The 72,089-nt window shown below is 43.8% G+C and overlaps 2 protein-coding genes across 2 annotated transcripts in view; both read left to right on the forward strand.

Annotated features, from left to right (window-relative positions):
- LOC128146763 (deleted in malignant brain tumors 1 protein-like) overlaps positions 1-5,015 on the forward strand; it is a 5,762-nt gene extending 747 nt beyond the window's left edge. The window contains 3 exon segments of the mRNA XM_052798472.1: positions 3,445-3,617; positions 4,300-4,628; positions 4,630-5,015. Of these exon segments, the coding sequence (XP_052654432.1) occupies positions 3,445-3,617; positions 4,300-4,628; positions 4,630-4,684 (557 nt within the window). The 3' untranslated portion in view covers positions 4,685-5,015.
- Positions 5,016-17,829: 12,814 nt separating this feature from the next.
- Positions 17,830-53,125, forward strand: DMBT1 (deleted in malignant brain tumors 1). The gene is given in 24 exon segments (XM_052798473.1): positions 17,830-17,883; positions 21,161-21,305; positions 21,523-21,834; positions 22,276-22,284; positions 22,365-22,676; positions 23,207-23,523; positions 23,970-24,375; positions 24,623-24,673; positions 24,891-25,286; positions 25,733-26,128; positions 26,575-26,880; positions 29,404-29,415; positions 42,015-42,326; positions 45,207-45,518; positions 46,009-46,122; positions 46,702-46,743; positions 47,198-47,509; positions 47,684-47,737; positions 49,317-49,467; positions 49,759-49,970; positions 50,213-50,385; positions 50,904-51,292; positions 51,910-52,181; positions 52,788-53,125. Coding segments are annotated over 24 exon segments (5,226 nt in total). The 3' UTR covers positions 52,955-53,125.
- The last annotated feature ends 18,964 nt before the right edge of the window (positions 53,126-72,089 follow it).

A 72,089-nucleotide genomic window follows, 5' to 3' on the forward strand; every position in this document is an offset into this window, starting at 1 on the left:
GCTTCCCTGGCTGAGCAGAGTGTCACCATGGTGCTGTGAGAAACAAGGCATTTCTTTTTAAGCAGCTGCTGTCGCATTCTTTGTGCGGGAAGGAGGGCACAGATACAGATCAAAAGTGTTTGCCATAGCTGCCGTCTTTCCATCCCTTCCTCTTTCAAATGTAAAGTTCTGAAATGAACTTGACTTGGACTAATGAACCAAAAGCAAAAATGTGCTTTCCCTTTCTGTGCTCACACATACATCCATCAGCTCATCTTTTTCAGAACTGCAATTCTTACAAAAAGTAATGTAGTGACACTGTGATTAAAGCAATATGAAAACCAGTTTTGTTTCAGTAACTTCAATTATTAAAATAAGTCAAACACTGGAACAACTCAATTTATATTTTGAAACCAGTTTTTAAACAGCCAAGCTCACCTATTTTAAATCCTTTTAAACATTTCTCTGAGAGGGCATTTGGACAGTTGTCAGCCCTGATGCAGAAGGGTAATGGTGGTCTATACACTGTCCTTCTCCCCAAGGGTTTGAATAACCCCATAAAGCCCTATTTCAGAAAACCTAACTCTCTAGGTTAGATGAAAGAAAACACTAGGAAGATCACTCTTTGCCTACTAGAGCCCTGTCCCGCGGGACACCTTTGATCTGGTGGTGCCATCTGGAGGGCTTTCTATCAAGTGTCCTGTGCAGGAGCCTTAGCAGGGAAAACTCTTCTCTGACCCAGAGTTTATGCCACCAGCGAGGTATGGATGAAATCGCAAAGGGAAGGAGGGTAGCTTAAATGTGGTGGGAAAGTGAGAAAAACCCATCACAGGTAGCTTTTGGAGACCCCCTTTTTGTCTGCAGCTGTGCAAAATGAAGGAAGATAATGGGATGCGCAGCCTCCCTTCCTCACTGGCCTTGCTCTGACCATCTCCCCAGGTAGTTTTCTGTCATCTACATTTCTGTTAAGATTTTTGGGGTAGCTTAGTTGTTCTTGGTATGGAGAAGGGGAGGAGGAGATAGTTGTTCACAGTCTGTTCTCATGCAAGAAGCAAAGCCATCAACTTCTGATCAGATCAGATGAAACCGGCAGATGCCTTGTTCAAAGCAGAGAGAGAGTCTTCTCTCTTCGAGGGCAACTGGCACTCTCCGGGCCAGTTGCAGGTTTTGGTGGGTTCACAAAGTGACTTGATGATTCATAGAGGGGAAAAAACTGCTGAGGTCTACTAAAATAGAAAGAAACCTCTTGGATCTAAAGTTCATCAGCCACTAATTGCTAGAGGCTGGAATGGTGTTTGGGGAAGTTTCAAACTGTATTTCCCTTGTTGACCTCCCCATATGGTATCACGTATGTTTTTTTCTTCTGTAGAAGAGACAACAAGTAAAGCTCTCCCAACACCACCTGCAACCGCTACTTGTAAGTAGAAATAATCCAATTTTTACTTTATATGATAGTGATAGCTTTATATTTTTACCATCATATTTATTCCTGGGAAGAAATTTGTATAATGAAAAAGCTCCCGTGTGCTTTATGGTGGGGCCAGGGGTGTGTGCAAGAACAAAGTTATTTGGGAGCCAGGATTTCGGGGATGGCTCTGTGCCCCAGCAGCCTGCATCCTTGCTAGGAAGAAAGCGATCTTCCGTCACTTGTGCTTTTCACTGGGGAAAGGGTAAAGCGCGCTGACAGCTCCCAAAGGATTTGTCCTAATACGCTTGCTCCCCATGTGGGTTTGTTGAAGTGAGAGAAAGGTTTTTTCATGTTTGCTAGAAGCTGAAAATAAAATTTGAAAATTTCTCAGACCTCAGTATGTCTCTTGTTCATTCTTTAGGTTAAAAGAAGTAAATGTGTATTTTTTCTAATTTGGAACATAATTCAAAAGATGGTGTCCGTTTACACAGTTCTCTTTTCTTGGAGTAGTTTGAGCTTGTATTGAAAAGTATCCTAGAAATCCATTACTTTATTTTACTTTAAACTTCTTTAGATCTTGATTCCCTTGTTATTTGATTAGGCTACAACGGATCTATATATGAATTTCATACAATTTTTTGACTGTGACATAAGGTTTTCATGTTTACGAACTGGATATTTGTCAGCGTTCTTATTTGTAAACAAAATAATAGTGATCTTTTTTTTCCTTCTCTTTGGTCATTAGCAATTGTAATAGAGGTGAACCAGGCTCAGGTGTGACTTTTTCTCTTTCAAGGAACAGCTGACCTCCAGAGGTCCAACCTCAATAATTGTGCAGTTCAATGACAAATGCTCGTATCCTGCTAGTGCAGACACTGAAGATCAGCATTATAAAAGCTATTCAGTGTGTTTAGCATCTCCTAATCTGCATTCCGATGATATATGAACCTAACAGAAAGACCACTGAAGCTGGTAGAAGTCACTGCCTCTCAATTTTACACTTATAAATTCTACATAGACATATTCCAAGAGCAACCTTAAATGGTGTATATTTTTCTTTTCATATTTTTCTCTGCAGAAGATTATTCTTGTGGTGGCTCGCTTTCCTCTCCATCTGGTACATTACAGAGTCCATTTTACCCCAGAAATTATCTGAACAATGCCAACTGTGTTTGGGAAATAGAAGTAAAGAGCAACTTCCGTGTCACACTCACATTTAGAGATGTTCAGTAAGTAAAAATTTATTACTTGGGAAGATGAATGTATGGGATCAACACCTTGGGCTTACTAAGCAGAGAGCTGCTTGATTTCAAGGATCTTTTTCAAAGCTTTTAGTACATCTGAGATGAAAAATGTATTAATTTTTGTTTATTTAGTCAATAATGTGGCTGGCACCTAATAAGACAGAAATCGGGGACTGTAATTTCTGTTCCCAAGATTTGATAGTCATATCAGTAAAATGTACTCTTCTGCTATGAACAGTTAATCTGTGTTTAAAAAAAAAAACCCAAAACCCCCCAAAAACCCAAACTGAAGCATTTAACTAAATAGTCATGTTTGCTCCCCAGGATGGGAGGTGGCAGATGCCTGTCTGACTACGTGGAACTCTGTGATGGGCCACTCCATACCTCTCCTCTCCTTGGGAAATTTTGTTCTGGTTCTTTTCGCATGTACACATCTTCCTCAAACCTGCTGACTGTCAGATTTTTATAGTAACTCTCAATACACATACAGAGGGTTTCAGGCTGACTATTATTCCACTCCATTAGATCAGCGCCCTAGTAAGTTCATGTTTAAAGCAGAACCCTGTTTCTCAATTATTTGCTAATTCACTGGTTGTTAATCATGTTGTACTGCTTCAATGAATCGCCCTTTTCACATTATTTTGAATTAGATCTGTAGCTTTTCATAGAGATGCAAGTACACGGTTTGGATTCTGAACTTATTCTGCAATATCAGCTGCCTCTGCAAAAGATATTGTTTATTTAAGTCACAACTTATAACCTTTTTTGGTCACTTCAACGAGCTTGTAACACATTCACTTTGCCATCCACTAGCGCTGCTGTGTTTGCCAGGGTACACGCATGTAGCCGTGAGCAGATACTACCTGCAGTCACAAGGCTACTCTGCTTGGAATCTCACCTTGAACGACCCCTATAGCAAACCCAACATTACATCAGAGTGTGTTATATGTGACATACCATACACTCGCTGTGGCACAGTGAGAGAGGTATGACTTTAAACGTTTCAGCAAAATGTGCAAATATCATGAGTGTGTAAAAATTCAAACTGAAGAATTCATTCTGAAAATCAGCACAAATTGAAAGCTATACTGGGGTGTGCAGGGACTGGAAGTGTCCTGGTGATTATGGGCTGCCTTTCCCTCTCCTGAGGGATAAAGTTTATTAGCACTCGTAGTTCCTGCATCTGCTACCAGAGCATTCACTTATGGCCTGTTATTGATCGCCGAAGGAATAAAGTCTGTAAGGAAGCAAATACTTGGCATTTTCAAGGTCCCAAGCTGAGTGTGTGGTTAAAAAGGTCTCAAAGCTTTTACTAAATATGACCAATCGTGTTTTAAGATAGATTTCAGCTTAAATACTGTGCTGGACCTGAACCTTTGGGGATTTAATGTTCAAAGCATTGTACAGGTTGTATTTAATTCAGTTATGTCTGCATTTAATGTGAATAGTTTTCTAGGCCCACATTGTAGGCACTGAATATTACACGTAGATTACAAGTTCTTATCTTGAGAACAGAAATTACTAGATTCAGACTTCTCCACGGCAGACTTTCTGGGAAATAATGCATTACTATGCACATTGCTGTAAGGATACAGCAAAGTTTAGAATGCATAATAGGAAACCTGACTACAGGAATTAATTTTGCATTTTATTTTGTATGCCAATCAGGGAAACAACAATACAATAATCTATTCCAACCTTATTAGAGGATCCCTTTCTGGTACTGTAATCACAAGGAATAAAAATCTTCACTTGCATGTCAACTGCAAAATGCTCCAGAGCACGTGGGCACAAATAATGTATGTTGCAGAGGACAATTTTGAAGTAAATGAAACACAGTATGGCAGATATGATGTAAACCTTACATTTTATCATTCTGCATCCTTCTCATGGCCACTGTAGGACTCACCATACTATATTGATATCAACCAGAATTTATTCCTTGAAGCTTACCTGCACATCTCTGATCCAAACCTGATGTTATTTGTGGACACATGTGACATTTCCCACACCCCACAATTTTATGACCTATGATACAATCAGGAATGGGTAAGCTCTCATGCATTACAATTACAAATAGAACTGCCTTTGAACTCCTGAATCTCTTCTCTTTTTTTTTTTTTTCTTTTTTTTTCTTTTTTAATGGAATAGTGTGAATACAGCATACATTAAGTCAGATTTTAACTAATTAATGAACACGGGCATTTGGGGTTTACTGTCGGAAAGGGTATGGATTGACCCAAAATATAACACACACACCCCCCACAGCTTAAAATGACAAATAGACTGAATGGCTATGGCCAGTTCACCGTGGATTGTTATTATCAGAGGTAACAGTGACATATCCCAGACATGGATAATTCACCTTCAGAAAAGCATACAAACACTAGGTATGTAGACACACAACAAGCTGGGCCATCAGTAGGCAGCTTCTAGAAAGCTCTTTGAAGAAGTTGGTACCTTGAAGAAATTTTGTGCTTCCTTGCACCCTGCCTGTGGCTGCCTGCAGGAGCTGGGCTGCTCTCCTGCTCCGCCGCCGGTGACCACGGCGCAAGATGGGGCACAGCAGAGGCAGAGCACGATGCTGTTGGCAACGGAGCACACCTCATCGGAGCCCTCACTGCAGAGCAGCTTTGCTTTGATGTCTCTGGAAAGTGCATTTTCATCCTTAGCACTGGATTTTGTATGATCAAGGCTGGCCCTGGACTGTGGCCAAGACAGGTGGAAGTGGACTTCAATGGTGGCTCTCAGGCCAGCTCCACCTGAGTCAACAGACCTTTGGTACCTTTATTGCAATATTTATGACCTTTAGAAGAAGGGGCAGGCAACTCAGGAGGACTACAAGGATGTTGTGACGTTATGCAGGGAGAAAATTAGAAAGGCCAAAGCCCAGCTAGAACTTAATCTGGCTACTGCTGTAAAAGACAATAAAAAGGTTCTATAAATACATTAGGAACAAAAGGACGGCTAAGGAGAATTTCCATCCTTTATTGGATGTGAGGGGAAACATAGTGACAAAGGATGAGGAAAAAGCTGAGGTACTTAACACCTTCTTTGCCCCAGTATTTAATAGTAAGACCAGTTGCCCTCGGGGTACGTAGGCCCCTGAGGTGGATGGCACGATGGGGAGCAGAATGAATCCTCCATGATCCAAGGGAAATTGTTAGTGACCTGCTACACCACTTAGACCCACACAAGTCTATGGGGCCGGATGGGATCCACCCAAGGGTACTGAGGGAGCTGGTGGAAGTGCTCACCAAGCCACGTTCCACCATTTACCAGCAGTCCTGGCTAGCTGGGGGGGTCCCAGTTGACTGGGACCAGTGTGGCGCCCACCTACAAGAAGGGCTGGAAGAAGGATTTGGGGAACTACAGGCCTGTCAGCCTGACCTCGGTGCCGGGGAAGGTTATGGAGCAGATCATCTTCAGTGCCATCACATGGCATGTACAGGACAACCAGGTGATCAGGCCCAGCCAGCGTGGGTTTATGAAAGGCAGGTCCTGCTTGACCAACCTGATCTCCTTCTGTGACAAGGTGACCCCTTGGTGGATGAGGGAAAGGCTGTGGATGTTGTCTACCTGGACTTTAGCAAAGCCTTTGACATAATTTTCCACAGCATTCTCCTGGAGAAAATGGCTGCTCGTGGCTTGGATGGGTGTACGCTTTGCTGTGTTAAAACTGGCTGGATGGCCGGGGCCAAAGAGTTGTGGTGAATGGAGTTAAATCCAGTTGGCAGCCAGTCACAATGGTGCTCCCCAGGGCTCAGTACTGGGGCCAGTTCAGTTTAATATCTGTATCAGTGATCTGGACGAGGGGATCGAGTGCACCCTCAGTAAGTTTTCAGGTGACACCAGGTTGGGCGGGAGTGTCGATCTGCTGGAGGGTAGGGAGGCTCTACAGAGGGATCTGGACAGGCTGGGTCGATGGGCCAAGGCCAGTCATATGAAGTTTAACACGGCCAAGTGCCGGGTCCTGCACTTCGGTCACAACAACCCCATGCGGCGCTACAGGCTTGGGGAAGAGTGGCTGGAAAGCCGCCCGGCAGAAAAGGACCTGGGGGTGCTGGTCGACAGCCGGCTGAATATGAGCCGGCAGTGTGCCCGGGTGGCCGAGAAGGCCAACGGCATCCTGGCCTATATCAGAAATGGTGTGGCCAGCAGGAGCAGGGAGGTGATCGTCCCCTGTCCTGGGCACTGGTGAGGCCGCACCTCGAGTGCTGTGTTCAGTTTTGGGCCCCTCACTGCAGGAAAGACATGGAGGGGCTGGAGCGTGTCCGGAGAAGGGCAACGAAGGAGGTGAAGGGTCTGGAGCACAAGTCTTACGAGGAGCGGCTGAGGGACCTGGGGTTGTTCAGCCTGGAGAAGAGGAGGCTGAGGGGAGACCTGATCGCTCTCTACAGCTACCTGAAAGGGGGTTGTGGTGAGGTGGGGGTCGGTCTCTTCTCCCAAGTAACAAGCGACAGGACGAGAGGAAACGGCCTCAAGTTGTGCCAGGGGAGGTTTAGATTGGATATTGGGGAAAATGTCTTCACCGAAAGGGCTGTCAGGCATTGGAACAGGCTTTCGACAGAAGTAATAGAGTCACCATCCCTGGAGGTATTTAAAAGATATGTAGATGTGGTGCTTAGGGACATGGTTTAGTGGTGGACTTGGCAGTGTTACATTAATAGTTGGCCCCAATGATTTTAAAGGTCTTTTCCAACCTAAACAATTCTATGATTATGATTTAAAAGCTTAGGATACTGGGGAGAGCAAGACTGACTTTCTTATGTGTAATTGGAGCTCTGAATGGGCAAACTGAGCTACTGTTACAGCCTCTTGTTCTCGAAAATGTTCAAAACTTCCCAAGGATAAAACCTAGATAAGACTTCAATGCCTTTTGACTTATCACATTACCCCTGTGATAATGTAATTGCATAAAGCTGGAGGAAATTTTTCTGTGGAAGGTTTCTGGACAAGAAGAGGGCTAAAAGATAACATAGACTGAGGACTGAACTGGATGAGAGTTTAATGATTCACAAGGACTTAATGTTTAAGACCAAATTATGTGGATTAGCTAAAGGGCTATAATAAATTTCTGTTATCATGAAACTATAACCTACGTAATTGCAGTAGAATCCCAAATGTCTCCATAATTTCCCCCTCTATTAAATACTGGTGATGAATAAAAAAGATATGAGCATCCCTATAGCGATATTTACACTGTCATATTTGCACTAAGGTCAAAAGTTTTCTCCACCATTCCTTGGTTATGTATGGTGAACCTCCTCCATCCATATATCAAATCTCAAATTTTAGGTCAAATGGTATAGTCATTGAAATGCTCTTAGTAAATATAAATAATGATTGTTAATAACTAACATCTACTCTTACATTTTCTTTTTTTTAATCATTCTTTCCTTAAGTGCTCTGCTAATTTTGATTTGAAAAACCTTGTATGAGTATTTATTTCTCTTTCAGGGCTTCTTGTCAGTTCAGTAAAAGCCTATATTATTACTATTCTTAGCTTAGGTTATTGATTCAAAACTACACCAATCTTCCTACGCTGTAGGGTGGCAGCTACTAAGGGCACAATGGAATAAATCAATGGCTATTGTCTTTTTCTTTTTTAAGAGATGACTCATGTATCCTTATGACAAGACAGAGTAGATTCATTGTGTTATTGTATTCATGTGAACCAGAGAATGCCAAAGCCAAAGGCAGTTGCAGCACAGTGAAATCCTAGGAAAAAAAAATAGGTCATACAGGAGATGAGTTGTATGGGATTCTTAGATAACTTGCAAACACAATGCAGAATCTTTTTACAGCATTTTAAACATTTCTATAGATCCACACTGTTCTTGGACCATATCTGTTGAGCTTACAGTCAATCTAATAAAACTGAATGTCAGTGAAACCCATAAGATATTTTATACCACCTCACTTTAAGGTGTCTCCACCACCTTTCCCCTTTTTTCTTTCTGGATTTTTTTAGACAAATAGACCAATACAAAGTTCTTCTTATCTAAAAAAGATACATTTGCAAGGTCCAAAGTGACTGGGTTAGGCAGCTAAGCCTTGCCTAGCCTTTTCAGCGGGCTGTGAGCACTTGGGCAGTCAGTTAAGGTAGCCAGTGCCTGCCCATGCATTATGCTGTGGCCAACTCCTAAGCTCTCTTCTTTATACTAATTCTTGGTTATTTATGTAATGGCAAACACAGCCTGGAGCCCACTGGGCAGACCTTATCGCTTGCTCAGACTACCCGAGGGCATTGCTGTATTTTCTGTTCACGCCTAAAGAACAAAACCTACTGCTTGGCATGGGTATGGTCATGCCCCAGTTGTGCCAGGCTCTGTAGAAAGGCATAGCACAGCGGGCTTTGGCCTTTGGGAGTTTTCCAATGTGAAAGTTGGGGTATGTTGCCCTCAATATGCAGCCTCGTTGTGAAATTTATGAGCTGAGTGCATCAGTTGAGCAGTAAGCATTTCAGCAAATATTTTCAGAATGGATTTTGCGAAGTGTATTGGAGGCCTGATCTTGCAGAGGTTAAGGCAAACATTTAACAACCTTGATAATTTCCAAAGATTTTGGGAGACTATTCATAGCGGAAAAGTTATGCACATAGCTTATTTAAACATTTGCAAAGTTTTGTTGCTAATTCAAATATTTAATTTTAATGACCCATCTTGGCTCCCAGTTAAATGTCAATGCATTGTGCAATATCTAATACAGCAATATATCTGTAAAATTGACTTCATCTAGTGTGGCAAAATTCACTGACTTCTTTTCCCTGTCTACAAATTGTTATACAATGCCTAGCAATGGGGGGTAGGGGAGGAACAGGTCAAGTGTATTTATATTTGTCATTGCCCATCCATTTAGTAAATGCTATGCTCCTGTTGCCTCAGGTTATCACTTTGGGCACCTCTCATACTATAAAAAGCACACTGGCAGAAATGATCTGCCCAGTTAGGCGGGGAAAAAAAGGAAGTAAAAGGAAATGGCACATACTGCACTTTGCATTCTATCTTGCTACAGTTGTGATCCAGAGAAAATAAAACATACAGCTCGGAAAACTATATCGTGTTGCAGTGGGTATTAGGCTGGGGATATGAAGAAATTTTTTTTTTAATTCATAATTTTTAATTTGGTGCAGATTTTAACTTAAAACTACACATTCCTAAGTCAAACTGCTTGATCCTTTCAGATCTTTGATTAGTGCAAGGAAGAAATGCAATGCAAAGTATTAAGAGGTGTTAAGAAATACGATAGATACAAACAACAATCTAGATCTACTTTAAATGACAAATCAAGGTGCACAACCTTCGTATGAAAGGTATAAATGCTTGGGGCCTTGAGCAGAGAAAATCTAAAAGCAGTAAACCTGACTTTTCCATTATGGCCCTTTGTTTCTTCTGGTTTTTAATGTCTGAAAGAAGATAAAATTCCAGAAAGAGAGACAGCACTGAGCAGCACAATGTAGACATCTGCTGTCCAGGCTACTGGTTCAGGAATCTTTGGGAAGACTTTGCGTGAACTGGGCTGAGTGGGGAAATCATCAAAACCAGCACTGGCTAGCACTGTAGACTTATATCTTTGGGAATCAAGACCTTTCGTTCAGTTGGCTTCTTTAGGATTAAAAGCATTAAGTAACTTTAATGTGGTTTTTCTCTCCCTTAGAACCACAGGTGTTTCTCTGCACATACGTGTACTTGAAACTTAAACATGATGAGACATGGGACTGGATTTCAGTACCACAGTTATGTCACAGAAAGGAATTCTTACTCTATTAGCTTTTTAATTTCTTTAAACACCATACATACCAAAAATTTAGCAACACCTTTTTTTATCCAATAACATTGCAAGTAAATAAAATGTATTAATTTTTAAGTAGCTTAATTCAGCTTTTTCCTTGCATTTCTATCTTTAACCAGAACAAAAATTGCTTTAAGATAATTTTTTGGATGGTGACAAGTTCTGGCAGGTATACAGGATGAACAAAGAGTCCTTGACAAAGATACCGTATTGTGGCCAGAGAATTAGTTTTAAATACATTGTCAAAGTTTGCAGGGTCATTAAAAGGTTTCAGAAATATGCTATTGTTGTCAAGTTGTGAGAACAAAGGGAAAAATATGGAGGCTAGCTAAAACCAGACATGGAAACACATTCTTGAAAGGAGCTGGAATGGTTAAAAGCATTTAGACAAAATGGTATATACAGGTCACTTTTAGCTTTCTGTAGGAGGACTTTGCTGTTTATCAGTTTGTATCAGCTGCAAAGTAGCATAAAAGTTGCGCAACACATTATAAGCGGATTGCTGCTGAGAAGCAATGATTGTGAAACTCCTAAATGACTGACTTCTGTGTCTTATATTGACACAACCTTTCACGCAGAAAGAAATGCATATTACTTCCCTACATACTTCCCTTGGGTTTATACGTAAATCCCATAGAACACCCCTGCAGTACACCACCTGTGATGGACATTTTGAGTGCATGTGGCTTTTCATGCATGTGCTGGTTTTGGCTGGGGTAGAGTTAATTTTCTTTGTAAGTAGCTAGTGTGGGGCTAGGTTTTGGATTTGTGCTGAAAACAGTGTGGATAATTCAGGGATATTTTCGTTACTGCTGAGCAGTGCTTACCCAGAGTGAAGGCCTTTTCTGCTTCTCACCCCACCCCACCAGGGAGGAGGCTGGGGGGGCACAAGAAGTTGGGAGAGGACACAGCCGGGACAGCTGACCCCAACGGACCCAAGGGATGTCCCAGACCATAGGACATCATGCTCAGCATATAAAGCTGGGGCAAGAAGAAGGAAGGGGGGGGGACGTTCAGAGTGATGGCGTTTTGTCTTCCGAAGTAACGGTTACACGTGATGGAGCTCTGCTTTCCTGGAGACGGCTGAACACCAGCCTGCCCATGGGAAATAGTGAACTAATTCCTTCTTTTGCTTTGCTTGCGTGCGCAGCTTTTGCTTTACTTATTATACTGTCTTTATCTCAACTCATGTGTTTTCTCACTTTTACTCTTCCGATTCTCTCCCCCATCCCACCAGGGTGGAGTGAGTGAGTGGCTGTGTGGTGCTTAGTTGCCGGCTGGGGTTAAACCATGACAATGCATCTAGGTATTTTTGCACATGAAGCAATGACTTTCCTTGAACAGCTCCCTTTGGCAACTAACAGCATCATTTTCTTCCTGCTGGTCCTTCTTTTGGCTTGAAGGCAAGGTCAAGGCATGAAGGTGAACAGATGGTAACACTGAAGAGAGTTAGAAGTCTTGGAGACAAGTTGTCTTCTTGGTTCACACCTTCTCTTTCGGTAGCCAGCTGCCTCAGGCTCCCCCACATCTGGTATATTTTATCTCAGTAAAGCTTAGAAAGGAAACTGGCATTACTTGAAGACCAAAAATAACTCAACTAAAAATTCTTTAAAGAACTAAGGATGGTTTGAATAGAGGAGCATAAAAAGAGGCTGGAAGGCAAAAACCAGGCTTGAGGTTCAGATTTAAAGCAGTAGGAAAGAATGCAGCTGCAGGATAGTGCAAGACAAGAGCAGATATGGCCCATGAGAAGAATTCACCGAGGTTGTACTCACGTCCTTTTCCAGAAACCCTTCAAATGTAGGCTGCTCAGACTGTTGAGGACCTTCATTCATTATGAGACCTAAATGCACATGCATCGTGTCACGCGAGAGGTGCGGGTCTGCAGTACAATACATACACTGGGAGCAGTGGCTTGCAGCTTGGCTTGCATCCTTGAAGGCTACTTGTACATTCCACGTCCCGGGCATATCACTGGGAGGCAGCTGTGCTACATGTTCCCAAATCATCTCTGTTGGACCCTGGCTGTCCAGCGTCTGCAGATGTAGGAAGTTCCTTGAAACTGGCAGACAGTGCAGGGAAGCTCACAGAACACGAGTGTCCAAAAATGTATGAATTACATATCAGTAATTAACTATAAGCACTGTGAAATTCTGCTCAGCCATTTGCTAAGTGCTGCCAGCCATCTCTTCCGTGCTTTATTCTGCTTTTGCCAGAGGTCTTGCAATCTTACTGGACAGTACCAGGCCCAATGTGGGAGGCGCAATCTGAGCAGTGCACAGAAATTAAAGCAGACTAGAGATCTACAGAAGAATTTAAATCAAATAGGGGAGTGGGCAATGAGAAAGCAAATGCAGTAAAACTGTAAAACAAGTGAAAATAGCATGAAATGGGTGGCTATTAAAACAAGGAAGTAATTGCAAGGAACAGTAGAAGAGGCAAGATTAGGCTGTTGTTTTAGGCATGACCAAATCAAATGGTGTGGTCTGCCACTGGAGTTGGTAATGCATCACTTGAAGTCTTTATAGAAATGTACTTACGAATTTAGCAGAATGTATGTTCATCTTTTGGTATGTATGCTATTTAATAAGAAGTGTAAACAGCTCTACAAAAGGATTAAGGGTGTATATTCAACTCTTCATACGAGATGGGGGCAATCAGCCACCTAGCTGAACAGCAGCTGCCATATAGGCATATGCAGAATTATATAGGTGCCTAAAATGCCCAGCCTCAAGAAAACCATCAAAAGGCTGTATACAGTCTCTATATTTCTGCCTGACTAAGTCTGAACAAAGGAAGAAAAATCACTCTACGTTATCCAATATGGCTGTACCCAGATTTCAAGTGCAAATGTGCTGGCAACCAGAGGTGACAACGAAGTTACATACAAGCTAAAACTTGGCTATTGACTTTTCTGCTACAGACAGAAAGAATGGGTTCAAAATGGAGAACAGCATTCAAGAAATGGGATGTTGCTGCAAACTCTCAATTCAAAATTGCTTTAGCTTTTCTGGATTGTTTTGTGGATATGAGACCCTACCCAACCAGAACACTATCCAAATGTTAGACTTAGATATGCATGGAGTACAGATTTATTTCACCTGTATATAGCTCTTCATAAGATTTCTGATATTTATTTTTGCTACTTTCTTAGACTTAAAACTGAACCTTTCTCCTGTTGTAGGGACAAAGCAAAGCAGACTAAGAGTAAAAGTCTGAGAAATACTGGGTACTCTCCTGATGGGGTATTACCCGTCTGTGTACAGCATGAAATTAATGGGAACATGCCTAAGAACTTAAGTCCTGCAGAGCATTCCTGGGCAGACACAAAGGATCAATGGGAAGAATGATGTGTTCAAACTCCATCTTGCAAGAAGCACATAGCAGAAAACCAGTCCATGGATCTAGAACACAGAGTATTATAGTAAGTAATATTTTTTCTTTTTTCATTTTTTCTTTCTCAAATTGAAAGAAAATGTTTGATCAAGGGAGATGGCAGAGCTTTCTATAGTCTTTAACAGCTCTAAGTGCCACTAAAAATGACAACTGTGTTTGAAAAATTCAATCTTTGGTAGGTTGGACCTGCATTTTTAATTAAAATTGCATAGAAAAGATAACATATTTTTTTTCTTTAATCCAAGTATAACAGTATAATTTAGTGAACACTTGTTCCAGCAAACAGCTGAGCTCTGATAGAAGATATCATGAGTGAACTGAGGCTGATTTTCTTGGACAAACATCTTTAGGTTTCCTGTGCCTTACATCTTTTGTATTATGGTAAGACAAATTCAATCCCATGCATTCTGTCTCAGTGATACATGGTTTAAGAGCCGAGGCAATAGCTTCCATTTCCTACTGATGTGTGAACAGCAATGGATTGACGATATGCTATCAGGAATACAGCCTCATACATCAGGTTATCTGCAGTTTTTTTATGGTACTTTGTGTTGCAGCAAAGTTCCTGCTGCTCTGATGTCAGTACGTGCAATAGAAAGGAGAGGTAATCTAAGGCATATTTTTACAGAGGATGTGGGCAACTTAGCAGCTGCAAATCAAAGGTGCCTGTTATCAAACCTGAAGACGTAGGCCCTCATATAAGTTAAAGAACATTTACCACAGATGTCAGAATTGTGCCAGTAAGCTGGAATTGGTGAGGCCTGGCAAGAACTCTGACAGCCAAGTTTGTGTTAAAGAACCATGCTAGTGGATTTAGTTGTTGTAGATAAATTTAACCACAGCACATTTAGTCCTCCTCTGTTCTTGAATCTCCTTGACATCATCCATAAATTTTCTGTTCACGGTGTCTGTCACAAACCAGCTAAGGCTGGATGATCTGGACATCCTCTACTCCTTCCCCTTGCTCAAAGAGGGGTCAGAGAAAGCAGGTTGCTCAGGACTGTGTCCAGTTGGGTTTGAATATCTTGAAGAACGGAGGAATCTATAACCTCGCTGGGCAACCTATTCCACTGCTTGACCATCCTCACAGTGAAATTCTTTTTTCTTATGTTTAAATGGAATTTACTGTACTTCATTTCATGCCCATTGCTTCTCATCCTGCCACCAGGCACCACTGAGATGAGTCTGGCTTTGTCTTTACTCCATCCCATCAGATATTTGTACACATTGATGAGATCTCCCTGAGCCTTCTTTTCTCTGGGCCTCTCCTTGTGTGAGAGATGCTTCAGTCCCTTAATCATCTTAGTGGCCCTCTGCCAGACATGCTCCAGTATGTCCATGTCTCTCCTGTTCTGGGAAGCCCCAGGTGTGTCTCAGCAGTGCTGAGCAGAGGGGGAGGATCACCTCCATTGACCTGCTGGCAACGCTCTTCTGAACGCAGCATCAGGATGCCACTGGCCATCTTTGCTGCAAGGGCACATTGCTGGCTCCTGGTCAATTTGTTCACCAGGACCCGCAGGTCCTTTTCTGCAAAATGCTTTCCAGCTGCTTCGGCTCCTTGGTCTGTACAAAGGTCTTTATTTTTTTAGAATTTAGAGGAAGGATTATGACCCCATAGCCCCTTCCCAATGACAGTGTGTGATCACTCCACTGAGCACATGGTATTGTTTTTGCTTTTGTCAGGAAGTGAGGAACAGTAGAGCTGTGAATAGCAATGTTCAGGCTTACATTTCTTTATTAACATATGAATACAATCAGTTGTATTTACCATTGTCCTCCAGTTTGTTTGCTCTCCTCAGCAACTGCTTTGATAGCTTCTGATTCTGTTTCTGGACTCTGGCCTTTTGTCTTTCCTTCCCCTATTCTAGCACTGTGAACCTCTGCAGAAAGATGACTCTTTATTCCCTTTGTCTCTAGACCCAAGCTGTGCTTTTCTGCAGGAGGAAAGTTGGAATACACCAGAAGGAATCACGAGTTATGTCAACTATTGCAGTTTGGTTGCTGTTTGTATCATAGCCAAAATGAACAGATAGGTACAGCCTGGATGAAGCATAATGAATAGAATATTAGACCAACAATTGGCCTGTTTCTAGCTGGCCTGTATTTCTCCTCATCAGATGAGGTAAAACAGCAGAAGTGCAATATAATGACTCCAGTGAACAGATTAGCAGGAGAGGATTATGGGCTGTTGTGCCCTACATGATCTATAACTCCATTAAGACTCACTTAGACCAACCAAGGAAACCTGTTCAACAGGACTTCTGATTTTACTTCAACCCATACTTCTTTCCCTTTTTACAAACTTTGTGATTCAAAGAATTGAAGAAAGTCTTGTTGACAAACTCAGCTAAGGAGCATAGCAGTAGATTGAGGGAAGACATTGGTAAAGCAGAACAAGCTCAACAGAGGCCCCCAGATGAGGTCCACTTAGGGTATGTTACAAATAGCTGGCATTAATTTACTTCTGATACCTGACATAATCCCATTTATTATGTGCTGTTTGTGTACAAGCGGCAGGGAAACAAGCCTGTAATTTCAAGTGGAAACCATCAGAAATATAAACATAGAATCATAGAATCGTTTAGGTTGGAAAGGACCTTTAAGATCAAGTCCAAACGTCAACCCCACACCACCATGCCTACTAAACCATGTCCCTAAGCGCCACATCTACATATCTTTTAAATACCTCCAGGGATGGTGACTCCACCGCTTCCCTGGGCAGCCTGTTCCAATGCCTGACAACCCTTTCGGTGAAGACATTTTCCCCAATATCCAATCTAAAACTCCGCTGGAACAACTTGAGGCCATTTTCTCTCGTCCTGTCGCTTGTTACTTGGGAGAAGAGACCGACCCCCACCTCACCACAACCCCCTTTCAGGTAGCTGTAGAGAGCGATCAGGTCTCCCCTCAGCCTCCTCTTCTCCAGGCTGAACAACCCCAGGTCCCTCAGCCGCTCCTCGTAAGACTTGTGCTCCAGACCCTTCACCTCCTTCGTTGCCCTTCTCCGGACACGCTCCAGCCCCTCCATGTCTTTCCTGCAGTGAGGGGCCCAAAACTGAACACAGCACTCGAGGTGCGGCCTCACCAGTGCCCAGGACAGGGGACGATCACCTCCCCGCTCCTGCTGGCCACACTTTTTCTGATATGGCCAGGATGCCATTGGCCTTCTCGGCCACCCGGGCACACTGCCGGCTCATATTCAGCCGGCTGTCGACCAGCACCCCCAGGTCCTTTTCTGCCGGGCGGCTTTCCAGCCACTCTTCCCCAAGCCTGTAGCGCTGCGTGGGGTTGTTGTGACCCAGGCGCAGGACCCGGCACTTGGCCTTGTTGAACCTCATACCGCTGGCCTCGGCCCATCGACCCAGCCTGTCCAGATCCCTCTGTAGAGCCTCCCTACCCTCCAGCAGATCGACACTCCCGCCCAACCTGGTGTCACCTGAAAACTTACTGAGGGTGCACTCGATCCCCTCGTCCAGATCACTGATAAAGATATTAAACGGAACTGGCCCCAATACTGAGCTCTGGGGAGGGCTCATTTATGAGACCAGGTCTCTCTGCTGAAGGATTTATCAGAAAGCCTGCTATGAATTTGCTGCATCACCTTGCAATGCGTTACAGTCTGCTTAATTAAGTCATTTGCTACAGGCAGTAAATAAATAAAATTGGGGTGGTGGGGGCAAAGAAACACATAGATTCACTGGTCTGGTTCCAAAGGTAATGCTGGGCCTGCACATACGGTTAAGATAATTTATAATAAGGGCAGTAGCACAAATTTTCCAGGAAATGGAAACTTTACTATTCATATATAATCATTCTGTAAAGGTCAGGTAGTCATAAAATATTGCATAAGAAATCAGGCATAACATGGGCTAGACTGACCTTGGGACCTTCACTCTTTTACAGGTGCAGAGTATAAATTCTGATGATTTTCTTTATTGCCATCTCTTGGCAGGATGGTTACAACCAAGAACTTGCTGTGGTTATTCCTCTTAAATGCAGCACTCCGGGATGCCACCTCAGGTAAACCACTTAAAATCTTTAAAGAACATTCTTCCAAAAAAGGTAGGAAAAAGGGCAGGTCTTTCTCCTCTACACTGGTTCCATACATGTAATTCACATGCTAGTATAATCAACTTTGTGCAAAGATTAGGAGTAAGACAGACTGAATTAGATAGCATCATGTTGTCTTATTAAAAATACGAGCCAATCAATATCATGATTAACTATTATTCATGTTGAAGTAAATTTAGTGCATTGAAATTAATATTGCTCTAACTGGTTTGCGGTAGTGTCTTGTAGCATAGTTTAAACCAAATGAAAAAAATACTACCATGAAAATACTGCTGAAAGACTTTGTTCCTATAAATCTGCGGTTTTCAGTATGGAATTAAGAGGGAATATAGTTTCTTTGGCTGCAATGCACATTTGCTTTAAAAGACTTAAAATTCAGCCTTGCAGATGCACATGGAACCACCCAATACTTATTTAACTTCATATAATTTAATGGAAGCACAATAGTAAGACACAGTTGCTATCCTGTATGGTATCATGAAGTTCAAGAGGTGTGTATTTTGCTCACAGTTGTGTCCTTGAGAATTTCATGCATGTGGAATAAAAACCTGGAGACTCTAACAATCCAGTCTGCACATTTACACATGCGGATCAGAACAGTGCTGGGTTTTCTCAGAAACCAATATTTGTTATCGCTGAGGACTTTCTGAATACTACTGGTGTTTTACAGGGACAATTTCTTGGATTCACTATTCCCAGTAAACACGTCTTGAGTTGTGTCATGCCTGCCAGCCTCTCACTTTGCCTTGGCAAGGTGACTTCCCTGCTTTAATTCAGGCACAAGCACTTGTAAGAGCAAGGAAAAAAAAAAAAAAAAGGCATAACTCTCACTTGTCTTTCAGAGAAGAGATCTGAAGTGTTATGCTCCTGCTAGGAATTTTTTCTGATCAGGACATCTGTCTGTTCACTGCTCTTTGCAACTATAAATAAGAAAACAACATCCATCATATCCCCCAGGATATGAGGGCTATAGACTTTGTTGCTTATTTTGTCCACTGCTTTTAAAAAGACAGTACAAAATGCTTGAATTATAACAATAGAAAACAGAGAAACAAAAACTAAGCCAATTAAATCAGAATAAGATACATTTAGAAAAATAAAAATAACAGAACAAAGAAGCCCCAAAAGTGACACAAAAAGCAAGCCAGTGTTTGAAATTTTTGTGGGCAGCCTCACTCACATCCACAATGAATTACAGACTATTATTCAGATGAGGGATTATTTGAATACACCATATGTTATATAAACATAACAGTGTGACTCAAACCCATGGCTTTATATATCATTTCTTAAAGCAAAGCACTTCATTGGGGAGGGTTGAAGGGAGCATTGGGGTTTTAAATCAAGCTGTACGATTTTGAAGAATGCACAAACCATTACTTACTGAAAATTACTCTGGCTTTCCAAAAGTTTCACCTATTACAAGAACATATATTTTAATCATGAAGCCCGATAGCCTTTACATGACCCAGCCTTGAAGTGAAGGAGGAATTTCTATAGTGATCACTGTTTGCTGTTCATTTTATGTTGAAGTCTGATACCTGTCTCACAGCATAGCCACTTTTTGAATGTGTGGGAATTACCAAGTATTTTGTGTATGCTACTCAAAATAAAAAAGGCCTGAGAAACGCCCAACACTTCTAAAATTCTGTATCAGACCATGGACCACAGCTAAGCATGTCACTACTTTATTTTTACGTGAAAATAATGAATACATTTCTCCTATTAGTTATGAAATGACTACCTTATGCAAGTTTTCTTTATACTTGTTTCACATTTTTTTCACTACACATTTAAGTTTACAGAAAAGAAAACCCAATTGCAGATAAAAAACAGGTGTTTCACAACTAAAAATACTGTGGGTGTTTCAAATTAGAAGCACAGGTTTAAGGAAGTACCACAAATATTCTATATTACTTCCACCCAGTCACATCTTTCTGTAAACTTTGACTGTTTCTTTTTATTACGATGACAATAAGTCTGTGCAATGCTTGATTTATTTAGCTCCCAGCACCTTCTGTCCATTATTGCTAGCAAATACACACTAAGTATTACCAGAAAAAATTCAAATATTAGTCAAAAATGCAAACTATTCTCTTTAGTCTGACAGAACGTTAATCCAACCCTCCGCGTATGAAAAACCGGTTTGCTAGATGACAGATTTGGCCTCAGTTGTCTCTGTTTACAGCCTTTTATTAATTGAAAAGATAATTTTGGGAGGCTACCAATCCCTTGTGGAATATGGCACCACTAATTACCTCTTGTTTCCCACAGACCTTGCACCACAGTTTTAGCATACAAGAACACACTTCACTGTGATGCTTGTATGACACTTTGTAAGATGTTCTCTCATGCAGATTGACCTTATGGTACAGCACTGCCCTACCCTCTGTCTTTTGAATATATTAGCCACTCCATCATCTTGCCAGGAACAGACATGAGACTGACTGGCCTGTAGTTCCCTGGGTCTTCCTTTTTTCCCTTTTTAAAAATGGGGGTTACGTTTCCCCTTTTCCAGTCACTGGGAACTTCACCTGACTGCTACAACTTCTCCAGTATGATGGATAGTGGCTTAGCCAATTTATCTGCCAGTTCCCTCAGGACCTGCACATGCATCTTGTCAGGTCCCATGGACTTGTGCACCTTCAGGTTCCTTAGATGGTCTTGAACCTGATCTTCTCCTACAGTGGGTGGTTCTTCATTCTCCCAGTCCCTGCCTTTGCCTTCTGCGACTTGGGCGGTGCGGCTGGAACACTTGCTGGTGAAGACTGAGGCAAAAAAGTCATTGAGTACCTCAGCCTTCTCCATGTCCTGGGTACCCAGGTCTCCTTTTTCCTTCCAGAGAGGTCTCACATTTTCTCTAGTCTTCCTTTTATCACTGACATACCTACAGAAGCCTTTCTTGTTGCCCTTGACATCCCTCCCCAGATTTAATTGAATCAGGGCTTTAGCTTTCCTAACTTGATCCCTGGTTGCTCAGACAACTTGTCTGTATTATTCCCAGGCTACCTGTCCTTGCTTCCACCCTCTGTAGGCTTTGTTTTTCTGTTTCAGTTTGACCAAGACCTCCTTGTTCATCCATACAGGCCTCCTGGCATTTTTGTCTGACTTCTCTTTCTTGGGATGCATTGCTCCTGAGCTTGGAGAGGGTGACCCTTAAATATTAACGAGCTTTCCTTTGGCCCCTCTTCCTTCTGGGACTCTATCCCATGGTAAACTACCAAGCAGATCCCTTAAGAGGCCAAAGTCTCCATTGCCTATGTGATAGGGTGGCACCAACATCCACACAGCTGGGAGAAAACCTGGCTGTGCTCCTTCACCCACAAGGTCCTCACGTGCTTCTTTCTCTTCGTTCCCTACAGATGCCACCACCACGACCGCTGTTCCCAGCTTCACGGCATCCATTCCTCCAGGTGAGTGTGAATTTGTCATGTTTTTTCTGGCCACTACTTTTGGCCGTAGCAGTTATGGGCTCACAGGGTGGGTTTGCTCTTCTCCATGGGAGAGCAGAGCCAGGGAAACACACAGCCTAATCAAGCAGAGGGTGGCAGTCCTGCTGGCCTGAATCTCCTCGAGCATTGCCAATGCCCGAGGGTTTTCCCATGTTTTCCCTGTCTCCTTCTTTCCAAGGTGCCTCCCTGAGCCTGGTGAACGGCAGGAACCGGTGCGAGGGGCGCGTAGAGATTTACCAGTACGGGCGCCGGGGCAGCGTCTGTGATGACAACTGGGACCTGAACGATGCCATGGTCGTGTGCAGGCAGCTGGGATGTGGCTTTGCTGTTTCTGCACCATCAAATGCCTACTTTGGACAAGGCACTGGCGATATCTACCTGGATGATGTGCACTGCACAGGGAATGAGTCCTCCCTCTTCCAGTGCCGCCACAATGGCTGGGGCGTCCACAACTGTGGCCACAAGGAGGATGCCGGTGTTGTGTGCTCAGGTACCGTTGCTTTTCCTTCCTAAATACCAGGAGGCTTTCAAAAGTGGCCCTTGTTGGCCGCAGTAAGCTATGCGTTGGAGATGTGTTCAAAGGTTGTGGTTTTTGTTGCTCCCACCATGGAAGACCACTCTGCGGAGACCCCCAAGCTCTCTATCGCCCATCTGACAGAGTGGCACCACCATCCCCAGTGCTGGGAGAAAACCTGGCTGTGCTCCTTCATCCACAAGGTCCTCACGTGCTTCTTTCTCTTCGTTCCCTACAGATGCCACCACCACGACCGCTGTTCCCAGCTTCACGGCATCCATTCCTCCAGGTGAGTGTGAATTTGTCATGTTTTTTCTGGCCACTACTTTTGGCCGTAGCAGTTATGGGCTCACAGGGTGGGTTTGCTCTTCTCCATGGGAGAGCAGAGCCAGGGAAACACACAGCCTAATCAAGCAGAGGGTGGCAGTCCTGCTGGCCTGAATCTCCTCGAGCATTGCCAATGCCCGAGGGTTTTCCCATGTTTTCCCTGTCTCCTTCATTCCAAGGTGCCTCCCTGAGCCTGGTGAACGGCAGGAACCGGTGCGAGGGGCGCGTAGAGATTTACCAGTACGGGCGCCGGGGCAGCGTCTGTGATGACAACTGGGACCTGAACGATGCCAAGGTCGTGTGCAGGCAGCTGGGATGTGGCTTTGCTGTTTCTGCACCATCAAATGCCTACTTTGGACAAGGCACTGGCGATATCTACCTGGATGATGTGCACTGCACAGGGAGAGAGTCCTCCCTCTTCCAGTGCCGCCACAATGGCTGGGGCGTCCACAACTGTGGCCACAGCGAAGATGCCGGTGTTGTGTGCTCAGGTACCGTTGCTTTTCCTTCCTAAATACCAGGAGGCTTTCAAAAGTGGCCCTTGTTGGCCGCAGTAAGCTATGCGTTGGAGATGTGTTCAAAGGTTGTGGTTTTTGTTGCTCCCACCATGGAAGACCACTCTGCGGAGACCCCCAAGCTCTCTATCGCCCATCTGACAGAGTGGCACCACCATCCCCAGTGCTGGGAGAAAACCTGGCTGTGCTCCTTCATCCACAAGGTCCTCACGTGCTTCTTTCTCTTCGTTCCCTACAGATGCCACCACCACGACCGCTGTTCCCAGCTTCACGGCATCCATTCCTCCAGGTGGGCCTGAATTTGTCATGTTTTTTCTGGCCACTACTTTTGGCCGTAGCAGTTATGGGCTCACAGGGTGGGTTTGCTCTTCTCCATGGGAGAGCAGAGCCAGGGAAACACACAGCCTAATCAAGCAGAGGGTGGCAGTCCTGCTGGCCTGAATCTCCTCGAGCATTGCCAATGCCCGAGGGTTTTCCCATGTTTTCCCTGTCTCCTTCTTTCCAAGGTGCCTCCCTGAGCCTGGTGAACGGCAGGAACCGGTGCGAGGGGCGCGTAGAGATTTACCAGTACGGGCGCCGGGGCAGCGTCTGTGATGACAACTGGGACCTGAACGATGCCATGGTCGTGTGCAGGCAGCTGGGATGTGGCTTTGCTGCTTCTGCACCATCAAATGCCTACTTTGGACAAGGCACTGGCGATATCTACCTGGATGATGTGCACTGCACAGGGAATGAGTCCTCCCTCTTCCAGTGCCGCCACAATGGCTGGGGCGTCCACAACTGTGGCCACAGTGAAGATGCCGGTGTTGTGTGCTCAGGTACCGTTGCTTTTCCTTCCTAAATACCAGGAGGCTTTCAAAAGTGGCCCTTGTTGGCCGCAGTAAGCTATGCGTTGGAGATGTGTTCAAAGGTTGTGGTTTTTGTTGCTCCCACCATGGAAGACCACTCTGCGGAGACCCCCAAGCTCTCTATCGCCCATCTGACAGAGTGGCACCACCATCCCCAGTGCTGGGAGAAAACCTGGCTGTGCTCCTTCATCCACAAGGTCCTCACGTGCTTCTTTCTCTTCGTTCCCTACAGATGCCACCACCACGACCGCTGTTCCCAGCTTCACGGCATCCATTCCTCCAGGTGAGTGTGAATTTGTCATGTTTTTTCTGGCCACTACTTTTGGCCGTAGCAGTTATGGGCTCACAGGGTGGGTTTGCTCTTCTCCATGGGAGAGCAGAGCCAGGGAAACACACAGCCTAATCAAGCAGAGGGTGGCAGTCCTGCTGGCCTGAATCTCCTCGAGCATTGCCAATGCCCGAGGGTTTTCCCATGTTTTCCCTGTCTCCTTCTTTCCAAGGTGCCTCCCTGAGCCTGGTGAACGGCAGGAACCGGTGCGAGGGGCGTGTAGAGATTTACCAGTACGGGCGCCGGGGCAGCGTCTGTGATGACAACTGGGACCTGAACGATGCCAAGGTCGTGTGCAGGCAGCTGGGCTGTGGCTTTGCTGTTTCTGCACCATCAAATGCCTACTTTGGACAAGGCACTGGCGATATCTACCTGGATGATGTGCACTGCACAGGGAGAGAGTCCTCCCTCTTCCAGTGCCGCCACAATGGCTGGGGCGTCCACAACTGTGGCCACAGCGAAGATGCCGGTGTTGTGTGCTCAGGTACCGTTGCTTTTCCTTCCTAAATACCAGGAGGCTTTCAAAAGTGGCCCTTGTTGGCCGCAGTAAGCTATGCGTTGGAGATGTGTTCAAAGGTTGTGGTTTTTGTTGCTCCCACCATGGAAGACCACTCTGCGGAGACCCCCAAGCTCTCTATCGCCCATCTGACAGAGTGGCACCACCATCCCCAGTGCTGGGAGAAAACCTGGCTGTGCTCCTTCATCCACAAGGTCCTCACGTGCTTCTTTCTCTTCGTTCCCTACAGATGCCACCACCACGACCGCTGTTCCCAGCTTCACGGCATCCATTCCTCCAGGTGAGTGTGAATTTGTCATGTTTTTTCTGGCCACTACTTTTGGCCGTAGCAGTTATGGGCTCACAGGGTGGGTTTGCTCTTCTCCATGGGAGAGCAGAGCCAGGGAAACACACAGCCTAATCAAGCAGAGGGTGGCAGTCCTGCTGGCCTGAATCTCCTCGAGCATTGCCAATGCCCGAGGGTTTTCCCATGTTTTCCCTGTCTCCTTCTTTCCAAGGTGCCTCCCTGAGCCTGGTGAACGGCAGGAACCGGTGCGAGGGGCGCGTAGAGATTTACCAGTACGGGCGCCGGGGCAGCGTCTGTGATGACAACTGGGACCTGAACGATGCCATGGTCGTGTGCAGGCAGCTGGGATGTGGCTTTGCTGTTTCTGCACCATCAAATGCCTACTTTGGACAAGGCACTGGCGATATCTACCTGGATGATGTGCACTGCACAGGGAATGAGTCCTCCCTCTTCCAGTGCCGCCACAATGGCTGGGGCGTCCACAACTGTGGCCACAGCGAAGATGCCGGTGTTGTGTGCTCAGGTACCGTTGCTTTTCCTTCCTAAATACCAGGAGGCTTTCAAAAGTGGCCCTTGTTGGCCGCAGTAAGCTATGCGTTGGAGATGTGTTCAAAGGTTGTGGTTTTTGTTGCTCCCACCATGGAAGACCACTCTGCGGAGACCCCCAAGCTCTCTATCGCCCATCTGACAGAGTGGCACCACCATCCCCAGTGCTGGGAGAAAACCTGGCTGTGCTCCTTCATCCACAAGGTCCTCACGTGCTTCTTTCTCTTCGTTCCCTACAGATGCCACCACCACGACCGCTGTTCCCAGCTTCACGGCATCCATTCCTCCAGGTGAGTGTGAATTTGTCATGTTTTTTCTGGCCACTACTTTTGGCCGTAGCAGTTATGGGCTCACAGGGTGGGTTTGCTCTTCTCCATGGGAGAGCAGAGCCAGGGAAACACACAGCCTAATCAAGCAGAGGGTGGCAGTCCTGCTGGCCTGAATCTCCTCGAGCATTGCCAATGCCCGAGGGTTTTCCCATGTTTTCCCTGTCTCCTTCATTCCAAGGTGCCTCCCTGAGCCTGGTGAACGGCAGGAACCGGTGCGAGGGGCGCGTAGAGATTTACCAGTACGGGCGCCGGGGCAGCGTCTGTGATGACAACTGGGACCTGAACGATGCCATGGTCGTGTGCAGGCAGCTGGGATGTGGCTTTGCTGTTTCTGCACCATCAAATGCCTACTTTGGACAAGGCACTGGCGATATCTACCTGGATGATGTGCACTGCACAGGGAATGAGTCCTCCCTCTTCCAGTGCCGCCACAATGGCTGGGGCATCCACAACTGTGGCCACAAGGAGGATGCCGGTGTTGTGTGCTCAGGTACCGTTGCTTTTCCTTCCTAAATACCAGGAGGCTTTCAAAAGTGGCCCTTGTTGGCCGCAGTAAGCTATGCGTTGGAGATGTGTTCAAAGGTTGTGGTTTTTGTTGCTCCCACCATGGAAGACCACTCTGCGGAGACCCCCAAGCTCTCTATCGCCCATCTGACAGAGTGGCACCACCATCCCCAGTGCTGGGAGAGAACCTGGCTGTGCTCCTTCATCCACAAGGTCCTCACGTGCTTCTTTCTCTTCGTTCCCTACAGATGCCACCACCACGACCGCTGTTCCCAGCTTCACGGCATCCATTCCTCCAGGTGAGTGTGAATTTGTCATGTTTTTTCTGGCCACTACTTTTGGCCGTAGCAGTTATGGGCTCACAGGGTGGGTTTGCTCTTCTCCATGGGAGAGCAGAGCCAGGGAAACACACAGCCTAATCAAGCAGAGGGTGGCAGTCCTGCTGGCCTGAATCTCCTCGAGCATTGCCAATGCCCGAGGGTTTTCCCATGTTTTCCCTGTCTCCTTCTTTCCAAGGTGCCTCCCTGAGCCTGGTGAACGGCAGGAACCGGTGCGAGGGGCGCGTAGAGATTTACCAGTACGGGCGCCGGGGCAGCGTCTGTGATGACAACTGGGACCTGAACGATGCCATGGTCGTGTGCAGGCAGCTGGGATGTGGCTTTGCTGTTTCTGCACCATCAAATGCCTACTTTGGACAAGGCACTGGCGATATCTACCTGGATGATGTGCACTGCACAGGGAATGAGTCCTCCCTCTTCCAGTGCCGCCACAATGGCTGGGGCGTCCACAACTGTGGCCACAGCGAAGATGCCGGTGTTGTGTGCTCAGGTACCGTTGCTTTTCCTTCCTAAATACCAGGAGGCTTTCAAAAGTGGCCCTTGTTGGCCGCAGTAAGCTATGCGTTGGAGATGTGTTCAAAGGTTGTGGTTTTTGTTGCTCCCACCATGGAAGACCACTCTGCGGAGACCCCCAAGCTCTCTATCGCCCATCTGACAGGGTGGCACCACCATCCCCAGTGCTGGGAGAGAACCTGGCTGTGCTCCTTCACCCACAAGGTCCTCACGTGCTTCTTTCTCTTCCTTCCCTACAGATGCCACATCTCTGATCAATGTTACCACTCCACTACCAACTACTCCAGGTACGTCTGCTTTTATCATCTGTCCAATGCATTCCTTTGGAGGTGTATTAGTTACTAGTTTATAGGTTGGAGTTGTATCATTTGAACATTGTAATACTTTTGGAAAAAGTCATTATTGGTTCTAACTGTTTAAATGCTACATACTGGTCCCCCATGTCTGTCTGATTATGTTGTTGCAGGTGAATTTCAGACTCTGTTGATTTTGTAAGAAATTGTCTTTTCTTCGTTCTATCATTTTCATGTTATTGGGGCCAATACCTCTTGCTTTCGCTCATTCTTGTATGCCTTAACCTAACCACATGCGAAATAGCAAGGGAGAGTCAGCATTCTTCAAAGAGATCATCACACTTGTAGCCTCAATGACAGTAGCAGAACAGTTCAGTTTCTGTGGAGATTTAACCTCCTGTTGCTATGGCTTGGATACATAAAATGTATTTTCATTTGATCAGAAGTATATCTAAATTAATCATATCTGTATCTTATTTTCTTTCTTTTTTTTTTAAAGCTAGAAAATATATTTGTGGTGGCTTACTTTTTAATTCCTTTGGAACACTTCAGAGTCCTTCTTATCCTTTGAATTATCCAGATAATGCAGATTGTTTGTGGCAAATACAAGTAAAGGATAATTTCCGCATTATGCTTACCTTTGGAAGTATTCAGTAAGTAAACCATATTCCGCTTGGGCAATAAATGGATCCCAAATCTCAACTACAGTCACAGTTCCCAAGCAGATTTCCCATGCTTCTAAGTGAATTATAAATATTACATGGGAATTGTGTGAGTGCAGTATCTTAGTTTATTGTTTTTTCAGCATTTAAAAACCAACGTTTACTAAATGCATTTCATTATATATTCATGTTTCTTCCTCAGTTTGCAAGGCGGATGCCAGAATGACTATATTGAGATCTTTGATGGGCCACCCAATACTTCTCCTCTGCTTGGAAGAATTTGTTCTAGTTCTCATCTCACATATACATCATCCTCAAACTTTATGACTGTCAGATTTCACAGTGACTCCAGATATTCCAATAGAGGTTTTCGTGCTGACTATCAGTCCTTTCCAGCAGACCAGAACACCAGTAAGTTTCTATTCTGTTTGTAATGTTTTCTTTGCACAGAAGCTTTTATACCAGCCAACATGGCTTCACTAAGGGCAAATCATGCCTGACAAATTTGGTGGCCTTCTATGACGGGGTTAAAGCATTGGTGGATAAGGGAAGAGCAACTAACATCATCTACCTGAAGTTGTGCGAAGCATTGGACACTGTCCCACTTGACATCCTTGTCTCTACATTGGAGAGATGTGGATCTGATGGATGGACCACTTGGTGGAGAAGGAATTGGCTGGATGGTCGCACTCAAAGAGTTGTGGTCAACGGCTCGATGTCCGAGTGGACAGCAGTGACGAGTGGCGTTCTGCAGGGGTCAGTACTGGAACCAGCGCTATTTAACATTTTTGTTGGCGACACGGACAGTGAGATTGAGCGCACCCTCAGCAAGTTTGCCGATGACACCAAGCTGTGTGGTGCGGTGGACATGCTGGAGGGGAGGGATGCCATCCAGAGGGACCTGGACAGGCTTGAGAGGTGGGCCTGTGCGAATGTCATGAAGTTCAACAAGACCAAGTACAACATCCCGCACATGGGTCAGGGAAACCCCAAGCACAAATACAGGCTGGGTGATGAGTGGATTGAGAGCAGCCCTGAGGAGAAGGACTTGGGGGTGTTGGTTGACAAGAAGCTCAACATGACCCAGCAATGTGTGCTTGCAGCCCAGAAAGCAAACCGTATCCTGGGCTGCATCAAAAGAAGTGTGACCAGCAGGTCAAGGGAGGGGATTCTGCCCCTCCACTCCGCTCTCGTGAGACCCCACCTGCAGTACTGCCTTCAGCTCTGGGGTCCCCAACATAAGGAGGACATGGACCTGGTGGAGCAAGTCCTGAGGAGGGCCACGAAGATGATCAGAGGGCTGGAGCACCTCTCCTATGAAGACAGGCTGAGAGAGCTGGGGTTGTTCGGCCTGGAGAAGAGAAGTCTCTGGGGAGACCTTAGAGCAGCCTTCCAGTACCTAAAGGGGGGCTACAAGAGAGATGGGGAGGGACTTTTTACAAGGGCCTGTAGTGATAGGACAAGGGGTAATGACTTTACACTGAAAGAGGGCAGATTTAGATTAGATATAAAGAAGTTCTTCACTGTGAGGGTGGTGAGGCACTGGCCCAGGTTGCCCAGAGAATCTGTGGCTGCCCCATCCCTGGCAGTGTTCAAGGCCAGGCTGGATGGGGCTTGGAGCAACCTGGTCTAGTGGAAGGTGTCCCTGTCCATGGCAGGGGGTTGGAACTAGATGATCTTTAAGGACTCTTCCAACCCAAACCATTCTATGATTCTATGATTCTATCCTGATTTTATTTGCTAAATAAGTATTTGTTAATGTTGTTGAAGAAATTCCACATAGATAACATTCCTACTTGTATTTCATAACTGGTTATTACCCAATGACTTTCAGACAATAATTATTTTTTCATTTTAAAAAAATTCTTCAAGTATCAAATTAATTGCCTTTACATGTTTTCTATGATGGCCAGTCTAAATTCGTATTTCTTCTTATCACATCATTATTCATATATATTTTTACTGCCTTTGTGGACAGATTTTCATAGAATCATAGAAACATTGATTAGAAAGGACCTTTGGAGGCTTCCTAGTTCAAGTATTCAAAGCAGAGCTATTGCCAACACCAGGCCAGGTTCATTATGAATTTGTATAGCTGAGTCTCTAGAAACATTCAAAGGATTAAATGTTCAATGCCACTTCTCTGGGTGACCTGCTCCAGTACTGTCCTGCAGTCCCAGTGGGAAAGTTTATCTAATGTGCACTCACAACTTCCCCAGGCACAAGTGATAGCCATCACATTTGGCTCTGTTGTCTTTTTAACTGCCTTTCAAGAGGCTGTGTGTTGCCAGTAGGTCCCTGTCATCAGATATCTCTCTCTACCAAAGGTCGAACTCTCCCTGGGATCATTGCTTTTCATGTCATGGACTCAGTGAACTGTCATGGAGATGGTTTCAGGATCTCCTCCCACCCAAGTAGTGTTTCTGAAAGGCAGTCTGCATGTTTAGCTCTACACCTTCCACAAAAGCTTTTGGATACTTACTCAGGAAAAACTCCCACTTCTTAGCAATTTGTGTGAGTGGTGATACAGGCTCAAGGTCTCAGGAAAAGCCTATTTTAAGCTACATATTTTTGTCAGGAGAGTAACTGAAGGTCAGCTGAAGTTTGTCAGAGTCTATTGCTTATTCATATCTAAATCTAAGGTGTAAAAATAAGTGGTTTGGCTTATGAATTCTCTCCCCTAAATGGTAGCAGCTATTGCATTTGTTGAAGTTGTAACATGCAAGCATTATCAAGTGCCTGAGATCATGAATAATTCATATTTTCTTCCCTAGCCCTTGTGTGCTTGCCAACCTACATGCGCGCAGCTGTAGACAGAGGCTATCTCCAGTCACAGGGCTACTCGGTGTGGAACATCAGCCTGTCTGACTCTTACTGTAGACCAACAATTACATCAACCGAGGTTATATTCAACATTCCATACAACGGCTGTGGTACACGTAGACAGGTTGGTGTCAACATATTTTGGAGAGCTCTCCAAGTCTGGGCATGGAAATTTAATAGACATTTGGAAAATTGTCATGAATCGCAAATGGTGTTGTAGCCCACAGGTATTCAGAACGCAGAAAAGAAGCATGTGTTTCTGAAGGCTAAGGTTTGTTAAAACATTCGTACTTATCCTTCCCAGGGTTTAGGTAATCCCTGTATCTATTTCAGAGTGCTGTTCTAGAGAACAAAATATAGGAGACAGTTAAGTGAACAATCCCATCCAGGATGCTTGGGTTTTCTGAGTATTACATGTTCTTTCTGACTAATGCTAGGCCTGGCACATACAGAAGCTCATAGTATGCACTGTGAACATGACTACATGTGATAATTTTGTACTCGTCTAATGTGTCAAATAGGGCAACAGTGAAACTATCACCTACTCCAATGTGATAAAAGTGCGTGCTTCTGGTTACATCATCAAGAGGCAAAAGGACCTTCACTTGCACTTCAACTGCAAAATGCTCCAGAACACCTGGGTGCAAGTAATGTACATTGCCAATGACACCAGTGACGTCACTGATGTCAGTGAAACCCAGTATGGCAGATACAACATGAACTTGACATTCTACAATTCCTCATCTTTCCTGTGGCCAGTGCATGACTTTCCATACTACGTTGACCTGAATCAGAATTTGTTCCTTCAAGCTTCTCTTCACAACTCTGACCCAAATCTGATGGTGTTTGTGGACACATGCGTGGCATCACCTGATCCTAGCAATTTTAGAACACTGACCTATGAATTGATCAGAAGTGGGTAAGAACCAAGAATTACTTAAAAAGTATCTGCATGCACAGTTCTGAAAGAGCTTAATTTATGAAAGAGTTGGTTTAGGGCCAGTGTACCTTGGTTGCAATTCTCAATACAAATATAATTCTAAGAAAGACTTTTTGACAAAGCCTGAATAAAATATAGTATGACAAAGAAATGCCATTCAGAAGTTGCAGTCAAGCACTGAGATTTCACTCAAGGAGGCAGTGTAGAAACTGAGGTCTGAATTTGTTTCTGAAATAGATGCATGAAATATAGGGATGTCAATGGCTCTACGTTTCCATACATCAGAATTAGAGTTTTGTAGCATCATGACTAGAATACAAAACACTCTGTTCATAAAGAAGAGAAATTCCTTAGCCTTTTCTTGCTATTCTAAAAACATTTTGCTTGATTCAATACAAAAAGTGCCTTTTGATTTGAAAAGGAATAGTTGTGGAGTCTCATAAAGAATGCAAAACCAACAGGGAGCTAGAAGCATAAAAGTGTGGCTTTCAGTGTCCCATTTTGTTCCAGGAATGAAAGGTTCATGCTGGTTTATTTCACTTCTGTTCTTGGTGGGATTTGAATTTCTCTGCCTCCTGGGAGGGTGTTCACATCAGTAACCTTAGCAGTGTAGTAACCTACTGCTAAGCTGGAAGTCAGGCTTGTGACAGGCTAATGAAGTGACACAGTGCCTCCTGCCTACTGGGTGAATGTCCTCCCTTTTATGCTTTATGTGAATTAGGAAGGTTTTTTCCTCTTGTTGGGGTTTCTTTTTATTTTATCTATAAAAACACATATTCATTAAGCCAGACACAGAAGTATTGTCTACCTTTGTGAGCAGGACACTGACAAGGGAGATGGGGCGAATAGATTCTGCTAATTTTCCAGTTAATTTTTATTCATGTGACATGGATCTGTGCCAAAAGCAAAGGTATTTACTGAATCTAAAATCAATAATATCTGTCTATAAATATCAGGTGTGTTGGGAAATTACTGCAGTATAAAATAAATTAAGAATGAGAGGACTTAAAATCCTTGGTGTATTTATTAGGGAAACGAGCACAAATATAATTAAAGACAACTTTGAAATATTCTGGGGTAGCAATTACGGGTGAAATATTATGATATCTTTTCATGGTGGTTAAATTAAACCAGAATGAGTATGATCTAAGTTAGGTAACTTCTAAGGCTAGTAATTGTCAGAAAGTGAAACTCATTGACAGGAAGGTTCATCTAGCAACTTGCTCTGTGAAACATCTGAAGATCTCTGTCAGGTGTTGAGATTCCTCAAGCAAGGTACTCTACAAACATTGAAGGACCAAAGAGCATGTTTATTTCTTAATAAAAGATGTGTATTGGAATTAGTTTTGTCCTTCCAGAATAGAAAAGGGCCCTTTCTGTTTCTGCAAAAACCTGCAGGGGCCTCTTTGCAGACAGGTAATCCTGTTTGTAAATGCAAAACAGGTCCTCACCTGAAACACAGAAACCAGGTGAACCACTAGTTATTTTTCAGCTATTCATGTTTACACGAACTTTGTTGAGCTATGTTATTTCTGTGCTGTATACATTATTGTGGTAGAAATCACTACCACTCTTACTTATTTTTGTCTCTTAATTTCTCTTTTTGCTAAGAACACACTTTTTTTTTTATCCTTTTGAATTCTTTTATACTCTTACCTTCTGGTTTTATATTTAAACTCAAAACATATTGCACAGAGATAGTGTAATAGTGTTTCTATTAACAATAGCTAATCTGTTAATTTTATATCTTTCTAGGTGCGTTAAGGATCCTACCTACTCTTCTTACTATTCACCATACAGTCATGTTGCTCGGTTTTCATTTAATTCTTTTTTGTTTATTAATCAATACCCATCAGTTTACCTGCAGTGTGAGTTGGTGGTGTGCAGGTACAATGACTACTCTTCCCGCTGCTATCAAGGCTGTGTTAGTAGGTTCAAGAGGAATGCAGGTTCTTCCCAGGAAAAAGTGAATGTTGTTATTGGACCTGTCCAGCTTCGGGAAGCTCACGCTGAGAACAGGAACACTGGTAAGTTTAAATGACTTAAATAACATAAGACTCTCTATATTACTTACTGTATGTTTGCATGTCAGTTCAGACATGAAATCCAGCTCTGAAATATACCTTTGCTGGTTTATTCACAACACTGATATAATTCTTATGGGGATTTTTTTTTTTTTAATGAAATTGTTATATAAGGTTTACAAGCTACTTCCTATCATAGTTTAGATGCATTATTTGTTCTGCACATGTCAAATAGCAATTGATTCAGTTCTGTGGGAAGAGGGATGAGATGTAACTCTTCGCCCTGCAGGATTTATACTAATTTTTCAAAGCTGTCTGTGCCTGATTGGCATGTCTCTTATTTATTAGCAACCAATGTGTAGGTCCCTTTGGAAATGTTGTTTGCCTGTGTCCTGTAGCTGCTGTTTCCACTATCGGAAAACAGCATCTTATTGTCTTAGAGTGTAATCATTACAAACTTTTAGTTGCTCTTTAACTTCTTGCCATAACCTTTACTTGTTTGGTATGCCCACAGAATCGTTTGTGAAACAATGTGCAATAAAACAATTTGGTTTCTGATCAGATCCAGATTGCAACATTTTAATTCAAGTTCTCTTTACCTAACTACCTTTGAGATTAACTAGCTCAGGAAAACAAATGTAAACCTCTCTCCTTCTCTTTTATGCACAGAGCTGGCCTCTGATATCCAGGCAAAAGGGGATTCTCAGAGCTCAGCGCCTGCTGCCAGCTCCCACGTGTCTCTGGCTGTGACCGCCATGGTGCTGGTAGCTGCCGTTCTCACAGTGGGAGGATTTCTTTTGAAGCGTAAACTACAGGAACCCATCCCGTACCAGATAATGTGAGAAGCAACCCAAGACTTGCAGGTGGAAGGATATTTTCACCAGCCATCTGCTTCACTATGCAGTTTTACAATCTGTGTAGAGGAAACTCTTAGTTGACTATTCCATCATCCAGATCTCGTCTGAAGAGTGTACTGTATCAAGATAACACCCTCTGTTACCATGAACTGAACTTATAAAGGACCCTGGCTTTAAAATCCCCAAGTCCAAATATACCTAAGATGTAAAGAAAAGTTGATTCTTCCATCCCAGCATCCAAATAAACCACCATCTTCAATGCTAGCCCAGCTGACACCTAAGCACCATGCTAGTTCACTCGTGTCCCCCCTCCCAGTGGGATGGGGAGGAGAATCAGGAGAAAAAGGTAAAACCTCATGGGTTGAGATAAGGACAGTTTAATAGGCCAACACAAGGAAGGAAGAACTAATAACAATAATAATACCAATAAAAGAATGTATAAAGCGAGCGATGCTCAAGGCAATTGCTCACCACCCAGAACCCAATGCTCAGCCTGTTCCCAAGCCACGATCCCTCCTCCCCCTGGCCAGCTCCCCCAGTTATATATTGAGCATGACATCATATGGTATTGAATATCCCCTTGGCTAGTTTGGGTCAGCTGTCCTGGCTGTGCCCCCTCCCAGCTTCTTGTAAAAATTAGCTCTATCCCAGCCGAACCCAGGGCAAACACCATGAGATACTCTGGAAAGTAGTCCAAGAAAAATGTTTCTTTGAGGCAAAAATATCTTAATAATGAGCCATATGTGAAAATGCACAGGGGCTGTACAACATTCCTTACTTTGGGGGGTATGATTCCTCACAATTACATGTTTCTCTGAGAAAATGTAGGCCATTTATAAGATTTTTTTATCGAGGAAAAATATAATCAAATCTGTTATGTAAATGTGTAATTAAAAAAAGCAAGAAAGAAAACGTTTTTTGAGCAATACTTTTTTTGTGTACTTTCAAACATACCACCTATGTGTGTGAACCCCTAGCTAACGCATTATCAGATAGGGGAATGTGGCTTTTGACAAAGTGACTTTGCCAAACAATGATTTCTGCTCTTGTTCTTACGCATTTCTACACCTGTAATGCAGGGGCAGGAGAGAATGTACGTAAGTTGCCATAAGGAAGTGTGACCTGTCTCCTATCCCCATGCGAAAATAAAATAAAAACAATAATAAAGGAAGCATCTGTTTGGAAGAAGCTACTTACTACAGGTGGAAAGGTCATTGGTATTTGATTGAGAAACGCTCCTCTTTAGACTTTCCTGTTTTCTAGCCAGCTATGGAAGAGGAAAGTTCGTTGGGAACAGTATAATGTACTATATGTGAGGTGAGTCAGAGACAAAGTAGTGACGTGTAAGGAAGGTGAGCTGTACTCTAGGCTGACATCCTGACCTGATGAGGAGGATGCGGACAGCTCTGATGGGAATCATCATTACAGACTGTACCACTTTTTCCTTCAAGCTGCCTTTTCCTGGTGACCCCAGGCAGGCCTCTCGTCCCCTCTCCATGCTGTGGAGAAGGGACCATACGAGGAGGGACTGGGATTGCCCACAGAAAGTGGAAGTGAATTTTGCTGGCCACACATGAGGAGCAAGGATTGAGGAGGGTCCTCCCCTCCTCTCTGCCTACAGCCACCTTTGAAGGGCAGAGCAATCCAGGAGGCTGACCTGCCTTTCATCCAGTCCTGTTGTGTGGACCAGAGTTTGTTCAGGCTTGGAGGAATCCAGCGACCTGCTCGCCACAGCGAAGACTTTCCTGGACCTGGGCTTTCCTACCTCTCTAGAAGAGGACCTTCCCCTCTGCTCTTCCCAGACGTGCTGTTTTCTCTCCTGCCCCTGCTCCTACTGTGGCCTTGCTGCTGTGGTGTTGCTACCCCACCATTTTTCAGGGCATAGCTTGATGGCACTTTTTCTACTTCTCCTAGTCTCTGAATATTATTATGATCAGACAAGCAGAAAGATCCTAGACCTAGGCTGTTGGTGCCTCCAATGTGCACCTGTGCTGTTCAGAGCTGTCCTCCCATACTATGTCTGTGCCAGGGGTCCCAGATGGAGATACACCAAGGTTGTATCAGAATGCCAGGTAGAAGCCTGTGGTTCAGTGGTTTCCATATTAAATGTTGCTGTAGAAAACATGGCTAAACTCTTCAAGTAGTTGGTGCCTCAGACTCATCCTCCTTATTTCTGTCCGCCTTCCTTGAGCCACGAGTATTATAGAAATGCAGGATTCAAGAAAACCAGATCTGATGATGACGAAAGTGTCATGCTCTAAAGCACATGTACCTGGTGGATGATCTCTCTGCCACAAACCTTCCTTCCCAACCCCTGCCTCCCCCCCATTCAGGAAATCTTCCACCAGTAAATCCAGTGGATTTGACTCTCAGCAGTAGACAGTTCTGATCCACTTGCATCCTCACCATTGAACAACTGCAAATTGATTTGTAGTTACATGCTTCACATGACACAGGCAACAGAGCCCAAGAGGCCATCAAGGAACCCAATAAATGAGACTAAGCTGACTCATTGGATCATAACGCATGGATTCAAACTACCATTCCTTTGTGCAGATGTCTGTGGATATCCTTATTCCAGTGTAGGTACTTTCTTGTAGTCATGGGGGAAAGCTGATTAATATTCTTTGTCCTTTTAACGGTTTTCATCTGGACCTCACAAAAGCCAGTATGTCTGCAGAAGTCTCCTAACAATAGTCAGCAGAAGAGGAAGTGTTTTCAAAACTCGGTGGAGCTTCTTTCACAGAGTAATGAGCTCAGAAACACTTCGAGCTGCCAGAAGTCCTACAGAACAAAAATGTGTTACTGCAAGAGACTTACATAGCCAATGGGAAGGATGAAAACATGTGCTGTATGGTATTTGCATTAATTAATTAATGAATTGGAACATAACATTTATCTATGCCTACTGTGCAGAGATTGTCTAATAATCAAGATCTCTAGAAATATCTAGATCTTTGAAGTTTGTAGTAAAGAACTAATTAGTGTAGAATGTACTGAAGAATTAATTAATCAGTGTTGTTCATTTACCTGGATAGTTTGACTTTTTTTTTTTCACCTGAACCACCTGGGAATCACTTTCATGTTCCCCTTCCTCCCCACCCTTTTCAGTTATTACAAGGGCTTGAAGAAGAATTGCTATCCATCACTTACTCTTGCTTCACTGATTGCAGTGTTTGATTGGTCAGTCAAATATACTAGATTTTTTCTGCTTCTTGCCAAGATGTCAAAACCAGAAGAATATGAATAGTGAATACCAGGTGTTGCGTATATTTCCTCATTCATGTGCGAATGTGGCTGTTTGTATAAAGAAGAAACATATTTACCCTTCTCAATGTTCACTTTCAAGGCTTCCAACATTATCTTTGGCCTCTTGTGTTTTGCACTTCCTTCTTCCATTCCAATAATGCTGGCCTTTGTGGAAAGACCTTCTAAGTCATCCTCTTTTCCTTGGGCTCCTGGACTTTAGTCTTCATCCTTGATGACTGCCCCTGGAGGCAATGAATTTGTATATGGCAGCAATTGTGCCACAAATTTTAACTCCTGATAAAACCATCTGCCATCCAAGACGTGATGGCTGTAGATGTAGGAATCAGATGAAGAACAAAATTCTGGCTTTTCAGTGTTAGGATGGTCATCAGCTTTTTCTAGCTAAATGGTTAAAACACAGAAACAGAGGAAAGTAACCATTCTGGCAAGAGAGTGATGAATGAGAATGAAACATTATTTCATGTTGTGGAAAAGCTTTGGATTCATTCTTCAAAGAATGACACAGCTGTAATTGTCACTATGCAAAATTAAACAAGGAATATATTAAGAGAGATTCTTAATAGAAATCTGAACCTTTTTTCCCCCCATTTGATGGTTCAAAGGATCAAAGGAAATTTTAGAATAAAGTTGCAACCTATGTAATTTACTTAACTATGCATAAAATCCACTGATTTTTCTGCACAGTTTTCACAAAAAGTTATCAGCTGACCCTGATTCTCTTGACACTTTCTTGCAATCTAACAGTCTCTCAGTGAACAGAGTTTTGACTTGAACTTAAAAGTGCCAAAAAGGAATGTGTTCATATTAGGGCTGGAGGTGTTGACTTCAACTGCAAGGTTCTTCAGAAACTCCCCAGTCATTCTTGAACAGGGCCACCAGGTCTGTCTTATTTCATTTAAAGTATGCCAAAGCTTTAAGACATTCATGGCTCCCCAGGGAGACTTGCCACACCAGCTGGCACCAAGTTATGAAGCTTTTTTATTACTTTGTGGAGAAAGCCTATTTAAGTTTCAAGATTCCACTACCTTCCCCAGACCTGCCAAGGAATCTCCCCATAAAAGAAAAATACAGAGATTCATCAGCCAGAATTGAAAGGTATCTTTGGATAGGAGCTCATTTTCCTTGTACAATGAGATGATTGTGAAACCTATGGTAGCATAAATATTTCCTTCCAGGGAGTGGAAAATGTTACTCTTGAGATATTATCTTTCTGCAAAACCCAGGAAGTTACAAAATCTTAAATAACAAATCAAACATATTTTTATTTCAGATCATAGGACTGTGGTTGTTTCATTGTTCTCCCGTAGAAAGAGAAGCCTATAGAGCCACTCCCCTTCAGAAATAGAGACTATATATTCTGATGGTTCCTTCTGTCAACAACACTTGATGAGATGGGTATCACTATGATTTTGACATGGCTACTCTTGTTCAGTACAGCTGTTCTGGAGACCAAATCAGGTAAAGCACTTAGACTTGTTCCAGGGCGCATAAAAAAAATATAGACTGCTTAGGGTCCTCTCCGCTGATTCCATGAACAGAAATTACATTCATGCTGGTATTGGTTTGGGCAAAAGATTAAAGGGGAAATTGGATGAAAGAGATGAAAGTACAATTTTGTTTTACTAAGATTATGAACTAATCATCATAGTGAATGACAGTGATTTAAACCATTTAGTAGAGTTTGTTTTGCTGCCACAGGGTCATACTTGTCTTAGTGCCTTGTATCATTGCAAGAATTGTGTCTGTAAGTATGTAATGAACGAGCCATTCTTCCAGTTCCAGAAATCTGATCTAAGAATTATGGAAGAAATCATTTATTTTTTTTTAAATGTATATTTATTCCAGAGTATATGCATGCATACATATGCTATATATTCAATATTGCTTGTATTATTTGATTCTTCTTGATCTTATGTACAGTTTAACGAAATATAACAAGAAGTCAGTTTTCATAATCTAACACTGTGGATAAATCAGGAACATCTAAAAATAATGAAAGACATGAAATGCTTTTGGTTCAACTTTTTTGGTCATTGACTTTTTCCTTACGTGACTAGTTTCTATCTCTTAAGTGACTTAGGTGACTTTGAGCTAAACAGTTCTATGCATATTCTAGAATAATTGCAGATGATTTTTCTAACTAGCTATTTAAGCATTATTATGATAATTTATATTGCCATCATCCCCCTTATCCAGTTTTCTTCACCCTTCCTCTGCTTGGCTGGTGATAAGCCATCTCACTCTGGCTGCTCTAGTTCTTCTCTCTGCTCTTGGCTTCATTCCCCAGCCCCTGTCTCTGTCTCCTGGGTCAGAGTAAGTGCTGTATTTGTATGACCACAGGCTTTTGTCTTTTCGACACCTTTATCGTGTGAGGCAGGACAGAATCTAATTACACGCCCCATGGTTATGCTGTCACGGTGGTGACAGACCCTGAATGAAAGCAAATAAAACTGTTTCAGATCAGCTTTAATTTCCTAATCCCACTCTGACTTTTTGCCAGGTTTGCTGTTTCACTTCTCAAAAATCCTATGAGTGTGGTTCAAAAATGTGCATGTCCAAGTAGATGTTTGAAGAAACAAATCAGATTTAAGACAAGGGGCACTTTTGTAGCTTCTCCCCTTGAATTGCCAGTTAAATGCATAGAAAGAGGGACAAAATTAGTTTGGACACTGTCTTGACTGTTCTTCTAGTCCAACAGCAAAGAATTAGATGCAGTGAAGAAATCCTGGAGCTGTTAACTTCTCAGGGTTGTTTTGCTTTGGATGACTTATTCAATGTTTAACAACAAGCTAAAAAGGTATTTGGCAGAAATGTGAAGTGTAACAAGTGTGGCGTGAGTGTTTTGATATCCAAAGTATAAATACTGCAAATCTTAGGTTACAACATTTATTTGCTCACTTACACTTAGTGGTAAGGTCTTTAATAAACTTCTTCACCAAAAATGGATCTCTCAAATCAGAGTTTTCATACTGTTCACTGCAGAATGTCTAAACAAGCCAACTCAAACTGGAAAGCAGATGGGCTTTACCTGAATGAATGCAGTAATGAGATGTCTACATGATAGTTTATTAGGTATTATTTCAAACTTTAATAACATTTTACTGGCATATAAGAAATAAAGCCACTGGATTCCTATTGAAATTTTTATAATCCCATTGAGACGATTGTCCATTCTGTTGAACACTTAGTGGAATTCTTCCACTAAAATTACTCTTAAAAACTATAGGATTTGGTTGTGATGTGGGAACTCCAGGTCCTTAAAATTCTCCTAAAAATTTTAGAGGAAGAAGAGAAATTCTAGTTAAATTGCACAAACCAGGGAGAAAAATAAAGAAAGGCTATTGTTTTCTCTAAAATTCTGTAGTTTTTCTGAAGGATTCATTTGGCCTAATTCTGACGTCATTTTAAGCAAAGTAGCGCACCGCTTGTTGTCCTTCAGTAGTGCATAATATCTCATGAAATGCAATTTATCTGCATGGTAATTTTTATATGGCAGCACTGTAGCAGCCCAATGAGCACAGGAAAAAGCCATGGTCTTGCTGTGCAAGCTGCGTTTTGCTGTGTCCCTGAAGCCTCAATGATCTGCTTGACCCACTGCTCTGCTTTCACCCCCGGCACCCAGGTCAGCAGAGGCTTTGTACATCACGTAGAAGTGCTACGCATACACACTTCTGGTAAGACACAGGTTGAGGGCAGGAAAGCTCTGCTGTATGTCCTAAATTCCAGTAGGATTCAATGCAAATTATGACATCTCCTTGTTCTTTAGCATAAAATATTTTGACAATGAATGAAAGAAACATATAAACATGAAATGTGTTCTCAAAACAAGCAATTTTATTCCCATTAACAAAGTGAAAAAAATTTAGTGCTATTTTCTTAATAGAGTTTTATTTAGACTTCATTCAGATACTGAAATTCATTTTCTCTCCTTTGCTTTCCTATTATGCTTTTCTTATTATTAAAGAATTTCCTTTCTTGCTGGAATAGTTCATGCTCAGCCTGCTGTCTAAATTTTCTGTAGAAATCTTGCATGAAATGTGTGCAGCTGATTTTGAGATCTGGAAGAGAGGAAGAAAAAAGGCGTGTATCAGCTCTGTCTTCACAAGCATCTACGATTGGGCTAGGCAAACACCTACTAGGATCGATGGGCCAAGAGGACAGGATAGATGACTTCTTAAGGTCACTTCCAGCTTATGTGTCTGACTGTGTTTGTGCTCAATCCCCTCTCCCCCAAAGTGTCCCGTCTCCAGCTGGTGAACGGAAGGCACAGATGTGAAGGTCGCGTTGAGCTCTATTACAAAGGACGGCTGGGGACAGTTTGTGATGATTTCTGGGACCTTTCCGATGCCCGGGTTGTGTGCAGGCAGCTGGGATGCGGCCAGGCCATTGCAGCTCCAGGCAGCGCTTACTTTGGGCAAGGCTCAGGCGAGATCCTGCTGGACAATGTGAAGTGCAATGGAAATGAGGTCTCCTTGTCGCATTGTAATCACTCTGGATGGAGGAGGCACAACTGTGACCACTATGAAGATGCTGGTGTTGTCTGTTCAGGTGCCGTCACATTTTTCTTTTCTAAAAACTTTTGCTATAAATTGCACTCAATACACATGTGTCGGCATGGGGGTATGCAGACATTCTCCTCCTGAGATAACATTTCATTCATTCAAGACATATAGTGAAAACCTATACCAGATATACATCTAACCTTTCTTTCTACTTCATTATGAAGAATTTTCCATCTGTGGAAGGGCACACTCCCTCTGAAAAGGCTTGTTCTCAGGAAGCAGAGTCTGATCTTCCAACAACCCTGTCTTTTCACTCTGCTGACCCTGCAGAGCCAGCATGGACTCATGTTTTTCTCACTAGGGTAGTATACAAACTGTGCTTGCTCATTCCATGCAAAGCCATTAAAAACCCAAGGATCAGATACGCATTGCAATATGCAGAACTCATTCCATCTAACCACCCAGCAGTGACAAAGAGAATAAGGAAACAAGTCAAAATTAGAGGCAAAGCTATGTCTGATAGGCAATGTTCATTGCAGAGGAATGGGGTTAGGTGAAACTCTTCTTATGGCAAGCCTTAATGCATTCATTATGGGCAATAATAATTTCACAGTCACAACCCAAACTGTCACAGCTGACAACTCACTTTGCATTGTTTCTGTATTTTTCAAGTTTTCCTTCAAGCTTAGGTCCATTAATATTCTTTTCCTTTACAAATATCCATCCATTTTGAGTACTCTGTCACCTTGCTGTTTTCTGATTTTACTTTCCCCTTATTTTTTAAGAAAAGGTAGTTAATTTGTGTTATTTTCTCCTGTATTAACAACAGATCATCATGAACTGAGACATAGCTGATGACAACAAGTTGTTCAGGTGTTTTATATATATTGCAGTATTCTACATTTTCTCAAAGACGAAGAGCCTAGAGACCTGAATTCATGCTAGGAGAAAATGCTAGCTACGTCAGTGTTTTGCACTTGGAAGAAAACAACAAAACTTGCTGCAATACCTCTATTACCATATGCGCGCCGTGTTCAGTGTCTTTTTAAGTGCCATTTATTTCTTGCTTGCATTTGTAGCTCCAGTGCCTACAACAGACTGGCTGTATTCAAGAGGTGATTCCTGCTGGCCTGATCCACTCCTGGCCTTGCACCAAGCACCGCCCCAGGACCACTGCCCGGGCTGCTCCTGGGGATGACCTGAGCCTCTGCAGAAGGGCATCCGCAATGGGGACAGGTCCAAGCCCTGCTGCTGGCAGCAACCCTACAGCTCCCAGCTCCATGGCAGGAGCCTGCAGAGGACAGTCTCCAGCCGTGTCTGGGCCGTGGTGTCCTGTGGCTGGGAGCAGATGCCACATCGGTACCTTTCCCTGCTGTCACCACCTGGAAATACCACTTTCAAGAAAAATTTTCAATTGGCTGTTACCCACTTCCATTCCCTCCATTGACCCCAGTCAAGATGGAGTATGCCATCAGAGTAATTTGTCTTGATTTTGCTTCATCCTTGAGGAACTGGGCTTGTAGCTAACACACAGAGGTACCCATTGCCCAAGCATGGTCCTCATGTGGGTGGCATTTTCCTTCCGTATTCACAGGAAAGACCACCACAGTGCCGATGACCTCCACACTGCCAACAGCCTCAACACTGGAGACAGCCTCCACGGCAGAGATGACCTCTATAGAGGAGACAACCACCGCAGAACCAATGACCTCTCTAGCAGAGACAACCATCACAGCAGCAACAACCCTCATAGGGGAGACAACCTCCCTACTGGAGATGATCACAACAGCATTAACAAATCCCGCACTGGAGACGGTGTCCCTAGTGGAGACAACCACCACAGCGCCAACAACCCCCACAGCAGAGACAACCTCCCTAGCAGAGACGACCACCACAGCATCACTGACCTCCCTAACACAGACATCCTCTCTAGTGGAGATGACCACCACAGCACCAACGACCTCCCTAGCGGAGACAACCACCACAGCACTAATGACCTCCCTACCAGAGACGTCCTCCCTAGCAGAGACCACCGGAGTGCCAATAACCCCCACAGCACAGACGACCACCCTAGCAGAGACGACCACCCTAGCAGAGACGACCACCCCAGCAACAACGGCTAGCAGAGCAGAGGAGAGCACACCAGGTAACCCTGTCCACCATCACCCTCTGTTCTCCTTAGTGCCCCTGATCTCCCTTCCCAGACCTGATTTCACTGGAGGGAGACCCCCACCCTTAGGCCACTCCAGTTAGACCATTCCTGGCACCCAAGTCCACAGTGAGGGTGCAAGCAGAGCATGGTAAACTGGGGAGTGAGGCTTAAGGCCAGGACCTCTACAGCCATTGCTGGTGAAGGAAACTGTTTGGGGAGGGATTTCCTCTCACTGCGACTGGGGCTATTGCAGCAGGCGATCATTCTGCCTTTACCCCTCCAGCTCCTGCACAGGTAGTACCATAGCTATTTCCCAGACATGCTCTGGGATTTGGGATGTAACTGGAAAAGAGAAAGCTGCTGCATCAAGTATTTTTTCATTCAAGTTAGACCTCCACGGGCATGTGGTTCCTGCCCAGGGAGTAGGTGGCTGTGTGAAACAGAGAAGTCAAGATGGTCATTTCAACTGAATGAAAGACCTCCGCATGATGTGAAGTGCCATGGGACAGGGGTTCCTTGAAGGCAGGCTACTTTGGGGTGCATGACATGCGCTGACTGAGTTCAGAGCCTTTTTCATTGACACCAAATTCTTACTTGCATCCGTAGCTGCAGTGTCCAGCACAGACGGGCTATATTTAACAGGTAATTCACGCCCAGCAGACCTATCCCTGGCCTTGCAGCAACCATGCGGGCTCCCTGCTGTAGGGCCCCGACTGGGGACCTTGGGTGCTGGGCTGGCGGGACCCTAACCCAGTGTCTTGTGCCGTGTCCCAGGTGCCCGCCTGCGGCTCTCCGGTGGGAGGAACGGCTGCGAGGGCCGCGTGGAGGTGTACCGCGGCAGCAGCTGGGGGACGGTGTGCGACGACCTGTGGGACCTGAGGGATGCCCAGGTGGTGTGCCGGCAGCTGGGCTGCGGCCAGCCCACGGCCGCCCCGGGCAACGCGCGCTTCGGCCTCGGCTCCGGGAACATCTTTCTGGACGACGTGCAGTGCCGCGGGGACGAGTCCTCCCTCCAGATGTGCAGGCACAACGGCTGGGGCGTGCACAACTGCAGGCACGTGGAGGACGCCAGCGTCATCTGCGCAGGTGCGTGGGCAGCAGAGCCCACCAGCTCTACCGCAGATAACACCGGGCAGGTTTCGGTGCCCTCCCCTGGGAGCAGATGATCTTACCTCCCTCGGTAGAGCCAGGGCAGAGCAGTGATGTTGGGGGCTTTTGCTGCCTGCTGCTGGAAGCCCGTGTCATGCAAAAGCCCCATTCTTGCACACAGAGGGCACAGCGGGCTCTTCATGCTCTCAGGTGTAGGTGCTCAGTGCAGGGTCAAAGAGCAGGATTGCAGGATCGCAGTTTGGGGAAGTTTGGGCAGGACTGGTGACACATTAAGCTGGTGTCTGGAGGGTGAATGACAGGATTGAGCCCCACGGTCTCTCGCCCATTAGTGCTCCAGCCTTGCATTTCCATTTCCATGTCCATTTCCATGGCCATGCCCATGGCCTTTCCCATGGCCATGGCCATCCATTGCCACAAACCTGTTGCATTCAGTGCCCTTTCATTCACTCCATCTTCTTCCTTGCAGCTGCACATACAACCCCTCCTGCTGAATGGACGTACACTACAGGTAATTCATGCCCACCCACCTTATTCCCAGCCTTGCAGCGAGCCCTAGCCCAGCACAAGAGGAGAAGAAGGGGTACATGCTTGCTTGTGCCTGCCCAGTGCCGGGCTGCTGCTCCCCTCTGCCCATGACATCTCCAGGGTGCGCGAGTGGTGCACCGCAGGGGATGGGCCACACTCAAGGTGTACAAAGGGGTTTTCTGCAAATACCCCCGTGCCCCAAGCAGCCCCCAGGACCCCCAGGAAGCTCCGATAGACCCCCCCAGCAGGTCCCTGCTCATTGTGCATCTGCCTTCTGCATGTCCTGGGACTTTGCTCAGCCACTGCCCTCCCCGGGTCCCTTCAGGTCTGCCCCCCCCCAGCTCATGGTCACTGTGGCCAAGTCTCCAAAACAGCTGGCAAGGTGGAGACCACAGTGTGCCAGGCTGGAGGGTTCGTAACCAAGTGCCAGGATAGAGGCGCATGGTCTCTTCCCCCATTAGGACTCCAGCCTTGCATTTCCATTTCCATTTCCATTTCCATTTCCATTTCCATTTGTCTGTGGCCTTTGCCATGGCCATGGCCATGGCCATTCATTGCCTTGGCCATGGCCATCTATTGCCACAAGCCTGCTGCATTCACTGCCCTTTCATTCACTCCATCTTCTTCCTTGCAGCTATGCCTCCAAGCACTCCTGCTGAATGGCTGTACACTACAGGTAATTCATGCCCACCCACCTTATTCCCAGCCTTGCAGCGAGCTCCAGCCCAGCACAAGAGGAGAGGAAGGGGAACATGCTGGCCTGCACCTGCCCAGTGCCGGGCTGCTGCTCCCCTCTGCCCATGACATCTCTAGGTTGCGCGAGTGGTGCCCCGCAGGGGATGGGCCACACTCAAGGTGTACAAAGAGGTTTTCTGCAAATGCCCCCCAAGCAGCCCCCAGGACCCCCAGGAAGCTCCGATAGACCCCCCCAGCAGGTCCCTGCTCATTGTGCATCTGCCTTCTGCACGCCCAGGGTCTTTCATCAGCCACTGTCGTCCCCGGGTCCCCTCAGGTCTGCCCCACCCCAGCTCATGGTCACTGTGACCAAATCTCCAAAACAACCGGGGAGGTGGGGACCTTGGGTGCTGGGCTGGCGGGACCCTAACCCAGTGCCTTGTGCCGTGTCCCAGGTGCCCGCCTGCGGCTCTCCGGTGGGAGGAACGGCTGCGAGGGCCGCGTGGAGGTGTACCGCGGCAGCAGCTGGGGGACGGTGTGCGACGACCTGTGGGACCTGAGGGATGCCCAGGTGGTGTGCCGGCAGCTGGGCTGCGGCCAGCCCACGGCCGCCCCGGGCAACGCGCGCTTCGGCCTCGGCTCCGGGAACATCTTTCTGGACGACGTGCAGTGCCGCGGGGACGAGTCCTCCCTCCAGATGTGCAGGCACAACGGCTGGGGCGTGCACAACTGCAGGCACGTGGAGGACGCCAGCGTCATCTGCGCAGGTGCGTGGGCAGCAGAGCCCACCAGCTCTCCCATGGAGCTCATTGCCCTCTGTGCCTTGTCCCCCGTGTCCCCATTCCCTCCTTGCCACAATCCCCGTCGTGGTACCCTATGCCCTGAGGTGGGGCCATGCCTGTGTCCCAACACCTTTCTCCTGAGCAACACATCTCACTGAGGCTCTTCTTCCTCCACACCCACAGCTCCTCCAGTCACGCCAACACCTCCATCAGGTAATGCTCTTCTTTGGCTCTTCTCAAATTTTTTATTTGTGGGCTGTCTCCCTGTTGGGCTTTTTGAATATAATTTTTGTTTCTATGGCAGTATCACTTTAAACTTGCATGATAATCCTTAGACAGGCTGTGCTATCCCCTTGCATCTCAGTGACGCTTATTTTGCAGTTATACTGGTTGGCTGTGGACAAGCCATTTCCTCGCTGGGCTCTTCAGCTTTGTCAAGGCTTAGGAGATGTTGTCTAAATCTCTTACTTTTTTAACCACACACATCACCATTGGCAGGGTGGTATATGTACTTTGGTCAGAACTGATGATCTAAAGGGCAACGACATCAAACCATGCCAGGACTACATGCACAGTATAATTTTATTGACATTAATTTTTTGGGTGCATGCTACAGTTTCCTTATTGTTATGATTTCTATACAGCACTCATAAATCATTTTTTCTCCTGAATTTTTTTCATTTTCCATCTGTGTTTTATCTACTTCCCTGATTGTATAATTTAGTTTGTCTTCTTTTAGAGTTTCCTTAAAAAATGTGGCTTCTTTTTCAAAATTATACTGGTTTAATTGAAATGTTCTCCATTTGCATTCAGAGTCACAGGTTGTTTATCAGAGAAGCTGTGTCCAATGGGTAATTTTTTGCTCTTCTGCTTACTAGAGCTGTTATGGTCTTCAGCCTGCTACTTTTGCATTAGAAAGCAGATTTTAGGTTTAGAGCTTGACCATTCACAGTAGAAAAAGGTATGAAAGTGAAGGTGCCTGAGAGCCCATCCAGTCTGATCCGAGAAATGGGCAGTGTCTGGGTACAGCTGATGCTCCCATGCTTGGAATAGCCCAAAAAACCCAAAATCCTGAGGCAGAGAAGAGTCTGCTGCATGGGGGGGTATCACTGTGCAGGAACATAAAATGGAGGGGTGTTGTCTTTACGTGTCACATGTTGTAGGAATTAAGTTCAGAGCTTGTGCTTACCTTCATATAGGGAAACTTTTAGGATTATCTGTGTGTTTAACATAAGAATTAAATGCCATTCATGCTGGCAGGAACATGAAAGATTTTTGCAGCTATGCTTATAGGAGAAACGAGATATATTTAAGACTTGGCCCAGCAGCCTGGAGTGCTTATTTCAGTCTGAGACCATAAAATTACAGAGTTTCCTAGAAGGCTTGCAACTTATTTATCCTCCAAAGTCCTTAGAGGAATAAAGAGAAGCAGCAGAGTAACCAAGGGGATGCTCTCTGTTCAGGAATGTACTTCCATTTTGACTGTCACGACACCTCCCAGAATCAGATCTCCGCTGCAGAAAGGAGAGACCAGAGCAGAAAACGTCAAGGTGTTACCAGCCCAGCCTGAAGAGGGTGGTCTGATACCATGGATGTGACAGAGAACCCCAAATCCAACATGAAAGTAAACCTAAAGCAAAAACAAATATTTGTTTTGATTTGGGTTATACAGAATATCACCAGCAGTCAGTGGGAGACCTGCTTTTCAGCAGCTGCAGATGAGACTCATACAGCTCAAGTACAATTTTGTAGAGGTCACTGTAAGAAAATTCTCTTCCATTTCTTTCAGCAGCACCTTATTTTTGTGGTGGCTCATTCTCAAATTCCTCTGGGATGCTGCAGAGTCCCTTCTACCCTGGAAGTTATCCAAACAATGCTGACTGCATGTGGGAAATACAAGTGGAGAACAATTTCCGTGTTATGCTCACATTTAGAGATATTGCGTAAGTAAAACATTGATTCCCTGGGCAAATAACAAAGTCAAAACTTATTTGAAACAGGCAACCTTCCCAATTTTAAAGATACTTTCAATAACATCCAGCAGTTGGAAGACCAGAACAAAATCTGGATTACTGTAGTATTTTCTGCTCACAATTTTCTGCTACAGCTACATCCAAAACAAATAAAACCTCTGTTGTGAAAACTTTAAGTGCTGAAAGATTTTATCACGTGTTAGGCAGTTAAATCAGAGTTTCTGAAACACATCTGACAAGGTGCTGACATTTGCTCACCAGGATGCAAAGCCACAGATGCCGGTATGACTATGTTGAAGTCTACGACGGGCCTCCACACTCTTCCCCGCTTCTTGGGAGACTTTGTTCTGGCTCCTTTCCCACGTACATATCCTCTTCAAACATGATGACCGTTCGCTTTCACAGCGATTCCAGATACACCTTCAGAGGGTTTCAGGCTCACTACTCCTCCATTCCAGCAGATCACAACACTAGTAAGTTGCCGGTTGGTGTTTCTCAATGTGCAAGCCTGTTTATTGCTTTTGTTTGCAAAATAAATATTTGTGAGTATTTAAAGATATTGGGGAAATGAAATGATGCGTGTGAAATACGATGGCTTGGTGTGAACTGTGTACCTTCTAAATTAAGAAAAAAACAACGTATTGTTCAATTACAACCTTTAATCATTAACAAATTCCAGAAGTCACTATTATATTGTTTCTTCTTCTTCTACCAGCCCTTCTGTGCTTGCCAGACTACATGCATGCGGTGGTGAGCAGAGACTATCTCCAGTCTCAAGGCTACTCGGCGCAGATGGTCACCCTGAACGACAGTCACTGTAAACCGAGAGTCACGTCACGCGAGGTTATATTCAACATTCCCTACAACAGCTGTGGGACAATACGAGAGGTACGCTCACCGTTGTGCCCACTGAATTGCAGGACCCACTTTGAAAAATCATGAAAGGGCCATTGTGGTCCACAGTGCTAAGAAGTAAACCAACGAGACCCGAAGGTTTTTAGCGCTTTAGCTTTCCATGCCTTAGGGAATCCCCATGCTTAATAGAAATGAGCTTCTAGGGAGGAAAGTATGGGAGGAAGTTATATGAACTTTCCATGATTTAAAGTAGATGTAGTCTTGTAAGTGCCAGGCAGGTTTGGGATGACAGTGTACTACGTGGTTAGTGTTTTATACAGATGTTCAATGCCTTGGGTTTAACAAGAGTTTTTCTCCACTGATTTCTGTTTAATTACATACTTCAGCAAGTTTATTTACAATGTGTGAGCAGAAAAGACTAACATCAAGCTTTTTGGCTTAAAGAGTTTAAGATTAATCTACATTTTTAAATTGCATATTACTCTATCAAAATTTAGAACATGGAACGTGACAAAAATGCAATTCCTCATTTTAAATTACATGTTAAACAGGAGAACAATGATACAATCAACTATTCCAACATGATCAAAGTTACATCTTCTGGGTACATAATCAAGAGGAAAAAGAATATTCACTTACATATCAGTTGCAAAATGCTACAAAACACATGGGTGCAAATAATGTATGTTGCTGAGGATACCATAGATGTGAATGAAATTCAGTTTGGAAGATATGACATGAACATCACTTTTTATGATTCCTCATCATTCTTGTGGCAAGTGCACGACTCTCCGTACTACATTGACTTGAACCAAGATTTGTACCTTCAAGCTTATCTTCACAGCTCTGACCCAAATCTGATTGTGTTTGTGGACACATGTGTGGCATCACCTGATCGTCATGATTTTAACACTCTGGCCTATGATATAATCAAGGATGGGTAAGAGCTTTCTCAAGTCGTTAGAAGCATAGCTGTGATATACTTTCTGCACTTAATTAGAATAGAGCCAGTCTGAACTGGTTTAGATCTCATTACGAATAGACTGTTTAAAGGGGTCCAATTTTTTGTTTTTACAGTATGAGCCTGGAAATAAGAAATGACATTTAGACCTTACTAACATTTCATTTCACTTACTTCATCCTTGTCCTATATGCAAAATTCAAAGTAGTGGGATTGAGGTAGATGAGTTGAGATAGTGAAAACTGGCAGCAGGAATCTGTAGTCCTATTTTATTTTAGTAAAACCAGGTCAAGCATTAGACTAATTTTTTTATGCCTTGTACAGCACAGACATTAGTAAGAGGCTATTCTCCCCTCTTCACCACTTACAGTCTCCTTCTCTTAGAAAAAAAAGAGTTGCCAATGCTCTAGCTGCTTCACAGGACTTAAATAAGTCTATATTTTAAAAGCCTATGCTATGCTATAAAAGTTGCATTTTTATCCCATTGTGCTCTTAGTACCTGGCTATGATATAACTTTGTTTTAATCTGTTTATTTTTGCAGAAATGTACATGTGTGTATCCATGAAGACTAATTCTCTTTTTCGTTTCTTCCTAGATGTGTTAGAGATTCTTCCTACGCCACATACTACTCCCCCTACAGCCACTTTGCTCGGTTCAAGTTTAATGCCTTTGAGTTCATTCACCGCCATACGTTAGTCTACCTGCAGTGTGAGCTGGTGGTGTGCAGGCTCGGTGACTATTCCTCCCGCTGCTACCGGGGCTGTATTAACAGGTCCAAGAGAGATACAAGTTCTGTCGAGGAAGAAGTGAAGGTGGTTGTCGGACCACTTCAGCTTCGAGAAGGGGATGCTCAGAGTAGGAATACTGGTAAAGACAAATAAGTTTCTCCCGTATTTACTCTAAGACTACTTTGGGCTTCAAGAAAAGCCATAGCTCTGCGTTTCTGACATTTGTCACTAAAATCTGCTTTTACTAACTTTGCCATAAAAAGAAAGGGATTGTTTGGCTGACCCAAATGTCTACAACTCTCTTCTTCTTTCAACACCTTGCAAACCCTCTGTTTTCCCCTGCATGTATAAAAAGTGTAACTGCTTTGCCTATCCCAAAGGAGAGGTAGCATGTAACCTATTTTAGTCCTATAACTCCATTGAACTAATTAGCTCCAGTCTGCTTGTGTAACGTGAAGGCCAGCTGGGAGCAAACTCCCAGCCTTCTTGACAAACATTTAATTCCCTCAGTTGTCTTCTGCTTATGAAGTTTGCTTAGTTAGTTAAGTTGTCATCCCTGCTAATACAAAGCCAAGTTGTCATCCCTGCTAATACAAAACCTGTTCAAATACTTTAAAGCAAGGAATTTGTAAGAAGTTAGCTTCTTTCTGACCCTGATCTGGGATCCATCCCTTTTAATGCAGCAGCTCTTTGTGCCCTGATCTTTAATATACTGAGATCAAACCCCCTCTGCCTCCACCCACAGGGCTGGACTCTTCCGAGCCTCGTCCCCAGGCGGTTCCCGCTGCTGCTGATAATCCCCTTGCGCCGGTCATTGCTGTTGTCGCCGTCCTGGCAGTTGTCGTTTTTGTTCTTGCCGGTTTTCTTGCAAGAACTGCACTGAAGAAACCGCTTTCGCATGGGGTGATGTGAGATCAAAAGTCAGCATCATCCACTAAATGACTACAGGGGAACGTCACGTATTATGAGCCTACAAAATGCTTCATTGACGACAGCCACATATGTGGCATTTGTAAGAAGCTGTGATATCTTTATCTACAATGAATCCTAGCCTGTTACAATGCTTTAGAATAACTTCATAATCCTAACACCTCTTAAATGATTAAAAAATAATTCCAACACTCATGTCACGAGTCGTTTGGTACAATCATTTTATTGTTTTTCTCCTCTTTAATTCTCTTCTCACATCCTTCTAAGACCATTTATCCGATGCCTCGAAATTTTGTGAGCTGGAGAGAAAATATGAGGTATCAATAAATATTTCAAGGTTTATTAAAAGGGAGGAAGATTTAATTTGGGGAGAGGTAATAGGTAATGTCTGGAAAGGAAATGTAAAAATTGATCTTGCCATGGCATTTGGAGTTGTGGCTATACAATATTCTAATTATTTTGAGCATTGCTTTTAATGCTAAATTTCTCATTGAAACAATAATGGATCTATGCTTACTTATAAAATGCAGAGATTTCCAAGCAAAAGTGATCTGTTATGTGAGCAGTGTAATTTAAAATCAAAGGGAGGAGCGTTTACAAAGCAATAATTTTATTTTGTCTTTAAATTAATGTCTCTGTGACTAAAATACAAATGAATGTTTTACTGTGTTGAAGAGTGTGGTCTGTTGGATTAAAAATTCGCCAAGCGATGGACTGAGCCCCTGTTTCTGAAATACTACATAGGAAATTTCTAAATATCTTAATGTGGGTTTCAAAAGGAATGAGCCAATTATTTTTCTTTCTGCATATGCAGAAATTTACAGAAAATATCTGGCCCTAGGAAGCCAGATTGCTGACTCTTGATTCAGAAATGCCTTTTCTTTTGGTTTCTATTACTTTCTCCTGTGTCACACACAAAAGCAAAATGACCCACATCATTGTTCAAGGGACTTCTAAGGACCTGCCTCTCTGCATTTCCCCCCCTCCTGTGTTCCCTCCGAAGCAGATGGCTGATTAACTCCCTGAGCATCCTCTCCCATCCAAGCAGGCCCCACATCCACTGCTATTCTCACAGCATCACCAAAGGTGAGGACTTCAGGAAAGGTGACAGGAGTTTCCCCTACATGTCAGTGAGGAATAACTGTCCTCTACAGCCAGTGTGTTTCTCCATGTTATTGGAGAGAAAGCTTTCCCTCCAGTATTTGACTTTCTGCTCATTGGTTGTATTTTAGAATCACAGAATGGTTTGGGTTGAAAGGGACCTTAAAGATCATCTAGTTCCAACACGTCCCCTGCCATGGGCAGGGACACCTTCCACTAGACCAGGTTGCTCCAAGCCCCATCCAACCTGCCCTTGAACACTGCCAGGGATGGGGCAGCCACAGATTCTCTGGGCAACCTGGGCCAGTGCCTCACCACCCTCACAGTGAAGAATTTCTTCTTTATATCTAATCTAAATCTGCCCTCTTTCAGTGTAAAGTCATTACCCCTTGTCCTATCACTACAGGCCCTTGTAAAAAGTCCCTCCCCAGCTTTCTTGTAGCCCCCCTTTAGGTACTGGAAGGCTGCTCTAAGGTCTCCCCAGAGACTTCTCTTCTCCAGGCCGAACAACCCCAACTCTCTCAGCCTGTCTTCATAGGAGAGGTGCTCCAGCCCTCTGATCATCTTCGTGGCCCTCCTCTGGACCTGCTCCACCAGGTCCATGTCCTTCTTATGTTGGGGGCTGCAGAGCTGAAGGCAGTACTGCAGGCAGGGTCTCACGAGAGCGGAGTAGAGGGGCAGAATCCCCTCCCTTGACCTGCTGGTCACACTTCTTTTGATGCAGCCCAGGATATGGTTGGCTTTCTGGGCTGCAAGCACACATCACTGGGTCATATTCAGTTTTTCATCCATTAATAACCCCAAGGCCTTCTCTGCGGGGCTGCTTTCAATCCACTCATCGCCCACCCTGTATTTGTGCTTGGGATTACCCCAACCCATGCGCAGGACCTTGCCCTTGGCCTTGTTGAACTTCATGACATTCGCACAGGCCCACCTCTCAAGCCTGTCCAGGTCCCTCTGGATGGCATCCCTTCCCTCCAGCATGTCCACCGCACCACACAGCTTGGTGTCATCGGCAAACTTGCTGAGGGTGCGCTCAATCTCACTGTCCATTTTACCAACAAAGATGTTAAACAGCGCCGGTCCCAATACCGACCCCTGAGGAATGCCACTCATCACTGCTCTCCCCTTGGACATCGAGCCATTGACCGCAACTCTTTGAGTGTCCAGCCAATTCCTTCTCCACTGAGTGGTCCATCCGTCAGATCCATGTCTCTCCAATTTAGCAACAAGGATGTCAAGTGGGACAGTGTCCAATGCTTCGCACAACTCCAGGTAGGTGATGTCAGTTGGTCTTCCCTTATCCACCAACGCTTTAAACCCATCGTAGAAGGCCACCAAATTTGTCAGCTATGATTTGCCCTTAGTGAAGCCATGTTGGCTGTCACCAGTCACCTCCTTATTTTCCATGTGCCCTAGCATAGTTTCCAGGAGGTTCCACTCCATGATCTTGCCAGACACAGATGTGAGACTGAATGGCCTGTAGTTCCCTGGGTCTTCCTTTTTTCCCTTTTTAAAAATGGGGGTTACGTTTCCCCTTTTCCAGTCACTGGGAACTTCACCAGGCTGCCACGACTTCTCCAATATGATGGATAGTGGCTTAGCCACTTCATCTGCCAGTTCCCTCAGGACCTGCACATGCATCTTGTCAGGTCCCATGGACTTGTGCACCTTCAGGTCCCTTAGATGGTCTTGAACCTGATCTTCTCCTACAGTGGGTGGTTCTTCATTCTCCCAGTCCCTGCCTTTGCCTTCTGCAAGTTGGGCGGTGCGGCTGGAACACTTGCTGGTGAAGACTGAGGCAAAAAAGTTATTGAGTACCTCAGCCTTCTCCATGTCCTGGGTAACCAGGTGTCCTGTTTCCTTCCAGAGAGGGATCACATTTTTGAAACACTTCTACATACTGCTGTGAAGAGGTGTGAGGTACCTCTGTTTTGTGTGAGTGTTGGGCACACCTCTGCGTGTGAGGCTACAGGAAGGCATTTTAATAGAGTTAAACTGTAAAGGGTAGGTAAAAAATAAAATCTAGCAGCAAAGGTAAAACAAATGTCCAAACCTCACAGGGAAGGCCGTGAAGGCCTCCTTGGTTCCTCATTGATGATAGACATATTTGCAAGTCTGAGAAGCAACAGAGCACAGAAATCATCGTGCCTTGAGAGGTCTAGAAAAAGTTCCCCAACCATTTTAGTGCAACTACCATTGCTCTTTTCTCTCCTGTGATTTCTGTTAACTCATGATGCACACCTCCTGCTCCTGAGATCCCTGCTATAGCCCTGGTCTCCTTCTTGCTCCACATTGCGGCACTTGTCCCCATGAACACCACAGCCTGTTTCCCACAGAGCTGCTAGGTCCCTGCTGCTGCCTCCATCCTCTGTGCCAACCACACATGTGCCACCTCCTCCTCGGCACCGCTGCTCACCCAGAGCATAAAAAGCACATCAGCCAGATCTTCCCTCAGCACCACCACCTCAGCCCAACATCTTCCCACCAGACATTTCCCTAACTTGCCTAGGCAATCTCTTCTCATGCTTAACGAGACTCACTATTGAAATTAGCATCACCGTTGACAAGGCTTTTCACAATGTCTGTCCTCAATTTTCACTGTCGCTGGTCAAGCCCATTAGTTCTTGCCCTGTCCCTCCTGGCCATGGGGAGTAATTTTCTCCCCTTTCTCTTTAGGTGCATTTTACTAGTTGAAGATTGATGTTTTTTCCATTAAGTTTTCACTTTTCTAGATTAAATAAATCCAAATTCAAAAGATACTGACCTGTTGCAGGTGTTTTGTTTGCAGTAATTAAGGCTGAATCACACAATCTGATCTAAAGGCTTGTCAAATCAATTGGAAGCCTTCCCATTGACATATATCCTAAACCAGGCAAAACCGTAAATCTCATCCAGGAGATTGAATCTCAGCCAGGACACATTTCAGGTCTTACCAAAATGTCATTTAAATGTTGAAAGACATTTCACATCTGCTTTCCAGAAGAAAGAGGTTTGTTCAATTTTTAATACTTTTGGTTGCTGATCACAATAAAATTATTTAATTTCTTTTCTTTCCCATGGTGGTATGCTTTGTGGTTGTGAGGAGTTTGCCTTCTCAGGACTTACCCAGTCTTTCACAGTGTGTTGTTCGCATTCATAAATAAAGCTGAAAATGCAAACAGCTGAATCCCACATAAACATTTACCATTGGTGCATGAAAACATGAAAAGCAAAATCTGGGATTTTGCCTTTCATGTCCTAGTTGAAAATACAGAGAATTAAAACCAAAATGTAAGTGAAAATTGTTTATTTAGCCTTTTGTTTTGTTTTTTTGTTTATTCATTTTGTGTGGGATCAGTGCTATACCAACCACATAGTGAAGCCTGGTGCCTGCAAACACAAGGATGTCAAGAACCAGGAGCGCGTGCAGGCCACTGCCTTTGCTCTTTTTAAATGAGCTTTCTGGAGGCTGCACTTAGGCTTGTTGTTGTCACCTCCTCCACCCTCAGAGAAGAACACACCGACCATCACTTGGCAGGTTTTTGCTTTGAATAACTGACTTCTTTGGTATTAAGCTATTTAATTTCTTCCTAGTGTGTCTGTCACTACTCAACCATGTAGTATGTACTTCTTCACTCAGTAGTATGTACTCAACCAACAGTCTCAGCACCAACTAAACACGTTGTTTGCAACATCATGCTAAAATACCTTACAAATGTCAACCTATGTAGTGTGAGCTGTGTTGGGAGAGGATAATGACTGAATTACACCACGTATATCCAGACCATGGGGCTGCAAGTATTCATAACTCCAAAGAAACAGCAGATTCCTGAACAACTCTCCTGAAGTGGCACTTGAGAAGGTTTTTTTCATGGAAAGAGAATGGATCCATAGCAATTTGGTTTCAAATACATACCCCTTTTTTGGTAAAAATATTGTACAGACTCTGTGGGTTCCTGCCATTATGCTGTTCCCAGTGTTACCACGCAACCTATTTGGCCAGCACTGGGGTTAAAGCAAAGCTCAGAAACAAAATCCTTGTTTACTTGTTTGTATGCTGAATTTCCTGTGCTTTGGTATCCTGTTTATCTTTCTATTCTAATTTTGGAGTATGAAGCAGATAATTCAACTCTGTAGTCCTTCCTACGAACATACTATAAAAATAGTTAGAACTGGGTATAAATAAACATCGTTTTGTTTCTGTATCTCTTAGCTAGCAAGTAGATTCATTTTCCAGTTGTTAATAACAAACCCCCATGTAGACTGAGACTAAAAAAAGCTAATTTGGGTTTGCAGGGTATGGGTAAGAAACACAATTTTGCGTGTTTTCATTACTTTCTCCCCATGCCTTGCCATAGAAGCCCACAGATATTCATTGACATCAAGCTGAATTAAGCAGCTAAGCATAACCTTCAGCTCACAGTTCTGGCTTAGGTGTCCTTCAATGCCTGAGACTGAACGCTTGCACCAAATTCCAACTAAATAACTAAATGAATATACTCTGGGGATCACTTTCACTTGACTGATAATTTTAATTTTTTTAATAGCTCCATCAGACTCACCAATGACAGGCAAGCTTTTTAACAGGATTGTACTAGAATTGAATGGGAAATCAGGCAGACTGCCACTGCAGCTGGGTTGCTGAATTGTCCACCACACTTATAAACTCAGAAGAAACAGCAAATGCATTTCTTGAGACTGACCCACCACTGCCCTTCGTTTGTGACAAGTTCAAGGTAAAAAAGAGTTGCAGTCCTTTGTTGTCCAGCATCCCTGAATCCAAGCAGAATTTTTTGCGCAATTTCTGTTAAAAGCCTTATGTTACAAGGAGAAGAGGTTTTCCTTATTTATTTGGTTTTCTTTATTTTAGTAGGGGTTTTTTCATGTTTTTTAAATTTAATTTTTGTTTGTTTGGCAGTTTGTATTTAGGTGGGAAAAACTAAGGAGATGTTAAAATTCTCACAGCAGGTTGTGTATTTTAGATTTTCTATCTCCGGCTCAAGAACTATGACACAAAAAAGCATATTTTAACAAAATCATGCCTAGCTGAGGAAACTCATCAGTGACCCAGCTGGGTCAGCAGGAGTGAGATTTGTTTTCATTTCCTAGAATAACACTCGGATCACCTCTTTTGCCCTGAATCACCTGGTGCCCATCCAAGCAGATTTTTCCTTCTTCTTTCTGAAATAAGTGAATTAATCACAGGCTGTAATGTAGAAATTAATTGGACTGCTGCTGTTCTAAAAAGCCTGCCAAGTTTGAATGACTGTCGTCTTAATTTTGTTTTGGTTTTTTTTTTTTTTCAGTTTTCAGTAACTATAGTTTCAGAGAGATGGGTTCTGTCTTTCCTTCTCTTTCTGTATGAAGACCGTGAGGGCTGTATTTTGTCCTCAGACATAGTCATGCAAACCTGTTGAGTCTAAGGAAGTTTTCTGTGGGTGTGTGAGTGACTAGAATAGATGAAACGTGGGTTTTGAACAGTTGCAGTCAGGTGAGTGTTACCTGGTAGCTTCAGAGGTTGCAAAAAACCTAATCTACTGGGAAGGGGATGAAGCCTCCTATGGTTTTAGTAGAGGTCTCATATGAATTTTTTCTTTCTTTTTTCTTTTCTCTCCCTCTCATCCCTGCTCCTTGAAAACCATGCAGATAAATTCCTGGTACATGTCAAGATCTTGTTACACCTTGCCTTATCTCCATCATAACTTCTGCTTATCGCTCTTTAATTTAGGCACTGAGTAAAATTAGGCACTCCGTACAAAGACTAACTTTTCCTGACCAGTTGCTAGCACAGAAGGACCCCAACTTGAGGGCTCCTCGTTTGCTGAAGTTACCTGGTTACAAAGGTTTATACACAGGTTCGGCTAGTGATGTTGAGGTGTTTCTGAAGCATTTGGCATTAGTTGCCACCATCTTCCATTGCTAAGCCTGGATTCCAGCAGAGGTTTTTTGCATGAGATATGATGAAAATTGAGTTACGCTGATGTGAGGGCTCTGGTCTCCCATGCAAAGAGGTGGCAAGGAGGATGACAATATTAATGTGGCAAAGCCAGGCCTTCTTTCCAAAATGCTGGATCCTGCCATCCCTAGTCGCAGGCTCAGAAAGCCAACTGTGAAGCCCCAGTTGCAGGAGGGTGGCGAAAACCTGTTGCTTCAGTTTCTTTTAGAGCTCCTGGGCAGCTTGGGCAGCGTGCATTTGAAAGCTGCACACTGGGCATGTAAACACTTGATCTGAGCCTTGCCAGTGCGAAACAAGCCTTCTTTGTTTCATAAAAGTTCATTGGATTTCTCTAAGGAACGCATTGTTGAGGAAGACAAGTGGACTACTCTCTGCCAACACTGCAAAGATTAATCCAGGCGTCACATGAGATGCTTCCTGAAGGCTGTGAAGTATGACAGCTGGGATGACACTCACAGATCAAGCTGAAAATTAACTGTTTGGAATACAGACTGGAATTTGTACAGTTTTGAGGGGAGCCTGGGGCTGAGACCTCAGCCAGCTCGTGGTACCCCTGCTCCAAGAGGTGCACCAGCCGGGGCTTTCCTTGCTGGGACTCACTCTGTCCAGGCTCCCGGACAGCACAAGCAGTCCGGGGTGGGAGATGCTGCAAATCCCTGCAACCGTCTCAGCCCACAGAGCCACCCTGAAGGAGCCTGGGCAGAGGCACCACCATGGACGTGGGCTGGGGGGGGTCTGGTCTGCAAGGGGATGGGGTGACACAGCCACCCCCAGCTCAACTTCAGGACAGCGGAGAAAATGAGAGATGAAAAAAGTCTGTCATCATTTTTCGCTTGGCATCACTAATTTTCTCCCTGGTTGCATGCAGCTGGCTCCTTTTGGGCCGGTGGCTGCCATTGGATATGCCAAGGGGAGGGTTTAACCACTGGTCCCGTAGAAGAGAAGGGCTTCAAACAATAATTAAGGTAATTGAAAAATCAAGCTATTAGAAAAAAACTCTTGCCAAAAAAAATTAAGAGAATGTTTTTAAAAGTTAGAAGTATCTCCATTGTATGAAATCACTAACTTAAAAAAAATAAATAAGGCTGGTCAAACTGCAGAGCACACCCCTTTAAATCTACATGCTTATAAATTCTGAAACATGTTTTATCGGCATTACAGGGAACCCAGTTAACATGAGTCTCGTGCTGACCACTGCTCGGATGCTACTGCTGTATGGAGGATGTCTGCAGGGGTCAGGTACTGTGCCTTATGCTACTCAGCACTACCTCTCTCTCTCTTGTGTTTTCCTCTAAAATCAATGTTGGCAAATTTCGTAACCTGTATCAAAACCCACTCAAACCAGTAGACATCATGGGTGTTTAGCGGGCTTGAGGATTGAAGATGCCACCAAATATTTTAATTATTTCTTTTAATGTAATGTAGAAAGGATTTGTATTGTATTGTATTTTAATGCATTGCAGGAAAAAATACATAATGGTAAGTAAGTAAGTCATTTTCTTTAGTGCACTGGAGGGGCTTGGACAAAAATGTAATGACACACTGAAAGGGGACCCCAGCAAGCAGGTGTGGGAATTTGGTAAAAGCAGGGTGAGCTGCATACGTGTAGCATGTTAGTCACAGCCTAGAGTTTAGACACAGCCTAGGTCTGAATTACTGCTTTGGATACACCAGCGTCACCAGATCTGTTCCTTATAGCGAAGTGTTTGTCTGTGACACGGTTTCTGTGAGCTTTGGGAATAATATTAATCAATGCAGGTAATAATCTGGAAATAGTTCAGAGCCAAGGGGTAACACGTGCTCTTCACTGTGCAGATCTTCAGCTGGAAGCCACACAGTACACATGCACCCAGTGCAAAAGTAATCCCTAAGGGGCCACACGCATTTAATTTTTAATTCAATAAGTGAAATGCTGATGGCAGTGACTTTCTGCTACGCTATTCTCAGCTTTTCCAAAGAATTTCCCCTGAGGCTAGTGAATGGGTAGAACAGATGTTCTGCAGCTCTGGAAGAAGCTCATTTTGGTGATGGCACAGGGGACATCCTCCTGGATGAGGTGAAATGCCAAGGGGGTGAAGCTCTCCTCTGGCAGTGCTCCCATAACGGATGGTTCATCAATAACTCTTTTCATCAGGAAGATGCTGGTGTCATCTGTGCAGATAACTTCTGGTTTATTGACGTCAACAATCAATAGCATGTTATACACACCTGCTGGATTGGGATTCTGGTGCTCAGCGAAAGGGAACTAAACTACTAAAATCATTGTCAGGCTCTTCAGGACATCCCAAACTATTCCCCTGCATTTCAGCAAATATTTCATGAGAGAGTACCATAACCCACACATTAGCCCCCACACTCAAAATCTTCAGATAATAAACTCTAAGGAGCAGGACAGTTACATTTCTTTTTTTTTTTGTAGAGTATAATGCCCTTCAGAGGTTTATCCATCTTGCCATTCCCATTGCTTCCTGACTAAAACTGAATTCAACTGATTGCTCATGAGAATCGTAAACTAACTAGAAATTTCTTTATGTGATATAGAAAAACATCTTTCATGAGACATGTTACTGTATTTGCAAAATATACGCTACTATGCATTTTAAAAATATAAATAACCTCATAAAGACAAAATTACTGGAGTTGGTTTGGGGGGGGTGTTCTAGCAGTGTGGGTAAATAGATAATTTCTTTTCATTTTGTTTAGTGCAAGTTAGCTCTTTTCTTTCTTTTTTTTCTAGCTGCTTTGCTGTCTGAAGTTCCTGATAGTTTTCATCTCATATATATCTTCATTGATTTTACTGATGAAGTAAATTTTGCCTAATATAGTCATTTAGTACCAGTATACAGTTTATGAATACTTGTAAATCCTTTTGTCATAATGAGTTTTTAATTTATGGATACCAAACACTTCAGAATATGCATCCCTATGAGATTTTGACCATATCATATGTTAATCCCAATCTTTTCTGTTAGGAATATGCTGTATCTTCAAGTTTTTAAGGAATTCATGCCATTTTTGGCCAATCTCTTGTCTTTGATTATCAGAAGTTCTTATTCTTGTCTCAGATTTGCAACAGCTGACTAAAAACCTGGCAATTTGGGAGTATCACTCGTAAATAGCACTGTCTTTTTTGGTCTTTCAAAGACTTGTCCCTGAGGCTTGTGAGCAGGAGGAACAGATGTGGGGCCCATGTAGAAGTCCATTACTAGGGCAGCTGGGGCACTGTCTGCAATGACTCCCGGGACCTGAAGGATGCCCAGGTCATCTGCAACCAGCTGGGGAGCGGCAGGACAGTTTCTGCTCCTGGAAATACCAATTTTAGTCAAGACTCAGGAGAGAGCCTTCTTGACGATGTGCACTGCAAAAGGAACAGGGCTTACATCTGGGAGTGCCCCAGAGGAGGTCTGTAGATGACTGTGTACATGTGGAAGACATCAGTGCCGTTTGCTCAGGTGCATTTTATGTAAGTCTGACTTTGCAGAGCAGACCTCAAGCTAAATATCAGCATAAAAACCACTGTTGCAAAAGCCTAGTGCTTTATTCCTCCTGTACGGAGCCTTTGTTCACCCCATACTCAATCCTCCGTCGGACACCCGGCTCACAGCTTGGCAGTGGAGCGGTGCAAAGTCATGGACAGCCACAGCGCAGGGGACAGCCCTGCTACGTGCACCCCATAGGTATTTTAGTCTAGGTTAGAATTGAAATGGCGAAAGGTCTTTCCATGAAAACTGGATAAAACAGTCAAAGAGAATTACCAAGTGAAGTAAAACTCTTCAGTCAATATCACCTAATACTTCCTACTCTTCCCATCATCTGGAGGTTCCATTGATGCTTGGTTGTCTTGCAACTGGCATGTCAGCAAATGGAGCCATCCCAGGGAGAATTGCCTGTGCAGATGCAGAGGGCAGGTCCAGATTGATTTTTGAGTCACCTGGCACAGCATATCTTCAAAAATTTTAACACAGAGGTGTCATTGTGCTAGAGGTGAAATAAACAGTGGCCCCATGCAGTCACTGGGAACAACAGCCTGTTTGGACATTGATAAACTGAATTCTTTGTACAACAATCTGTCCTCATCCTTTACTAATTAATAGTAAATACTAGTTAATAGTAATAATATCACCTATACTGTACTGAACTGTACATGTTAACAACAGGCCTAGAAGAAAATTAGTACCCTGAATTTATACACTATGAGACACCCTTGGACTTGACATGGGAGTCACTGATGTCCTTCAGAGAATAACCTAGACCTAGCTTTTCTCTTTTCACTGCAGCCTACCTGAGTTTCCTCATTAACCTGAGTCTTCTGAAAGCCAACAAACAATCATTAAGAGAGAAACATTGGCCATCACTGCTCTTTCAGTTTCTTGCAATATTTCTACCTTCCAGTAACATTTCCTCTGTAGTACTCAAACCTTACCAAATCAAATCCCTTGATTTTATTTTAATTACCTTGGGTTTTTTTCTCTAGTGACTACATTGTCTCATTTATACAATTGTTTTATCACTAACACTTTAAAAATCCATATTTTCCCCTATAGTCATAAGCTGATGTATTTTAGAACTGGTCTGACTTCTGTTGTAGACCTGTGTAATAGTCCTGATGCAAGGTGCATTAATCTGCTTCTTACTGTTGCAGTAATATTTTCAGCATAATGTGTAATATAACATTTCATTGATAGGTGTAGTTTTTCCTACAGTGACTGAAAACTCCACGTAGAAGTCACCTACTTTTTTTCATTCACAGCTTACACAGGATCTGAAGTGACAGGTAAACTTCTTAAATTTGTGGCATTGCCTTTAATATCAACGTGTTTTGATGTTTTAGAACCAAATTTATACAGTTAAAAACACTGATAGATTTTAACTGAAAAGTCTGGACATTACTCTCTTCATGTTGGATGTGATTTCCCTGTAAAATAATACGCCAGTGTAGCTCAGCTACTGGACAGATGACCAGCTTTTCTATTCTGTTAGTGCTTAACAGAGAATAAAGTAAAGAACTTCCCCAAATGACATCCACCTAAACATTAAGTTGGGTAAATTAGGCTTGACTTTGTATACACAGAGTTACAGGACAGTTCACACCTGACATTTACTCAGAGCGGCACTGCTGTGGATCCTGTGCTGCAGAGAGTGAGTTATTCAGGAATATCACAGTCTTGTAGGTATGTGCTTTAGGAGCATGACCTTGTCCCAGGGACCCTGAAAAGCAGGAGCATCCAAGCAGGTTGAAAATGCGTGTTCATCCATAACTAGTGAAATGAGAATGGCATAGAAGTCTCTCTTCCAGCCTGCTTTGTACCACCTTAATTCCTCCTTAGCAAAAAATAGCTTTGACAGTAAGTATCAGCTAAGACTGTGAAGTGCAGCAGTACAGGCGGAGAGCCAGCCGGAGAGACAACAACGCTGCAGGAAAGGATCTGGGGTTCCTGGCGGACAACAAGTTGACCATGAGCCAACAACGTGCCCTTTGAGCACTGCCAGCAGGTCAAAAGAGGAGATCCTTCCCCTCTGCTCAGCACTGGGGAGACAGATCTGTAGCAAGCGTGTGGCTTCCCCGTACGAGAGAGGCAAGGGCATCCCGGAGCAAGGCCAGCAAAGGGTCATCGAGATGTTCAGGGGGCTGGAGTACAAGGTTGTACAAGGAGGTGCTGATGGACTTGGGCTTGGTCAATTTTAAGAGTGTGAAAGGGAGATTTTATTGCCACCTACAGTCACTTATTGGGGGGCACGGAGAAGATGGAGCCAGTCTCTTCTCAGACGTGCACAGCAATAGGACAAGAGGCAACAGGCACAAGTCAGAACATGGGAAATTACACCTAGATATAACGGAAAATATTTTTTTTTACCATGAGGTGGTCAAACATTAGAACAGGGACCCGGAGAAGCTGTGGGATCTCCATCCTTGGAGGTATTCAGTGCTTTCATAGACATGACCCAGAGCAACCTGCTCTGGACCTACTTCAAGCAGGGGCTGGACCAGAGACCTCTGGAAGTCCCTTCCAACCTGCATAAGTCTCTGATTCTGCCTTTCCATGAAGCGCCCAGGTTGAGGGAAATTCTATTTTTTCTTTCAAAGAAATGTCAGTCAGGTTGGTGAATGGATGGAACCAGTGTGAAGGTCACATTGAAATATTTTACAAAGGAACCCGTGGGACGATTTGTGATGATTTTGGGGATATAAGTGATACAGAAGTTGTCTGTAGCCAGCAGGTTTGTAGACATGCTGTATCATCTTCAGGAGATGTCACCTTTACTCACAGCCCAAGAAATATTGTCATGGATGCTGTGCAGTGCAGAGGGAACGAGATCTGTGGGAATGTTCTCACGGGGGGTGATATAGAGAGAAGTGTGACAGCCGCCGCGATGCCAATATCGTTTGCTCATGCACACACTAATATCTTTGCTTTATCAAGAAGAAAAATTAATTTTAATGAATTCAAACTAATGTTTAATTTTGTCAAATTAAAAACTGCTCCCCTGAACTAGAAAACCATTTTCTCAACAGCTTTATGCCTCTCTTGCCAGTAACAAGGCTCTGTCCTACACAGAGAATTTCCCTCTTTTTTTTTTTTGATCAATATTTGACATTGCAAACTTCCATCCAGCTAAGACTCAATAACTTTTAGAGCATTTTAATCAGTGTCACTCAGAGTCCACCCAATACTTTTATACCACCATTACATTATTTTAATCACCTGTAATCTGTATTAACCGATTCTATTTGCTTACTACCAAGACTAGGGGGGAGCACAAAAAGCAATCCCAAGGCACATTCTGCCCTTACAGAACTAACAAGCTTTCACACAGGAGACTTTTCATGAACTTAAGGTCCTAATTCCACATGCCTCACCTTGACAAAGCTTCTATTGAATGCCTGCAGATTATTTATTTGGGCGAGATAATCAGGATAAACCAAATCCAAAGGTTTAGAGTCAGGACTCTTTTGCAGCCCAAGGGCAGAGAGCAACAAGAAGGAACCAGGGCTATGTCAGATCCCTCTGAAGAAGGAAGTCTCGTGCTCAGACTTCTGGCTATTCTAGGTCCTTACCCAAATTTAACCTTGGCAACTTTTTTTACTATCTGTCAGATGGTAAAAAAGTTGCGACGTCTTATCCTGTTCTCCATTGATTTTTCAAGTTGTTAGCAAGGAAAGTCAGCTCATAATCTCATATCTCATCATTTTTGTCGCCTTCAGAGCACATGTATTACAAAGAGCTTAGTTAGCCAGTTGTTGAACACTTTCTTAAACAAAAATAGGTTTTGCAAAGAAAGGTGAAGTATTATCACAGAATCATAGAATATCTGGAGTTGGAAGGGATCCATAAGGACCATCAAGTCCAACTCCCTGCTCCTCACAGGACTACCTAAAACTAAACCATACGACTCAGAGCATCGTCCAGATGCTCCTTGAACTCTGACAGCCTTGGTGCCATGACCACTTCCCTGGGGATCCTGTTCCAGTGACCAACCACCCTCTCAGTGAAGAACCTGTTCTAAAAACATAGTTAATTTTACAAAAACTGTGATTGCTAAAATGTGTATTTTGCCTATTTCCTCTTCCCTTAGCTTCTATGGGAACTGAAATACCTGGCAATTTCAATTTCATATTTATTCAACCATTTCTATCTTGAAATAGTTTTCCCTAGCATAAGGAACTTCCTGTTTAAATTATTACCAATTTACATCCTATTTAGTTTCTTCAGTAGTCTATGCATGAGAAGAACTTCTTAAAATATAGTATATTTTGACAACAATGAAAGCAGTAATACTGATTTACATAGTTTTCATGAGGCTAGCCATGGATTTTTAATCTTTAAGGGGAACTAATAATTGAAACTGAAATGCATATCTGGTTTGCCAGAGTACTGAAAGGATGGGACATTTTGTGTGTGAAAAACTTCTTCACTGGACCAGGTTGCTAAAAGTGCAAAGTCTTAAAAAAGAAAAGGTGTTGCATAAAACAGCATTTTTCATTTTATCTGTCGGGTAGAGTTACCTCACACATACAAAAAAAAAAATCTAAGAGATTTTTTCCACTTCTAATGAAACTCAAAGGCCCTTAAGTGATATTAAAATGCATGGAGAAAAGAGAATTTAGTTATAAGAAAGTCATGGTCACATTGTGTTGCTTCGGCCTGATTAACCTCCTCTCTTGGTCACCCTTGTCTTAATGAGTAAAACCTTGATTCTGCCTCTACTAATTTTAATATTTCATTGTTAATATATCAATTGATAAAAACCCACTAGCATTTATCTAACATAGGTCATTTCTTTCGTTACTATTAATTTCATAACCAGTATTCACCTGGGAATGAAAACCCAATTTAGGTAACTGTGAACATCTGCCTGGCCCAAGCAGGGGATCTTTGGTTCAAACAGTGACCCAGGAAAAATCGAGTGATTGCAAATTGCCCCACAATAACACTAGGTCTGCTGGCACTAATCAAATTGTTCTCTCCACCTTCCCTGCAGAGGAAAGGCCAGAAGAGAATCCAATAGCCACCACCATATACTGACTCAGCTCCAGAACTACTCCAGAATTTCAACTTAGTGGTTTGGCAACCTACAAAGTCTTATCTCCTTCACTCTTCTCTTTCACAGAAGTGTCTGTGAGGATGATAAACAGTAGAAACAGAGGACAGTCATGACTTCTGGGACATAAATGATGTGCAGACAGCTGGGACGTGGAAAAGCTCTCTGCACTGGGAAATGCACATTTCATTCCAGGATCAAGGAACATTTTCCTGCATGCTATGCAGTGCCGTGGAAATGAATCCTACCTGTGGGAATGCTCTCATACAGGATGGTCAACACATAACTGTGGGCACGCAGAAGATGCCAGTGTGCTTTGCTCAGGTACAGTTGTCATGATTTTATTTATGTAATTGTTACATAAGAATTCTAAGGTAATCAGATACCACCAGCTATAGCACAGATATCCAGATTTGTGTGTGTTCAAACTGAACCCTTCCCATGCCTCTCCAGAAAACAATTTTTAACTGTTTGTTGGGGTTTTTTTGTTTGTTTGGTTGGGTTTTTTTTAAACTTGGAAGCCATTGCTAAAGAATAAGCTCTTGCTCTGGCTTTTCAACACAAGCTAAAACCTTTGTCTTGATCAAGGTAGTAAAGACAGGCTATAAAAAGGCAATTTAATTTCAGAACAAATCAGACAATATGAGAGAGAGGCTCCTCACCACTTATAGAGAGCAGACTGAGGTACAAAGTTGTCACCAGTTGCCACCAGGTACCATAAAGGTCTGTTGTAGTGTTTGTTCTGCTGCTGGCAATTGATTAATTCGTTTCTTTTGAAATACAACTGAAGCTGCTAAGATAACAATTTTCATGCTGTTCATATTTTCATATTTCTAATCCACAGCTTCTAGAGGAGACAGGACAGCTGGTGAGTCTTATCATTTCTTAACTGATCATTCTAAGAATTGGGTATTTACTGGTAAATACATTTTGCTTTTGTTTGATGCAAAGGGAAAAAGATAACATTTATTCAAAAAGGATGGAAAAGTTCACACTATAGTTCATCAAATGGGGTAGATGATTATGGAGGACTCAAATGTTGGGAAACCACCTTGAAAAAGAGTGTGCAATTCAGGATTTATCGCTGAATGAAAAACAGACTCCCTTAGCCTATCTCACCGCTTAGCAAATCACATTGCAAGCAGATGAAAATCTTGGACATATTTTCAGAAATTCATCACAGAAGAGCAAAGTGTCCCTCACACGTGCCTGCTTAGACTCTCTAGAAGTAGTTCTCAGGGAACACAGCCTTCCTTAAAGTGTTGTGCTACTCCAAAGACTCACTGAACCTGCACAGAGCAAATGGCCACTTCCATCGTTCTTACAAAAATCCAGCTTCTGTATCTTCTTGTTTAATTATGGTGCAAGTACAGCATAGCATCAGAGGGATGTTTGCCTGCTCCAAGTACCATGTCAGGATGCATGAATGGCCCTTTTCTGCAGAATAGCTTTTTCTCAAGTCTCGTCCTTTTTGCAATGCAGACCTGCACCTGGCATAAGTGTAAGGTTAGAGTCAGGGCAGTGTGTAATTTAATTCTGCTCTGCCTTTGCTAGAAATATCTCTGTGGCTGGAGAATCGCAGAAATCGATGCGAGGGACATGTTGAACTTTTTTACAAAGGACACTGGGGAACAGTCTGCCATGATTTCTGGGATATTAGTGATGCTGAGGTGATCTGCAGACAGCTTGGGAGTGGGCAGCCCACCTCAGCACCAGGAGCTGCCCAGTTTGGGAAAGGTTCTCGAGTTATTTTCCTAGGTGATGTGCAGTTCTGAGGGTATGAAGCTTATGTGTGGCAATGCTCCCACAACGGGCAGTCAAGACATTAACTGTCGCCACAATGAAGATACCGATGCTGTCTGTTCAGGTACTCGCTGCTTTATTTTTTTCATTTCAAGAATTTCTCATAAAATGCGTTCCAAGTATAGCTGAAAAATCATTAGGAGTTGAGCCAGTGATGCAAAATAATTTCTTGCTACACTTCTGTGGACTATTTGAGACCTAACAAATATGAATCTCATACCTATTTGCCAGCTCAACTCATCACTTTTCTCTTTGGTTGTTCTTACAGGGTCTGCAGAATAAAGAGAGGGGATGAAGATGTACATTACCTTTAAGCCTGGTAAATTGCTGAGGCATCTACAAGAAATCTGTCCCGACCCAATGTCGGGGAAGGTTTTGATAAGATCCCAAGGGCGAGATTAAGACACAAACAAGGTCAAATGCCGTATACCCAAACCAGTTTGTATTATCAAAAGTATCAAAAGTAGAAAATAGTAGCGATAGGATAGAATGGAAGAAAAGGCAGAAATTAAGCAAGCAGTGGGGATAGAGTTGCAAGGATAGTCACCACCATGGATCCAACAGCATCCTGTTAGTCCTCAGTCTTCAATTCTTCAGTGATGGGTGCACACCACGGCTTGTCTCCACGGTTTTTTAGAGGGCGTAGTCTGATGCATGCTCATATGTACTGTTCATGCACAGTTCATGTGCTGCAGGTTTTGTCTATCACATGACCTTTGCGTGATCAACACCAGAAACCAGTATGTTATCTTAAAGACTACAGTTTCCATGAGAATGGTAGTCTCCACATTCTTCCCTGGCTCCAGCCTGTCTCCTCCCCTGGATGCCTCAGTGGCTTGATAATCATCCTTTTGGACAGAGGAGCGCCCTGCTTAAACAAGCCGTCTCTGGGATAAGTGGCTCATCACAGCAAACAATCCTTGAGACAAATGGCTTGAGATGATAGTCCAGTCTCTCACAACAAACAATCTCTGAGACAAATAGCTCAAGATAACAATTCAGTCTCTCACAAAATCTCAGCAGACACTTTCATCTTACAGATCCCCAGTCTCCATGAGAACTGATTTCTCAGTGAGGAATGATGAGGAAAGCCTCTTTCCAAAGAATTTTATCTATTACAAACTCAAAGTCTCAGTGATTTCACCTGCTAACTCACAAGGCTGAGTATTTTGTGACTACTGTTCTTGACCTTTAGTTCAAGTAGCAGAACACAAACCATTTCTATTATCTTCGCTCTATAGAGTCCACTAGGATTGATGTACCCAGTAAGAAAACTGAGAGACAGACTTTGTTAACTTGATTGCCGCAGGATTCCACAATCTGGAATCAGAAAAGGGAAGCCAGGTGTCCTCCATTGCAGAGATATACTTGGCCCACATTACATCCCTAACAGTCCCCTCTCTTGGAGAGCACAGCTCCTCAGAGGAGTAGTGTTTGTGTTATTCTCCCATCACCCCATGCCTTTTTACCTCTAGCTAACAGTGCTGTTTGTTCACATCCAAACACTCTTTAGAAAATAATATATTTATACAATCCATCTAACAATAAGTCTTCCTGGCAGGAATCTCACTTTATATGCATTCTGTTGAAAATCTAGCAGTCCTGAGCTTTAATTCTCTCCTCATGCTTGGAAACAATCAGGTATTCAGATAAACTGAAAAGAAGCCTGATTACAAGCAGATTGACCCAGCAGAAACATTTTCATGACTAGAGATTCAGCACAATTCACACTAA

This window comes from Harpia harpyja, chromosome 10 (assembly GCF_026419915.1).
Source record: "Harpia harpyja isolate bHarHar1 chromosome 10, bHarHar1 primary haplotype, whole genome shotgun sequence".
In the NCBI taxonomy this organism is placed as follows: Eukaryota; Metazoa; Chordata; class Aves; order Accipitriformes; family Accipitridae; genus Harpia; species Harpia harpyja.